At 41.7% G+C, this 72,089-nt stretch overlaps 1 long non-coding RNA gene across 1 annotated transcript; it reads left to right on the top strand.

Moving 5' to 3' along the window:
* Window positions 1-29,690: 29,690 nt before the first annotated feature.
* On the top strand, window positions 29,691-46,386 carry LOC120987093. The gene is made up of 3 exons (XR_005775910.1): window positions 29,691-29,891; window positions 36,780-36,781; window positions 46,376-46,386. It is a non-coding gene; the product is annotated as an uncharacterized LOC120987093 (long non-coding RNA).
* The last annotated feature ends 25,703 nt before the right edge of the window (window positions 46,387-72,089 follow it).

Below are 72,089 nucleotides of genomic sequence, written 5' to 3'. Positions count from 1 at the left end.
TCAGGGGACTACCTCTTGAAGCTCATCAAGAGAATGCCAAAGGTGTGCAAAGCAGTAATCAAAGCAAAAGGTGGCTACTTTGAAGAACCTAGAATATGACATATTTTCAGTTGTTTCACACTTGTTTGTTATGTATATAATTCCACATGTGTTAATTCATAGTTTTGATGCCTTCATAGTCATGAAAATAAAGAAAACTCTTTGAATGAGAAGGTGTGTCCAAACTTTTGGTCTGTACTGTACGTCAGATAAAGTAGGTTAGGCCAAGGATGATTGGGGCATTGTGTTTTGCATTTTACATTGCCTAGAAGTAATTGACACATGTTTACTGGAAAATTGGGTGGAGCAAGGGGGTCCATACTAAGTTTTGCTATGGCACCTTACAGGATGTGTGTACATCCCTGGTCAAAAATAAATGTTGCTGTATGCTTTCTGATTTTCTCCACGAGGGATGAGCTCTTCTGACAGATATATGTATTGCAGTCCAGCATCTAAAGCTATACATATTAAAGTCAGCCGAACCTGCTGATTTTGGTGAGATTGACCTAATGTCTATGGAGGTGTCCAGACTTTCCTCTGCTACCCGAGGAAAGAAGGATTGGGCTTTTGGATTTCAACATGCCCTATCCTTTGTTTTCAGGGTAGATACACTGCCCCCAGACCTATATGGGGGTGTCTTTCTCCTCTTACCCCATTCAGAACAAAGGCATGTCTGCAGGTATATACAGTATGGGGGTTGGGAGGGATATATAAACTTTAAAGACCAGCCTAAGTGCTTTCTGTGTTGACATGCACATTAGGGTTATTACACTAAAAAGTGCCATGTACTTGTTACTTCTTACTCTTTAGGCACTCATTATCACTTTATACAAGAATTGTGGAGAAGGAAATATAAGAAATATACTTTTTTTTCTACTGTTATTCCCTTATATGACTTTAAAGTATTTTATTTGTTTTGTCCTACGTCCAATGTGTTTGGTCTGAGTGTGCTTTCTCCAGTTTCTCCCTCCCCCTCTCGTAGAGGCAATAAAAGAGGCTCCAGATGTTTTACATTATTGCACTGTGTATGTATAATCCCTTGGCTTGCCAGCTTCCACAAATTCCAATGTGTTTTCTTTTCTTTTTTACTGGAAGTAGGAAACAGCACATTGTGTCGGGTCATTTAATGTTCATCAAGGAACTGTACATTTTATATTCTTCCCAGATTTAGACTAAGAACACATTGTGAGTGTAGCAGGCCAGTGATATGTGTGTATTTGGTAAATTAAATTGCTCTATACAAGTGAGCAATTCCATTCCCAGAGGAGGAAAACTAATCTCGTCATTCACAACACAAATAAATATAGGACAGAATTAACTTCTCACAAAGGCATAGCTATGGCGGGTGCAGAGGCAGCAATCACTGCCAGGCCCAGAAGCCTGAGGGGGCCCGAAAAACTGTATTATAGAAAGCATATGGTAGGTGGGGCCCTGTTAAAGGTTTTGCTCTGGGGCCCTGGATCTTCAAGTTACACCTTCGACTTCTACAAGGCATTGGTAGCGTAACAACATGGACATGTTAATAGTTCTGGTCTGTTCTTGTTTCTCTAAATGAAAGTAGTGCAATGTATAGATGACTACGAGACTATAGCTTGATTGACAGGTACATGTTATCTGCAGTTACCCCAATTACTTCAGTAATGTATAATGTTCTGCGGATTCCCTGCATCTTCATATATAGATCATATTGTAGATACAGCAAGACAAAAAAGTAGGGTCTGCCAGCATACATCTAGTGTATGGGTGAATTACCACAACCCATGGTAGCTATGTGCCCCTAAATAGCTAGGTCATATCATATTACACAATTTTAAACTTCAGGTGGTTAAGTGACAAGTTGTGAAGGCACCCATGCTGGAATATAGCATGATCTGAAAAGACAAATGTCCAAGGTTATCCAGAGTGTAGGAGATGGTCTTCTTTAAAGAGGACCTGTAAACTCTTCTGATATATCTGTCTAAGTAACTACTTCCATTGTCCATGTAATAATTCTGGAACCACTATTCTTATGACCCTGTGTTGTGCCAAGTTCTTTATTATTACTCCTAGAACTTATGAATTAATTTGCTAGCAGCTTGCAATGAAGGTCCAGCTGGCTATGTCAGTTAAGGTGAGCCCCTACACATTCTGATACTTTCCAATCATTGCTGCCAGTGGCCGACTGTGTGGTGAAAAACCCATAACTGATATCACTCAGCTGGACCTTCATTGTAAACTGCTGACCATTCATAACTTTCAGAAGAAATAATTAATGGTACAACATAGAGTCATAAGAATAGAAGCACTGGAATTATTATTACATAGAGATGCAGGTACAGTAGTAACAAAAACAGACATGTCAGGTGGGGTGACAGGTTCTCTTTAGCTTATGTTATGGTGGTACCAGCTATAGTATAATTTAGGAATCACCTGTTACAATATTATGCAAACATATACAATGGTGCTTGAAAGTTTGTGAAGCTTTCAAAAATGTCTATATTGTCGCATAAACTTGACCTTAAACTACATTTTCTTTTTTTTAATAGTATCTTTTTATTAAAGGTTAACAAAAAGCATTACATTCACAACATAGAAAGGCAAATCACACATAGGCCCAGTACAGTAATCAATATGGGATTAATCACAACAGTTTCCTTTTAGACCTTACCCAAGTCAGCAGCAGATAGTAACATTAATATTGTGAATAGCACCAAACAGAATATAGCTTGGAATAATAGAAAGTACCGCATACACACATACATACATACACTCCTTCATCAGCCAGGGACAAAAATATCACTACCTCCTAGGGCAAAAGCGTTTGGGCTCCAATCCAGGGGTCCCAAATTTTCATAAAACGGTCTGGGGTCCCTCGTCACTCATATATAAACTTATACATCTCAAGGTCAGTATTGATTAATTGTATCCATTGTTGCACCGTAGGACTCTTAGGGGGTTTCCAATTAAGGAGGATGGTTTTTCTAGCGTAGAACAACAGAATTCTGTATAATTTCCTGCCGAACTTGGTGGGAACAACCTCATTAGCTATCCCCAGCAAACTTGTCAGAGGAGTAAGGACATTAGGAAAGCCCAGTTTATCATTATTGTAGGCATGAATCTCTTCCCAGAAGCCATGGATAACTGGACACTGCCAAATCATATGAATTAGGCAGCCCTTTTCATATCCACACCTCGTACATTGCGGGTCAGGTAATTTACCCATTTTGAATAGCCTCTCAGGGGTATAGTATATCCTATGAAGCCACTTAATTTGAATCAATTGATCTCTAGCGCTCACCACTGTCGATCTCCATGCACCGCCAATTTCCTTAATATGTGTGTCTTCCAGACTTTCAACATCTCCTCTCCACCTGACAAGAGAGTTATCAAGGGGAGAGTCCTGCAACATCATTAGCGATGCATAGAGAGCCGACACTGGTTTGACCAAAGGAACTCTCCTAACCACTGCCTCCACCGAGCCACACTCCAGCTTTAGAGGCTCTCTACCAAACTGCGCATGACAAGCATGTCTAAGCTGAATGTATCTGAACAAACTATGTTGGGGTAAATTAAACTCTTGCTTCAGACTGCTAAAAGATCTGAACAATCCCCTATCATACAATTGGGTGAGATAACGCACTCCCTTTTGGGGCCAAAATTCAAATTCTACTAATGAGAACAATTCCGGTAAACCTCTATTTTTCCACAAAGGCAAATATGGTGACCAAAAAGGAGTATTCTCCCTAGGGTTGCTCATCTGACTCCATTTGATCCAGATCTTCACTGCCGCAGCCATAGATTGGGTATAGTGTTCTGCTGAGCTAGCTCCACCTCTGTATGCCAAATTCGTAAGTGCTTCATAGGACCCCATCAATTGCCCAAGTCAGCCCGTACCCACCAGGCCACATAGCTCAACTGCACAGCCACATAGTACATGTACATATTTGGCAACGCCAGGCCTCCCTGTAGGTAGGTTTCCTGAAGGGTGCGTCTCGCTATTCTGGGAGAGGATTTGTTCCATAGAAAGGAAGTAATTGCTTTATCCATTATAGTGAAATTCTTGGGGAGCAGTATCAGGGCAGCCCTATATAGGTAGAGCAACTTTGGGAGAAGAATCATTTTTATAATATTGATACGCCCAATGAGATTCAGAGGTAAGTTCTCCCAAACTTCTAATTTTTTAGTACAATACTACACAGTAGGAACAACATTCAGGTCATAAAACTTCGCTACCTCTTTATGACTAGTAATCCCCAAATATGTGAATTAAATGAAGCCTAGTATTCAATGAGATGTGAGTTGGAATAGGTCCATCAATTGGGTAGAGACTTGACTTGGCCCAGTTCACAGGAAGCCCAGAGAACCTCCAAAACGGTCCACAACCTGTAAGAGTGTATCTAAAGACTTCCCTGGATCCGCTAGGTATACCAACATGTCATTGGCGTACAGCGAGAGTTTCTCTGTAACGCCCGCTACTTCTATGTTTGAGTCAGAGGAAATGAGTATCGACAGAGGCTCCATTATTAATGCAAATAACAGGGGGGAGAGAGGGCAGCCTTGTCTTGTGCCTCTACCTAAGGGGAAAGGATCCGATGAATACCCATTCACTCTGACTCTTGCTGAGGGGGATCCATAAAGCATCTGTAGCTAGCGCAGAAATTTTTCGTTATCCAAGGAAGCTAGGACCCTCATACCACGATTATCATGTTTAACCTGAAGATTAGTGAACAAACGCCTGAGATTAATGTCGGTAGTCTTCCCAGGCATGAAACCCGACGGATCTACCCCCATCAAGCAGAGAATTACCTCCCTCAATCTCAATGCCAGTATCTTTGCAAAGATTTTGACGTCGAGATTCAGAAGTGAGATGGGCCGATAAGAGCTACATTGATCAGACGGCTTCCCCTGCTTATGAATTACCACTATTGTCGCCTCCGAAAAGGAAGGAGGCAGATAACCTCATTCCGGCGCATATCTCAACAGCTTCCCTATTCTAGTAGCAAGATCTTTTGAAAAGCGCTTATACCATTCAGCTGGGAATCCATCAGGACCCGATTTTAGAACCTTTTTGGCTGCTAAAGAGTTAATGTCAGTTTCAATCTCAGAATCAGATATGTCCACCGCCAGGGCCTCCCTATCCAGTGAGGGGCTGTTAATACCTGCAAGAAATTTGGCAATCTCGCCCGGGGGGTGTGTGGTTTTGGGGGCATACAGGTTCATATAGTAGGAGGCAAATTGACGACAAACATCTTTAGGCTCCGTCAACAACATTCCCTGGTCATTCAATACTCCCGCTACTATCGTTTGTTGGGTTTCAGATCTAGCCAGATAAGCCAAAGCTCTACCACATTTATCACCATCTGAAAAAATGGTTTGTCTCTGACTCAAGAGTTTCTTTTGAGTATACTCAGTTAAATGCAGATTAAACCTACGCTGTGCATCTAGCCACAAATTCTGGTTCGCACTGCAAGGATCTAAAATGTACATCTTCTCGCTTTCCACCAGCTCTCCCTCCAACTTCGAACGCTTAATGGTCAATTCCTTTCTGTGAGTTGCTATTGCAGAAATCAGTACCCCCCTCACCACTGACTTAAAAGCGTCCCATTCCACTAGGGGGTTTACAGATCCTTCATTCTCCATCCAATAGTTTCCCATGACATCTAGACACTCACTCACCACCGGTAAGACTTCCAACCACATGGGATTCAAGCGCCATTGTTTCTCCGCTGAAGCTAACGGTTGGGACAAAATCAGAAGGAGGGGGGCATGATCCGAAACACCTCTTGGCAGATAATCACTAGACCTGACATAAGGAGACAGATCTTTACTGATAAAGGCCAAGTCTATACGAGATAATGAGCCAGTGGAAGCCGAGCAGCGCGAGAATTGTGTATCTGTGGGATGTAAATAGCGCCATGTCTCTACCAGACTATAAGTATCAGCCCAACATGAAAGCGCATTGTTGTGAGAGGCCTGGGGATTCAACCTGTCTCGTATTGGATCCAAAGTGGTATTGTAGTCACCCATAATAATGCAGGGCATCACTGGAAATATTGCTATCTTAGCTATAATCAGGTCTAGGACTTCTCTGCGGAACGGCGGTGGGATATAAAGGCCCACAATTAAATATTGCAACCCTCTGATACTGGCATGTAGAATAATCACATATCTGCTCTGAGGATCTAATTGTATAGAGATTATTTGAAACGGGAGACTCTTAGCAATTAAAATTGAAACCCCTCTAGCATGGTTTGAGTACACTGCGTGATATGTGGGGCCTATCCAGGGGCGCCGCAAAGCAAGTACTTTTCTCCCTTGAAGGTGCGTTTCCTGTAGTAAGACAATATCTGGATTGTATTTCTTTAGATAATTAAACACTAAAGACCTCTTGATCTTATTGTTAAGGCCCCTAATATTCCAGGAAAGTAGTTTAATTAACGCCATTTTACCCACCAGAAAAAAAACATCCTACGCCTCAGACTGATGAAGGAACACACACACACATACACACCCTATCATAGATAACTTTAAAACACACACCCTCACCAACCCACCCCACCCTGCCCAAACCGCCCTAACATGGTTGAGCATATATCCCTTAACTAGCAACTTTCGGGTATGATCGCCCTACCCTAACACTTTAGAACATGTATACCCTATAGGTATTCTAGTGATGAAAAGCAGGTAAACACGTCTTTCTTCCAGTACCAGTGCGTGCCTGTGCAGGATAATTGCTACCTAGCACACATATATAGGGTTAAACAAAATTCCTAACAGATAGTTAACAACTCCCATGGTTAGGACTTAACACATGAACAACAGTAGTGTGGTAAAACTGACACTCCCGTCCCCTCCCTTATTCAGAGGAGTAAACCGCCATGCAGTCACATATAAACTATTCATATTATCACAGCCTGAGTTCAGTTTGTCAACGATGAGGCCTTGCATTTAGGTTCCTGTCGATCCAATCAGAGGCTTCTTCAGGAGTATTAAAGAAACGGACAGCTTCCCCATCCTGCACCTGTAACCGAGAAGGATAGATCATTGCATATTTCAAATTTTTATCTCTCAGCCGTGCACGGACCTCTGTAAATTGTTTCCTTTTCTTTTGTACCTCTGCGGTAAAATCTGGGTAGAAAGACAAACGAGCATTTTCATAGGTGATGTTGCCCCTCTGTCTAGCGGCCAGCAAAATGGCATCTCTATCCCTGTAATTCAGGATCCTCATAATGAATGGTCTTGCCGGGGATCCCGTCGGTAATGGCCTAGTCGGAACTCGATGCGCTCTTTCCACGACAAAAAAAACGGAGAGAGTGGTAGGCTGCAATACATATTTGATGAGTTGTTCCGCAAACGATTCTGGGGTAGACCCCTCTGCCCGTTCTGGTAGGCCCAGGATGCGGATATTATTGCGTCTGTTGCGATTTTCCGCGTCCTCCGCTCTAGCTTGTAATATCTGAACCTGCTGTAATAACTGCCTGGTGTCAGTTTCCATCCTTCTGGATGTATCTTCCACGTCGCTCACTCTTTGCTCCATTGCAGACGTTCTTTCCCTTATTTTGTCAAAGTCGTGCCGCAAGCAGCTGAGATCAGATTGGAGATGACCTATTTTTGATGTAAGAGCAGCTTGACAAGCTGCAATAGCTTTCATAATTTGAGATGCTTCAGCAGAGGGTACAGGGACTTGGGAGCCCTCATTCTCATGCTCTGTCTGGCTCATGGCATCCATATATTGTTTAACCGTTGACGGAGCCACAGAGGGGGTTCTGCGGCCCATAGAATCAGTCCCCAGACAGTAAGGTATACGGCAGGGATAAATCCTGTATAACAACAGGAGGACACTTAACTGCGTAGAACACGAATTGTGGGATCAGCCAGTCAGGCTAGTGATGCTTTCCCGTCACTTTACAGGGGGCAAGTACGCCAGTCCCACCACACTGACTTTCTTTATATGATCAGGGGAATCTCAGGTGACTGTTGTAATGATCGTCCCGACAACCCCCCACAGAGGGGATCACTATCAGTCTTGCGCAGTGAGTACTGACAGGGGAGATGCACTCACCCCCGTTATCGCACTGCTCCGCTCCGTCTGCCAGGTCAGATAGGATAGGTTCCGTCTTGCCGCTTTCACCTCCAAGATGGCGCCCACCACGCTCACCACGCGGCTCCGTCTGCACTCTCGCCACGAGTCCCGAGCCTCCTCCGAATGCAGACAACAGCCCACCGCAAGTGCTCCGCTCCATGCCCGGCACCGTCACGGCAGGATGCCTCGGAGAGTTCCACAATTCAGCGCAGCCCCACAGGTATCTCGCGCAGCACTTGGCTTCTCTCACCCCAGCGCCGATCGTGAGTCGAGGATAAGATGCGATCCGCAGCTTATAGGTCAGTCAGGTGTATTCCCACCACTCAATATTTCTTATTGGCACCTGTGGGAGCTTAAATAACCCTTAGTTGGCCAGGTAGTTTCAGAATTTTTCCAGGATTCTGGAGGAGCACTGGAGTTCTGCTTCCTCACGCCATGCAGGTCAGGCCACGATCCCCTAAAACTACATTTTCACTCAAATCCTAAATATAGATAAAGATAACTAAATCAAAGAAATTAGTCAAAAATATTATATACTCCCTACAAATGGCATATAGTTTCAAATAACACAAACAATACCAGAAAAATATATCCAACACAATTTTATTGATATACGTAAGGATTAATCTGCAAAAATGGCCATCACAATAATTAAAACCATTAAAACCAACAAAAAGTGATTGATAGCATTACAATGCCAAAAGAAATCAAGAACTATCAATCATGTGAACAGGGTTCGCTATATATCACTAACTCTCAAGGGCTGCAATATAAGGTTCTCATACACAAAATAATAACTAAAATATAAAAACCTAAACAATCAGAGATTAATTCATAATTAAATTATAAATTGCAAGTGCAATTGTAGAGCAGACCAAAAAGTCAGAATAGTAAAGTGCATGAAAAACGTCAAAGAGTTTAAGAATCAACAAAGGTCAAAACCTGAAAAGCATATACAGACCCATAATAGAGAGGCAAGGAGAAACGAGTAGCAACCACACCATAAAGTTACCCTGGGTGACTTTTTGGTCTGCTCTAAAATTGCACTTTATGATTTATGAACTAATACCTGCTTTGATTAGGTTTTTATATTCATATTTATTATGATACATATGAGAATCTTATATTGCAGCCCTTGAGAGTTGGGGATATATACAAAACCCTGTTCACATGATTGATGGTTCTTGATTTCTATTGGGACTGTAAATGCTATCAACCACTTTGTTGTTTTTTAACGGTTTTAATTATTGTGATGGTCATTTTATATATTCATCCTTATATGTATCAATAAAGTTGTCTTAGATGTATTTTTCTGGTATTGTCTATGTTATTTGGAACTATATGTCATTTGTAGGGAGTATGGATTTCTTTGGATATATGTTTTAAAATGTAGTGATATGGAAGTATATTTTTGGTTGGTTCTTAGTCAAAAATATTAGACCTGGTCATTTATTCATTGACACAATATCACATGCCTGTGAGTGTCAAAATTATTGTGAACCTTTGCTTTCAAGTATCTGGTATGATCCCTTTGTGTAGCAATAACTGCCACTAAATGTTTCCAGTAATTGTTGATTTGTCCTACACATTGGATTGGAGGGATTCTATCCAATTCTTCCATATAAAACAGCTTCACCTCTATTATATTGGTGGGTTTCCTCCCATGAACTGCTCACTTTAGGTCCTTTCACAACATTTCTATTGGATTGAAGTCAGAACTTTGACTTGGCCATTCCAAATATTTGGCTTTGTTCAAATTTGTAATCCACTGGATGAGGATGATATAAAAAACCTGTTTTGTCAAAGTAGTATGGTAGTATAACACCCAATTTCTTTCCCTTCAAAAAGAGTGGGAGAGAGGTCACCAGGGCTGTGGAGTTGGATTCAGACTCCAGATTAAAAAGAATATCATCTGTGATTGTGTTATTGATTTATAAATTAGAAAAGTTTAGAAATGTTAATCATAAATATATTCATGTTTTATGAATCTTAGGCCCTTATTTATCAAAACTAGTGATAAGCAACATGTTCTAGTGGTTATAGAAAATCAGTTCTCACCTCTCTTGTGTTCTCTCCTGTCTTTATACTATAAACAGTGACAAGCAGGGTGTTCTAGTAATGATATAAAATCAGTTCTCACCTCTCCTGTGTTCTCTCCTGTCCTTATATTATAAACAGTAATTAGCAGGGTGTTCTAGTGGTGATAGATAATCAGTTCTCACCTCTCCTGTGTTCTCTCCTGTCCTTATACTATAAACAGTGATAAGCAGGGTGTTTTAGTGGTGACAGAAAAACAGTTCTCACCTCTCCTGTGTTCCCCTGTCCTTATACTATGAACAGTGATAAGCAGGATGTTCTAATGGTGATAGAAAATCAGTTCTCACCCATCCTTTGTTCTCTCCTGTCCTTATACTATAAACAGGGAAAAGCAGGGTGTTCTAGTTATGATAATCAGTTCTCACCTCTCCGGTATCCTCTACTGTCCCTTATACTATAAACAGTAATAAGCAGGGTGTTCTAGTGGTGATAGATAATGAGTTCTAACCTCTCCTGTGTTCTCTACTGTCCCTTATACTATAAACAGTGATAAGCAGGGTGTTCTAGTAGTGATAAAAAAATCAGTTCTCATCTCTCCTTTGTTCTCTCCTGCCCTTATACTATAAACAGGGATAAGCAGGGTGTTCTAGTGATGATAATCAGTTCTCACCTCTCCAGTATACTCTACTGTCCCTTATACTATAAACAGTGATAAGCAGGGTGTTCTAGTGGTGATAGATAGTCAGTTCTAACCTCTCCTATGTTCTCTCCTGTCCCTTATACTATAAACAGTGATACGTAGGATGTTCTAGTGGTGATAGATAATCAGTTCTCATCTCTCCTTTGTTCTCTCCTGTGCTTATACTATAGACAGCAATAAGCAGGGTGTTCTAGTGGTGATAGAAAATCAGTTTCCACCTCTCCTGTGTTCTCTCCTGTTCTTATACTATAAACAGTAATAAGCAGGGCACTCTAGTGGTGATAGATAATCAGTTCTCATCTCTCCTGTGTTCTATCCAGTCCATATACTATAAACAGTAATAAGCAGGGTGTTCTAGTAATGATATAAAATAAGTTCTCACCTCTCCTGTGCTCTCTCCTGTCATTATACTATAAACAGTAATAAGCAGGGTGTTCTAGTGGTGATAGAAAATCTGTTTTCACCTCTCATATGTTCTCTCCTGTCGTTATACTATAAACATTGATAAGCAGGGTGTTCTAGTAATGATATAAAATCAGTTCTCACCTCTCCTGTGTTCTCTCCTGTCCTTATATTATAAACAGTAATTAGCAGGGTGTTCTAGTGGTGATAGATAATCAGTTCTCACCTCTCCTGTGTTCTCTCCTGTCCTTATACTATAAACAGTGATAAGCAGGGTGTTTTAGTGGTGACAGAAAAACAGTTCTCACCTCTCCTGTGTTCTCCTGTCCTTATACTATGAACAGTGATAAGCAGGATGTTCTAATGGTGATAGAAAATCAGTTCTCACCCATCCTTTGTTCTCTCCTGTCCTTATACTATAAACAGGGAAAAGCAGGGTGTTCTAGTTATGATAATCAGTTCTCACCTCTCCGGTATCCTCTACTGTCCCTTATACTATAAACAGTAATAAGCAGGGTGTTCTAGTGGTGATAGATAATGAGTTCTAACCTCTCCTGTGTGCTCTCCTGTCCCTTATACTATAAACAGTGATAAGCAGGGTGTTCTAGTGGTGATAGAAAATCAGTTCTCATCTCTCCTTTGTTCTCTCCTGTGCTTATAGTAAAAACAGGGAAAAGCAGGGTGTTCTAGTGATGATAATCAATTTTCACCTATCCGGTGTCCTCTACTGTCCCTTATTCTATAAACAGTGATAAGCAGGGTGTTTTAGTGGTGATAGAAAATCATATCTCACCTCTCCTGTGTTCTCTCCTGTCCTTATTCTATAAACAGTGATAAGCATGGTGTTCCAGTGGTTATAGAAAATCAGTTCTCACCTCTCCTGTGTTTTCTCCTGTCCCTTATACTATAAACAGTGATAAGCAGGGTGTTCTAGTGGTGATAGAAAATCAGTTCTCATCTCTCCTTTGTTCTCTCCTGTGTTTATACTAAAAACAGGGAAAAGCAGGGTGTTCTAGTGATGATAATCAGTTTTCACCTATCCGGTGTCCTCTACTGTCCCTTATACTATAAACAGTGATAAGCAGGGTGTTCTAGTGGTGATAAAAAATCAGTTCTCATCTCTCCTTTGTTCTCTCCTGTCCTTATACTATAAACAGGGATAAGCAGGGTGTTCTAGTGATGATAATCAGTTCTCACCTCTCCAGTATACTCTACTGTCCCTTATACTATAAACAGTGATAAGCAGGGTGTTCTAGTGGTGATAGATAGTCAGTTCTAACCTCTCCTATGTTCTCTCCTGTCCCTTATACTATAAACAGTGATACGTAGGATGTTCTAGTGGTGATAGATAATCAGTTCTCACTTCTCCTGTGTTCTCTCCTGTCCTTATACTATAAACAGTGATAAGTAGGATGTTCTAGTGGTGATAGATAATCAGTTCTCACTTCTCCTGTGCCTTATACTAGGTATCTTCATGCTGCTCAAGGTCCTTTCAATGCCTAAAACTGTGCTGCACATGGTCAGTAGTAAGTTCATCCTCTAAAGGTCAGAGGAGGAAGTTCACCACTGGCCATACCTGCAATCATCTCAGAACTGCTAGACAGAACAGGAAGACAGCATTAAATGTGTTGTCCAGGAATAAGTAACTTTTCACAGTTCCCACAGTCTGCCTCGGCTATGAAAAGATTTATACCTACTCCCCACTGCTCTGGTCCTGTATGTCAGCTCCTATGTGTCCTTCTTCCAGTCTGCCGCTTGTATAATTCATCCCCTGCACAGGCATGATAATCTGCTTCGCTGCAGCTAATAACTGTTTTTAGCTGGAATATGTCTCTTGTGGACACATCCTCAATGAATCCAGTTGAAGGGGTTGTCTCACTTCAGCAACTGGTATTTATCATGTAGAAAAAGTTAATACAGAGCACTTACTAATGTATTGTAATTGTCCATATTGCCTCCTTGCTGACTTGATTCATTTTTCCATCGTATTAAACACTGCTTGTTTCCAGGGGTTAGAGCCACCACTGCAATGGATGAAACAATGAATCAAGCCAACAAAGGAAGCAATATGGACAATCACAATACATTACATTACAACACATTACATTAATGACTGCAGTGGAGCAGATGATCATGCCCATGCCAGAGAGGAAGTAAACAAGCAGTGGACTGGAAAGTAAACACATAGGACCAGAGCAGTGTATAGCAGGTAAGTTTGATTCTTTCCATAGTGGAGGCAGGCTGCGGTTGCAACTACAGCCCAGGAGGAGCAAGTGGAGGATGAGAGTGGTAGTTACCCTAGCAAGGATGGTTGTACACGCAGATCACAGTAGCAGTCCTCACACTGATGCTCCCTGGAGCAGTGCAGTGATAGGAGGGTGCATCCTTTCTTCCCTCAGGGCAAACTCTGGTGTTAGGGCTCCTGCCTGGTGGTAGTTGGTGTGCCCTTGGTGTTAAGTATTTTGGCAGGGTGCAAGACAGGAGTATGGATGCAGGTGCAATGGCCAGTGAATGGTGATGAGTCAGTGACCAGGCCAGTTGGTACAAGTAAATAGGTCTCTCTTAACTAAAGTGCAGAATAGGAGTAGTAGTACATTCAGCAGTATTAAGGTAAATTTCCAACAGCAGTTCACAGTGCAATTCTTTCCCAATAGCAATGTATAGATGAATAACAGCAATAATGGGGGTTGTAGTATTTACTCTCTTCTTTCTCAATTCTCTCGGCAAAACCTTAGGCATCCAATTGAGGTTTTTGGTATAGATTCTGTAATTCCCGGCTGAGGAGTACACATTTAAAATACGGCTGCCCAAACAGCTCCAAAGTATGGAGCATGTGTTAGCAATGTTGCCTCTCACAGCAGCAAAAACTCTCTCTGCCATAAACATACCTAATACCTTACTGTCTGACTCCAATGCACAGCCTTATGGATTCTGGACATTATAGTTACCTTTCTCTCTCTCTGGAGCACTTTTTGTAGTAGAATGGCAGACTTGGTTCAGTGCAGGAATTGTTGTTCATTTATTTCATGTTCCACTCTTTGGAGATTCGGATGCTGTCAGATCTGTAGACAGTTCTCCTTACTGCAGCAGGAAATTGCATTTTTGAAATCTGAAATATTTAAATTATCTGTTAAACAAACTCCAGCTAGGACTGCTGCAATGCCACTGCCACAGAGGACCCCCAGAAATGGCAGATGGGTTAATGTAGGTTCTGGAAGACTTAGAGTGGTGGATAGAAGACATGTCCCACAGTCGGTGGTTCTCCATAATTCATTTGCAGCACTCTCAGAATGTAAGGACAACATGGATATGGACTCAAGCACAGAGGGTGAGAAACCATCGACTCCTATGTCTAATGTATGCAACAAAAAAGATAAAGTGAAGTCTCAAAGGAAGCAGCTGTTGCTGGGTGATTCAATCATAAGAAGTGTGGAGCTTAAAGAAAATGGTTTTGTGAGATGTCTCCCTGGGGCTACTGCTAGAAGAGATAGAAGACGTATTATTAATATTGTTAAGCAAGCAAAGCAGGAAGGGGACGTGGATGTTCTTGTCCATCTAGGGACAAATGACCTGGCTTGCAATGAAGTGTCAGAGGTGAAAAAATCTTTTATCACACTTGGTAATGACGTACAGGATTTTGCATCCACCATTTCATTTTCTGAAGTTCTGCCTGTGCATAATGTTCAGAATGATAGGCAGAGGCGCATAAAGGAGTTCAACATATGGCTTGGTAAATGGTGTCAAGAGCAAGGATTTGGCTTTGTTTCTCATGATAGCTCTACTTGAAATAGAAAGGAACTGTACAAAAAAGATGGTTTGCATATTTCTCTCAAAGGAACAAATGTACTTAGTGAACAACTCCAAGAATTTGCGAAAGAGTATTTAAACTAGGAAGGGGGGGCAAAAGAGTGAAAATAAAAGAGTCCAATTGCCCCCCGAAACAATGCCAGAACAGGTCAGAAGCACAGAGGTTAAGAAATTATAAGCTCAGAGTCCTGTCTACAAATGCTCGCAGTTTAGGTAAAAAAATCAATGAACTTGGGTCAATAATGGCATCTGAGAATGTAGATTTAGTGGCTGTTACGGAGACATGGTTTAATGAAAGAAATGACTGGGACATAACCATACCAGGGTACTCTTTATACAGAAGAGACAGAGAAGGCAAGAAAGGAGGAGGAGTGGCCCTGTATGTGAAAGATAGCATTAAATCTAACCTAATACAAGTTGGTGAGGCCAACATAGAGTCAGTTTGGGTTACGTTGCAGTTTGCTTACCATGCAGTAACTCGTGTAGGTGTGATATATAGACCACCTGGTCAAGTTAAAGAACTAGATGATCTACTAGTTGAAGAAATAGCTAAAATGACAATGAAAGGAGAAGTTATCATTATGGGAGATTTCAATCTTCCAGATATAAACTGGAAAACCAAAATAGCAAGTTCTACCAGGAGTACAGATATTCTAAATTCCCTACTGGGGTTATCTCTACAACAAGTGGTTGAGGAGCCAACCCGGAGGGAGGCCATTTTGGATTTGGTATTTACAAATGGGGATTCGGTATATGATGTCATTGTAGGCGAAACCTTGGGATCTAGTGATCACCAGTCAGTGTGGTTTAATATAAGAACTGTGAAAGAGTCCCACCACACAAAAACAAAAGTTTTAGATTTTAGAAAAACAGACTTTTCAAAAATGAAATTAGTCATAAATGAGTCCTTATCAGACTGGAACGGATTACATGGACTCCAGGAGAAATGGGACTACTTAAAAGGTGCATTATTGAAGGCAACAGAAAATTGCATTAGATTTGTCAGTAAAAGCAAAAAAAGGAAGAGACCACTGTGGTACTCAGCAGAAGTGGCCCAAATCATTAAAAATAAAAAGCTAGCATTTTGTAATTATAAAAAAACCCAGAGCAATGAAGATAAGGAAATCTACAAGATTAGGCAGAGAGAGACCAAGCAAGTTATAAGAACTTCTAAAGCGCAGGCAGAAGAAAAACTAGCTCAGTCTATGAAAAAAGGGGATAAGACATTCTTCAGATATATAAATGAAAAAAGGAAATTCAAACAAGGAATAACTAAATTAAAAACAAAGGACGGAAGGTATGTAGAAGAGAATAAAGGGCTAGCCGACTGCCTTAATGAATACTTCTGTTCAGTTTTTACAAAAGAAAAAGGAGAAGGACCTCCACTAGAAAGGATGACTAATAAATCATTTGATTCATGTATCTTTACAGAGGAAGATGTTCTAAGTTTGCTGTCTAAGGTGAAGACAAATAAGTCACAGGGGCCTGATGAGATACACCCAAAATTATTAAAAGAGCTTAGTGGTGAGCTGGCAAAACCGCTAACAGATTTATTTAACCAATCATTAGTAACAGGAGTCGTCCCGGAAGATTGGAAATTGGCAAATGTCGTGCCCATTCACAAGAAAGGTAGTAGGGAGGAATCGAGAAACTATAGACCAGTGAGTCTGACATCAATAGTAGGCAAATTAATGGAAACCCTATTAAAGGATAGGATTGTGGAACATCTAAAATCCCATGGATTGCAAGATGAAAAACAACATGGGTTTACTTCAGGGAGATCATGTCAAACAAATCTTATAGATTTTTTTGACTGGGTGACTAAAATAATAGACGGTGGAGGTGCAGTAGACATCGCATATCTAGATTTTAGTAAGGCTTTTGACGCTGTCCCACATAGAAGACTTATCAATAAACTGCAGTCATTGAGCATGGACTCCCATATTGTTGAGTGGATTAGGCAGTGGCTGAGTGACAGACAGCAGAGGGTTGTAGTCAATGGAGAACATTCAAAACAAGGTCATGTTACCAGTGGGGTTCCACAGGGATCTGTACTGGGACCGATTTTGTTTAATATCTTCATAAGTGATATTGCAAAAGGCCTCGATGGTAAGGTTTGTCTTTTTGCTGATGACACAAAGATATGTAACAGGGTTGATGTTCCTGGAGGGAAACGCCAAATGGAAAAGGATTTAGGAAAACTAGAAGAATGGTCAGAACTCTGGCAACTGAAATTTAATGTGGATAAGTGCAAGATAAAGCACCTGGGGCGTAAAAACCCAAGGGCAGAATATAGAATATTTGACACAGTCCTGACCTCAGGATCTGAGGAAAGGGATTTAGGAGTAATTATTTCAGAAGACTTAAAGGTGGGAAGACAATGTAATAGAGCAGCACGAAATGCCAGCAGAATGCTTGGATGTATAGGGAGAGGTATGAGCAGTAGAAAGAGTGAAGTGCTTATGCCGCTGTACAGAACACTGGTGAGACCTCACTTGGAGTATTTTGCGCAGTACTGGAGGCCATATCTCCAGAAGGATATAGATACTCTAGAGAGAGTTCAGAGAAGAGCTACTAAACTAGTACATGGATTGCAGGATAAAACTTACCAGGAAAGGTTAAAGGACCTTAACATGTATAGCTTGGAAGAAAGAAGAGACAGAGGGGATATGATAGAAACTTTTAAATACATAAAGGGAATCAACTCGGTAAAGGAGGAGAGCATATTTAAAAGAAGAAAAACTACCACAAGAGGACACAGTTTTAAATTAGAGGGGCAAAGGTTTAAAAGTAATATAAGGAAGTATTACTTTACTGAGAGAGTAGTGGATGCATGGAATAGCCTTCCTGCAGAAGTGGTAGCTGCAAATACAGTGAAGGGGTTTAAGCATGCATGGGACTATTCATAGGATTCAGATATATTGGGCAGACTAGATGGGCCAAATGGTTCTTATCTGCCGACACATTCTATGTTTCTATGTTTCTTTAGTAGTTATAGTCTCCTAGATTATGGTTCTCTGAATCACGGGCCTACCTCTGAGGAGCTCACATAACATAGTTTCTCTCTGTAGCGCAGCTGGACTGGAACTCCCTCTAACCAGGGTTGGACCCAGATCCATCTCCTGACAACCCAAAGGGGACTAAATTGAAGTGTTTCACCCTGACCTATCCATACAAGACTACTGAGTAGACAAATACAGTAAATATTTTTTTTTTACTTGACCAGATAACAATATAACAATTAGCCCTTTGCAGTTACCCTGTTCTGGGTATTGCATGGGCACCTGTGAAAAAGTTCTTTATTCCCAGACAACCCTTTCATGGCAAGCACTGATTATAGCAGATACACTTTCTATATGTTTCTTTTATTCTCATTTCGGTTTTTCTAACTTTTTCTGAGGACAAATTCATAGATTTCTTACAATTATTAAGTGTATAACAGTGTTTTCCAGTTATTTAATGCATAGTGCATTGTATGTTTACATACTTTTCAGAAATTGTATTTCAATAAATATGGTTTAAGTTCTAAGTAGTCTGATTACTTATATGATAGTAAGGCTACTTTCACACTAGCGTTTTTGCTGGATCCGTCAGGGTTCAGCAAAAAAGGTTCCGTTACTGATAATACAACCGTCTGCATCCGTTATGAACAGATCCGGTTGTATTATCTTTAACATGGCCAAGACGGATCCGTCATGAACTCCATTGAAAGTCAATAGGGGACGGATCTATTTTCTATTGTGTCAGAGAAAACTGATTCGTCCCCATTGACTTGCATTGTGGGTCATGACGGATCCGTCTTGCTCCTCATTCCAGGACGGAAAGAAAACCGCAGCATGCTGCGGTTTGCTCTCCGGTATGAGAACGGAACGCATTTTGGAGCATTCCGTTCTGTTCAGTTGTTTTGTCCCCATTGACAATGAATAGGGACAAAACGGAAGTGTTTTTTCCGGTATTGAGACCTTATGACTGATATCAATACCGGAAAACATTAACGCTAGTGTGAAAGTAGCCTTAGAAAGAGTCCGATGTTACCATTTTACTACAGTCGGAGCTGGAGTTGGAGTGTGACAAAATTCTGGAGTCGTAGTCAGAACTTTGACTTACCAACTTCACAGCCGTGGAGGTCACCCCAGAAATGTGATGTCTTGTGACCCCTGACAGACTTGGATGTGACTCTTACTATTGGTCACAAACACAATACATTTATTATTATTATTAATTATTATTTCTGTTTACTGAAATGTTGCAGGTAATCCTATGGGGAAAATAGATTCAGCATATGTTTACAAAATGTATGAAGACTACAGAGATGTTGGTACTAACCGCCATATTTAGTGTTTTAGTTATTGGGCAATAGAGCCTTTAATCTAATACACATTTCTTCACCAGGACTAAAATCAGCACATACAGGCAAGCGATGACAATAGAAAAGAACCGCAAACAGTAAAGTTCAAGGAAAGAACATGAAGATGGACATTTGTAATTTTCTTCTTTCTCAGTACCTAAACCATTGCTCAAGTGAAGCATGTTAAAGTTCTTTGTTCCCGCCCACTCATGAGGTCAGATTGCTGAACAAGCTCATTCCTCGGCACAAGAACAATATTTCATTTGTGTAACAGCTGGAGAATTTATGAAAGGAGAAGTACATTCTAGAAATCCTGGCAAAGAGAAAAATAAAATCTGTGCGCTTCATATAGCCTCATTTACATTACAAACTCAGAGTCCTTCTATACTAAAACCTAATCTAAGGGAGACAACAAAACCTCGTTATTGTGCTCTATTGCTGTGATCATGATACATGTTTGAAGTCGGCCTAATGGTGAAATAATGTGAGAACCTGCGCAATCATGTAGGACATGTGATATGCCGTAAATGTTCTGATCAGTTGGGGTCCAACCACTATGACCTCGGTCAATCCAGAGAATAGGGTTATCTACCCTGTGCCAGTTCATAGAATGCTGACACAGGTAACATAGTTACAGGGGTTGAAAAAACACCAGGTCCATCAGGTTTGAACTGTCTCAGATCAATTATACAACATGAATTGTTAGAATAATTATAACCATCAATGCCATTTGCTATTAGATAAGCATCTGACATGAAATCTGCTATTACTGCCTATTGGGTCGGGACATTCCATAGCTTAACCACTGTAACTGTAAAGAACCCTTCCTTGTACTGATGTCTAAATCAAATTTCCTCCACACGGAAAGAATGTCCCTTAGTTCTTTGTAGGTTGTTGTAAAATTGACAGATCCTGTATTTGAGATTGATGCCTTTCAGGTTATCAGAATTTTCTAAATTGTGGAGGCAGCAATTCTTATGATAATATTATATTTTACATAGAAAACAATGAATTGTTCTGCTTGAAACATCAGATCCACCACTCCATAGAGTGTAAAGGGGGAATTGTTTGCCTATGTGCCAAAAGCAAATCTTAAACCTGGAATCCTAATGGACTGCAATTAGTACCACTCAAATTTGTTGTTTGGGGGGGGGGGGGGGGGGCTGCACCTCTCCAATGTTATATAAAATATAAACCATATGAAATAATGCACTGCTTTCTTCTATGAATCTACCCATGTCCTTTCAATGATAGAATAGTGGTCCTTCTATTGTGTGGACAGCACATCAACACTAGGATGTTTATGTAAATCATACATTCAACCAGCCATATGTAATGTTGGCCGTAGTCCTACAAATGCCTGTCATTTCTCATTCTTAATTCAGCTCTTGCCCGACACAGTAAGGGGCAATAAAGGAATGGTGAGGTTACATGCATCCAGAGAAAGCAGCTTGCTAACTGACTGCTATCAGTTACAGAATTGACTATACAGATCTTATAAGGTATCTAAAATATACTAGAAGATGTTCTTTGCAAGGAGTATTGTATCTAGACCCAGGAGGAGATAGATTTGAAGATCAGTCATTTTGCCTTGTCTTTATAGTAACATTTCAGCTTTAACATACCGCCATCATACTGCATATCTACCCTTTCTCTGTGAATACTCTATCTGCTTCTATGTGAAGAGAAAGCTACATATTAAATCACTAAAATTACCATTGCTGTGAGATCCAGAATACAGAAAAGCTGTAGGATTGTGGGTAAACCAATGATGGACTATCATCCAACAATCAGGGAAATGTCTGAGTTGTAACATTATTCATAAATACAAAATAAACCAAAAAATAACAATAAATTAATGAATCCACAAAGCCCTTCACACCATCGTAGTGACCTATCATAAAGTGTCAAAGTAGAAGTTCGAAATGATTCTTATATCGATCAGTATTGCAGTGCATCTAAATATAAGACTGCCACTAAAAGTACTACACTGAGCACTCAAAAAGATCAATGGATGGTTTGGATTCAGCACAATGGCCCTGCATGTTTTTAAGCATTTTTTGCTCAAGAACAAGGAAGTTGCAGTTGGTTTTTAGGGGTCAGGAAAACCCCCCTTAAAGGTGTTATCCAGTTCTTACTCTTGCATCATCCTTGCCACGACACTCCAGGTAAGGTCCTTACTTTAGTCATGTGGCAGTGCCTGGTATAGCGGCACAGTCCTATTCAATGGAAATTGCTGAATCTGTTGTAAACTGTAATACCAGTCAGTGCCACGACAAAAGTACGGAGCTGTGCCTGGCCAACGCTGAAAGGTACATTTCATGTTTCAAGGTACCGTTCAGCATTGCATGGAAAATGTAGGATCACAGTGTTGAATCTGCATGAGTGGGAGCTGCTATACCCCAACTAAGAGAGAGGCTCCCAAACAAAGGGCCTGTCTATCACTTCCATATTACCTAATAGGGAATATAAATAGCAATCCGGCCAGCATTCGATCCTTAGTGCACGCTGCAAAGGGAAGGAGCAAACTCCACATATACAGGGAGTGCAGAATTATTAGGCAAGTTGTATTTTTGAGGATTAATTTTATTATTGAACAACAACCATGTTCTCAATGAACCCAAAAAACTCATTAATATCAAAGCTGAATATTTTTGGAAGTAGTTTTTAGTTTGAGCTATTTTAGGGGGATATCTGTGTGTGCAGGTGACTATTACTGTGCATAATTATTAGGCAACTTAACAAAAAACAAATATATACCCATTTCAATTATTTATTTTTACCAGTGAAACCAATATAACATCTCAACATTCACAAATATACATTTCTGACATTCAAAAACAAAACAAAAACAAATCAGTGACCAATATAGCCACCTTTCTTTGCAAGGACACTCAAAAGCCTGCCATCCATGGATTCTGTCAGTGTTTTGATCTGTTCACCATCAACATTGCGTGCAGCAGCAACCACAGCCTCCCAGACACTGTTCAGAGAGGTGTACTGTTTTCCCTCCTTGTAAATCTCACATTTGATGATGGACCACAGGTTCTCAATGGGGTTCAGATCAGGTGAACAAGGAGGCCATGTCATTAGATTTTCTTCTTTTATAGTCTTTCTTGCCAGGCACGCTGTGGAGTACTTGGACGCGTGTGATGGAGCATTGTCCTGCATGAAAATCATGTTTTTCTTGAAGGATGCAGACTTCTTCCTGTACCACTGCTTGAAGAAGGTGTCTTCCAGAAACTGGCAGTAGGACTGGGAGTTGAGCTTGACTCCATCCTCAACCCGAAAAGGCCCCACAAGCTCATCTTTGATGATACCAGCCCAAACCAGTACTCCACCTCCACCTTGCTGGCGTCTGAGTCGGACTGGAGCTCTCTGCCCTTTACCAATCCAGCCACGGGCCCATCCATCTGGCCCATCAAGACTCACTCTCATTTCATCAGTCCATAAAACCTTAGAAAAATCAGTCTTGAGATATTTCTTGGCCCAGTCTTGACGTTTCAGCTTGTGTGTCTTGTTCAGTGGTGGTCGTCTTTCAGCCTTTCTTACCTTGGCCATGTCTCTGAGTATTGCACACCTTGTGCTTTTGTGCACTCCAGTGATGTTGCAGCTCTGAAATATGGCCAAACTGGTGGCAAGTTGCATCTTGGCAGCTGCACGCTTGACTTTTCTCAGTTCATGGGCAGTTATTTTGCGCCTTGGTTTTTCCACACGCTTCTTGCGACCCTGTTGACTATTTTGAATGAAACGCTTGATTGTTCGATGATCACGCTTCAGAAGCTTTGCAATTTTAAGAGTGCTGCATCCCTCTTCAAGATATCTCACTATTTTTGACTTTTCTGAGCCTGTCAAGTCCTTCTTTTGACCCATTTTGCCAAAGGAAAGGAAGTTGCCTAATAATTATGCACACCTAATATAGGGTGTTGATGTCATTATACCACACCCCTTCTCATTACAGAGATGCACATCACCTAATATGCTTAATTGGTAGTAGGCTTTCGAGCCTATACAGCTTGGAGTAAGACAACATGCATAAAGAGGATGATGTGGTCAAAATACTCATTTGCCTAATAATTCTGCACGCAGTGTATAATAGAAAGATCCCAGCAGCTGTGTCTTGTATTGAAGAATATCTGCTTTATTTCACATTTGTATGTCACATCCAATAAACCAGGACGCGTTTCAGCAATCTGCCTTTCTCAACAGGTACATAATGGAGTATATTCGTTACATTTATAGGTAAGTGTTCTAATCACATGTCTGTGACATCAGACGCCCCAGCTGGGCAGTAATTATCTCAATTACCAACAGAGCAACAAATAAAATAGTAAAGTGTATTATATATACAACGTTAGGCCTCATGCACACAAACGTTGTTTGTTTCCGTGTCCGTTCCGTTTTGTTTGCAGATAGGATCCGCAAAAAATGTGGACAGCACATCCTGTGCTGTACGCATCAGTATGTCCGTTCCGTAGCCCTGCAAAAGAAATAGAACATGTCTTATTCTTGTCCGTTTTAGGCATTGTTACAATGGATCCGCAATATTCTTCATATGTCTGGCATATGCCCAGACATATGAAGAATACGGGAGATTGTTGTCACATGTACCACACAGCCAGTACTTGCCAGATATTCCTGCAGCTCCTTTAATGTTGCTGTAGGCCTCTTGGTAGCCTCCCGGACCAGTTTTCTTCTCGTCTTTTCATCAATTTTGGAGGGACGTCCAGTTCTTGGTAATGTCACTGTTGTGCCATATTTTCTCCACTTGATGACGACTGTCTTCACTGTGTTCCATGGTATATCTAATGCCTTGGAAATTATTTTGTACCCTTCTCCTGACTGATACCTTTTAACAATGAGATCCCTCTGATGCTTTGGAAGCTCTCTGTGGACCATGGCTTTTGCTGTGGGATGCGACTAAGAAAATTTCAGGAAAGATCAACTAGAGCAGCTGAACTTTATTTGGGGTTAATCAGAGGCACTTTAAATGATGGCAGGTGTATGCTGACTCCTATTTAACATGATTTTGAATGTGATTGCTTAATTCTGAACACAGCTACATGCCCAGTAATAAGAGGGTGTGCACACTTATGCAACCACATTATTTTAGTTTTTTTGTTTTCTTTTCTCCACCTAAAAGATTTCAGTTTGTTTTTCAATTGAGTGGTACAGTTTATAGGTCACATTAAAGGTGGAAAAAGTTCTGAAATGATTTATTTTTTTACATCACAGAAATCTGACATTTTAACAGGGGTGTGTAGACTTTTTATATCCACTGTATATCTTTTACATCACTGAGACTTGGGGCGCAAGCAAAGTCATATAAAAATCATATCTTTGGAAAAATGAAACACCCTAGGCCAGGGGTCAGCAACCTTCGGCACTCCAGCTGTTGTGAAACTACAATTCCCAGCATGCTCCATTTATTTCTAGTAGAGGTCTGAGAAGAGTATAGGAAGTATGCATGCTGGGAGTTGTAGTTTCACAACAGCTGGAGTGCCAGAGGTTGCCTACCCCTGCCCTAGGCCATACTGGTCCTTCTTTACATTTGTATCCAGGAAGTTCACCATATGTTTGTCATACGACATGGTGAATTTCAAACCTTTACAGGCTGTATTCAAATAATCAAAGAAGGAAAGGAGGGATTCCTGTGGCCCCGCCCACACGCAAAAAATGTTATCTATGAATCTTTTCCAAACCAGGACGATTTCCTAGGACATTGAAGTATTATATACATGTGTTTCCTCAAATGATGACATAAATGCGTTAGCATAGGGCGGGGCCACATTAGAACCCATCGCCGTATCCTGCTGCTGCACATAGTAGCTGTCCTCAAGCATGAAATAACCAGACGTAGCAATTGCAAAAGAAATTCCGTTCCAGATCAGTATAATCACTAGTTTTTAATAAGCTACAGCCTGAATCCCTTTCTTGTGATCGATCGAGGTATAAAGGCTCACCACATCTATAGTTACCAACCAGCTTTCAGAAGAAATAACTTGTAGATCAGCTATTAGTCTTAAAAACTGGGAAGTGTCCAGGAAAAAGGACAGTGTATTCTTAATCAATGGTCTCAAAGTTCTCTCCAGAACAATAGCTAATGGTGATAAACTGATAGTATGGAGCATACCGAGGCCACAATGGGCCGACCCGGGGGGTCCATCAAAGTCTTATGTACTTTTGGCAGGACATAAAACACTGGGGTAACTGGTGAGTGGTTAATCAGAAAACTGTGCATCTGTTCATCAGTGACACCTTGATAACGATACAACACTGATTTTCTTTTTGATCTGAAAAATCGTATCTTTCTGGAGAATCTCATACGTCTCAGTGTCCGATAATTGGCACATGATTTCCTGTACATATTTAACCCTGTCCATAATCACTATGGAACCCCCATTATCAGCAGGTTTCAAAATTAGACTTTTGTCCTCCATTAAGGTCTTCCTCTCTTGTGTTGTTTCATTGTGAGTCATCTGCAACTCGCCCCTCTTAATAGAGTCCATAAGTCCCTGGGCCTCCTTAGTAACCAATTGTATATATGCCTCCACCGGGTGGTATACCTTAGGTGGCATGAAGGTACTCTTTGTTCTCAGACCTAAATTCGACAAACATAATTTTCCTCTGTCTCTGTTGTTAATTGAGATAATTACTGCCCAGCTGGGGCGTCTGATGTCACAGACATGTGATTAGAACACTTACCTATAAATGTAACGAATATACCCCATTATGTACCTGTTGAGAAAGGCAGATTGCTGAAACGCGTCCTGGTTTATTGGATGTGACATACAGATGTGAAATAAAGCAAATATTCTTCAATACAAGACACAGCTGCTGGGATCTCTCTATTCTAATAGGGAATATGGACAGTGGTTATCCAGATGTTGCCTCCATGTTTATTACATATAATAGTTAAAGGGGTTTTCAAACTCTTTCTAACTGATGATCTATCCTCTGATAAGATATTCTTGACCTATCCTGAGAAGAGGCCATTAATATTAAACACCTAGGCAACCACCAACTGACCATAAACGTCTGTGCGATAATTCTTTATCTCTGCATGGACATTTTAAAACATCCACGCAGAGATCACAGCTGTACAGTGATTGTGCAGTGAGACATTTTTTACGGTCCCTGCTTTCACCTTCAATCTATACACACTGCTACGGTCACAGAGGTCATGTGAGTCTGCAAGAGCTGCTGGGTCTTGGCAGACCCAGATCAGCTCTGCAGAGAGGTTCTACAGAAAGGTGTACAACCTCACTGGGGGCTGTATTCCTCCTGTAACTGGCTACTATGTCAGCCCCAGTTACAGGAGAAATCAGAAATAATTTAAAATGGGGGGGGGGGGGATAAAAAAAAGAAATAAAGACAAAATAAAAGTAATAAATAAAAAGATTTTTAAAAAATGCAACAGAATGCCGAACCTCAGCTTTTAGCCCAGCGCCCAGCAACCTTGACTCATCGATTCATAGATCCCACATATCAAAATGACCAATCTGGAAAGGTGACAAAATAAACAAAATTTTGTTGCATGTGGTGTTATTAACCAAAAAATATAAGAAATTAAAAAAAACTGACAATTTTTTCTGATGTTTTACATTTTTCGGGTTATAAAAACTAAAAAGAAAGGGAAGGGGGAGGGGGGGGGGAATTAATGACCCGGTCTGAAGTGGTTAAAATTGAACATTACTGTTTTAAAACAGTAAGATTTTTAGCTTTGTAAGTTTAGAACTGTTCATGATATTTCATGGCTTTGGACACGAGCATGGGGGGGCTCAAGGGGAGTCCTGCTGGTGGGGAGCCCTGTGATAAGCTGTTATTACAACAAGAGTAGCAGTGTAATTGTATGAGCCTTCTGCAGCGAAGGGAATGACACAGTGCCCATTTAACGGGCACCCCAGAGAGCCGTGCTGGATACTGCTCTCAGCTCTCACTAATAGAGGGGAACCCGCCCTATACACAAGCCTGTGCAAGAGAAACAGGAAAAATATATTCTACATAGGATCTCAAAGTGAGCAGAAATCCTCTGCATATTTTCACATACGTTTTGCTTCACATTAAAATGAGTTGTTCTATTTAATATTCACATTATGTGCAGATGAAGTGAACGTTCTTATGAACCATTGGACAGAAAACATAAGGCAAATGATTTTTCAGTATTGCAAGGGATGTAGCGCCCTCTTCTTGCAAGAAGTAGTAATCACTGACAATGTGCACAGTCTAAGGCCTCATGCACACGACCGTTGTTGTGTTCTGTTCCGCAAAATGGGGTTCCGTGATCCGTTTCCATTTTTGTTTCCGTGTGTCTTCCTTTATTTTTGGAGGATCACCAGACATGAAGGAAAGTAAAAAAAAAGTCAAAGTCAAGTTTGCCATGCAAATGATAGGAAAAAAAACGACGCGGACGCAGATGACAATCTTGTGTGCCTCCGCGTTTTTTCACGGTCCCATTGACTTGAATGGGTCCGCGAACCGTTTTCCGTGAAAGAAATAGGACAGGTTATATTTTTTTGACGGACTGGAACCACGTACGCGGATGACAAACGGTGCATTAGCTGAGTTTTCAACGGACCCATTGAAAGTGCACACCGCGGATCCGCAAAAAAAACGGAAGCCGCCCGTGTTGCCTTCCGCAATTTGCGGAACAGAACGGGCGCCGGCAATATAAATGCCTATTCTTGTCCGCAAAGCGCTGGGCTTGTATGCTGCACTGTGGTATTTGGTTTTACTGGGATGGTATTTTGTGCAGCAAATGATTCAGTTAGTAAACCATGAGCACTGATGTCCGATGGTTTAATATGCTTAATTCTTGTTTATTACCATTCTCTCTTACCAAAACGATCACTAATGGAGGACTATGTGACCAGTCCTGTTCATCAGCAGCCTCCATCGGTGCAGACGGTCAGGGGAACTAGCACATGCGCAGTCCGTCCATGAAAATATGTTATGCTAGGCCCAGGCAGGAGTATGGAGGTATGGTAAGTAGCAGAAATAGCAATGGTACTTACCATATTCCCATACAGAATTTCTAAAGAGATGGCTAATATCAACATGACATTTTTTACAAATTGTATTTCTTCTTTTTTAACGTACAAAAACGGTGACAGTCTACGCATTCCTGAAGAGAACTCTGACGAGATGCAACTGGAGCCTTCAGCAATGGATTCTCCATAGGCTGGGAGCACAGGTTTCCCACAGCTGGAAATCCAAAAAGATCTCCCTCCCTGGGATACCTGGCATGGTTGAACACACACACCCTTTCAGACCCAGGTAAAAAGCGCCTGAGTCAGTGAAGGTGTGGTTGCAATTCTTACTATTGCTAAATTATTACCTTTAGGCCTTATTCACATGACTGTTTCTCACTTTGGAGTGAATATTGACTAATACAAGTTAAGGGCTACTGAGGGCTACTGCAAATGGTTATATTGCTATTTAATGGGTTAATGTCCATTGTTAATGTGAATGCACGATTTGTATGTGATGTTTGTAATCCAAGAGCTGAAATGGGAACACCCGCTCAGTGGGAGGAAGCTGGTCCTCCTCTGGGTCAGGATCTTAGGAGTTGAGTTCTAGCAGTCTAGCTGAGATAGCATCTGCATGTACCTGTGCAGAGATTATACCCACTGTAAGAAACCTTTATCCTTGCATCCCAACAACTACTACCATCCTCTGAAAAAGAAGGACAGAATATATAGATTAAGATAAAAGTTCTCTGATACATTGCCTATCAATGGCGCTGCGAGTCCCCAAGTGAAGTGTGCTCTGTTCACACAATCAGTCAATTTATTTCAATACAGGACCGCGCTGCTCTTAATTCTCCGCTGGTATCATGCTTTCCTTGAGACCACGATCCTCACATGTATCTTAGTATAGCTCCATAATCCAAATGATTTCTTGGTTCCAAGTCACTTTCTGTGAAAGACAAATCAGCGCAAATTAGTGAAGGACCACCAACCAAAATTAGATAAGAAGGATTTATTATACTCACAAACACAGCAAGTAATTGCACATATCACAAAACCATATCAGTCCTCCTCAGTTCAGATACTTTGTTAAAGGGGTGCTGAAGTTTGTTTAAACTGATGATCTATCCTCTGGATAGATCATCAGCATCTGATCGGCGGGGGTCCGACACCCAGGATCCCCGCCGATCAGCTGTTTGAGAAGGCAGCGGCGCTGGCAGCAGCGCCGCGGCCTTCTCACTGTTTACCACAGGGCCAGTGACGTCATGACTAGTATCAACTGGCCTGGGCGGGGCTAAGCTCTGTTCACTTGAATGAAGCTTAGCCGCGCTCAGGCCAGTTGATACTAGTCGTGACGTCACTGGGCCTGCGGTAAACAGTGAGAAGGCAGCGGCGCTCCTGGAGCGCCGCTGCCTTCTCAAACAGCTGATAGGCGGGGGTCCCGGGGTCGGACCCCGCTGATCGGATGCTGATGATCTTTCCAGAGGATAGATCATCAGTTTAAACAAACTGCAGAACCCCTTTAAGGTCTATTTATGAAGTAAAAGGTGAACAATAGATGATTTGATTGTAATGGGGAGATATTTAGTTAATGAAAAAGAGTGTTTATGTTCGAATAAGTTTTACTTTGGAGGTTTTTATATTTTTTATATGTTATGGGAGAAGCGAAAGTTCACTCTTGACCAAATAAATTGATTGATCGCCCCTGATGTAGCGAAAGCAAAGTCTAGGTCGGGTGAACTGAGGAGGACTGATATGGTTTTGTGATATGTGCAATTACTTGCTGTGTTTGTGAGTATAATAAATCCTTCTTATCTAATTTTGGTTGGTGGTCCTTCACTATTTTGCGCTGATTTGGCTTTCACAGAAAGTGACTTGGAACCAAGAAATCCTTTGGGTTATGGAGCTATACTAAGATACATGTGAGGATCGTGGACTCAAGGAAAGCGTGATACCAGCGGAGAATATATAGATTGTTAAGGGCCAACTTAAAGGACTAATGCAAAGGACAGACAGTAAGTGCAATTGCTTTTATACAGCAACAGGCCTTACTGCTAGTGGTAAGGGTACACTGCCTGAGGAGCCCACCACACTTTTACCAGATTAGCTACCCGTGCAGGATCTACACCTTTCTGTGGGAACTGTGAATGTGCATTTCTTTAGTTGATCTGGAAATTCGTTTTGGATGTGATAGAGGGAAACTCAGAGTCAGTCATCTTACTGCCGGTTGTCCCATGATCAGCATTGGAAGGGTTTTGTATGTACTTTGGACAGTCTGAACCAAATGCAACTCATGTCTCTGTTTAGGAACTAAATTACCTCAGTAAAGAACACTGAATTTGTTACTGTTCTACACTGGCCTGATTATTGCCTTGCACTGCTGCTATTATCCAGCCCTGCACCCATATACCCAGTGGCAGACTGGGGACGTAAAGTGGCCCTGGAAAAAAATCTAAAAGTGGCCCCATGTCATAGGCGGGTCCAAACTGACAGAAGATGGGGCAACACAAATAGGCAGGGACAACAGAAGTAGAAAGGGCCTGCAATACCATTGTGCACCACAAAATACCGCCCAGGCACAACCGAATATCACAGTGCAGTACAAAATACTGAGGATGATGATACAGTTGAGTTCAGGAAGGCACCTGCGCTGTTTGCTAGGTGCATAAGTACCTGATGCCACCAGCATTAATTAATCCTGAGAGCACCAGATGATTATGTACCCATTCATGGGGCCATAAGGAGGGCTCAGGCAGCCGCCTGGGCATTGGCCCACCTGGAAATTTCCCTGTAGGATCTATAGCCTGTCCACGACTGCATATACCTAACATCAAGGACAGGATGGAGCAGGAGCCCCAACACCAGAGTGTGTGACGAGGGAAGAAAGGGTGTACCCTATATTCTTTACGTGGCCCCAGGCAGGTGGGAGTGAGAGCAGCCCCCGTAAACCATTACAATTCTTATCAGTGTCACAACTACCACTCCTATACTCCTCACAGCAATCTACCTGCAGGTCACGCACATACCCTATTGTGCTTCCTCTGGAAAAAAAAAACTAAAAACTATGCACACCAAAGCCGTCGGTGTGCTATTTTTTACGGATTCATTTTTTGCATATGGAAAATCGGACATGGTCGTGTGAGTAAAGCCTTATGATACCTTTCTTTCTTACCATGGAATATCATTGTGCCTATACATTCTTATGCATTTTAATTCTGCTTCTTATTTATAAGCCGCTGGTTACATTTTTATGCCAAGCACACACAGATTTGAAGTCAGCGAAAATGATGTGCATGCTTGAAATATTAATATATTTGTTATATTTAACTCCATCTTTATGTTGTATAGCCAATAAGTTTTCATGCTTTGTATAATCAATTTATTCTGGGGAGAAACTGCTGTCTTGTGCTAAAATAAATGCTCCAGTCTGCGAAGATCTGCTATTTGTCTGCTTGGCTGCCTTTTCTATTCTCTATTTATAGCTTTCGTTGCGGAGCTCGGACATTATTCATATATCTTGTGTTTAACGCCATAAGGAAGTGCCAGGACCATTATTAATAAATGGTGTTTAAATCTGATTTTGGTGTGTATTATATCTATCAATTCAGAATAAAGATACGGCTATTCTTTAGCATCACATAGAACCACATTTTCATCAAATATATAGAGTGGCTTAAAATGCCTCATTGTTTGCGCCCCCCCTAAAACCACTAACATTAGATTCTTTATTTGCCTGTTACCATGCAACTCCACTGGTAGTGTAGTGGAGACATTACAATGAAATCATTAGAGAGCCTTCACATTTCTGCGACCTAAAAATCTATTCAATTCATCTGAATGGAACTTGCAGAAAGGTAAACCCATGTGCTTCCCACCAAAACAACCCCATTCAGATGAATGGAACAGATTTTCAGTCACATCAATTTTCTGCAACTAATCTGCTGCGTGTGAAGGCACCCTAGATTTTCAGTAAATGCTAAAAAAAAACTGTGTTAAAAAATTACAATTCCTTCAAATAACTCTATGTATTAATATGCAGATTTTACAGTGGGTTTGACTCCTCACAATACAATGGGCGAAATCCAGAAAAAGTTGATGACAGCTCATGCTGCAGATTTGAAGATGCTCAACATGCCTTCAAATCTACTTGGAGGTTTTCATCAGGGTAGAAATCTGGTTTTGCAATATTTTGCTACCATGACTGGCTTTCATTTACACAACAGTTAAAGGGTTTCTCCAGGACCAGGAGCCAATGGTCAGGCAAGATGTAAAAGTTTAAAAAAATGACTCACCTGTTGAAAGGTTCCAGGTTCAGGGCTGAGCTTCCATCTCCTCTACTTCTAGTCCATGCTCAACCAAAAGTGTGACATGCCTTCCGTAAACATGTCACCACTGCTGGCCAATCAGTGGTCTTGGAGGTGACCTTGGTCACATGACAATCCTGCACAGGTTATTGGACAGCAGTGACATGTGTGCCGAGGGCACGTCACGCTGCCAGTCCAGTGGGCACCAGAAGCTGCAGAAACAGGATCTCAGCCCTGGGCCCAGAACGGTATGAAAGAGCTGAAAGCATGGAAGCTGACAGCCTTGTACACCAGAGGTTGCACTATGTTTTTTCCAGAAAAGTAAAAATACTCCTCTGAGCATTTTTGAGGAGTATTTTTACCCGAGGAGTACGAAAGTTGCGGTAATTCAAATACGTAATATATAGGCCTACACTTGCTGACATCTGCGTTGGAGGCTACGTTTGGAGCCTCTGTTGCAGATTCTGTCAAAAGACCAGACAAAAAAGCCTTGTATGCAGCACTTTTTAGTCTGGTAAAAAGACAGGATCCCAAACGGAGACGGAGTCTGTTCAGCTTCTTCCCTGTGGGGTAACAGAAGGAGGGGGGAGCAGGGTCACCAGTGGAGTGACAGGAGGAGGGGGAGAGCAGGGTCACTAGTGGGGTGACAGGAGGAGGGGGAGCAGGGTCACCAGTGGGGTGACAGGAGGAGGGGGAGAGCAGGGTCACTAGTGGGGTGAAGAGGAGGAGGGGGGAGCAGGGTCGCTAGTGGGGTGACCGGAGAAGGGGGGAGCAGGGTCAATAGTGAGGTGACAGGAGGATTAGATTTTGTGTCTCCCCTTGTATTTCTGTAGGTCACGTCCTCATGATAACTATTCTGCACACACTTAGAGACTATGCTCCTCATTTTCTTGCAGCCGGAGGGGGGTGCTGGTTATAGGGTGATAACAAGGTGGACAGGACAACGAGAAAGCAGATGGGGGTGCAGAGAACTGGGAGACTGGACAGAGCCATGATTGGGGGAGGAGGGAATCACTTACTTGAAGACTGACAGGGCTTTTCTCTGCCACAACACGACCGGGGGGGGGGGAGGAGTCACAGGCCCGCTGCTCCTTAGCTCTCCAGTGGCCCTGCCATGTTTCCCGGGGGCCTTGGGCAGTGCGCCCTGCTCTCCTTACTACAGCCACCCATGGGAGCTGGCCCCTCCTCCTTCCAGCTCCCCCTGCTGCAAGACCTGTAAATTGTAATCAATCCGTTGCACGCTCATACCAACCAATAACAAAGCCAATTGCTGTACGGAGCTTTGCTATTGGTTATTTCAGGCACAGGCAGCATCACTGCGCTACCCATGCCGTTTACAGCGCTCACTGTGCAAAGGTACAAAGCCTGCAAACTAGGAAAAGGGGAAATGTCACCACCTAATAAATCCCAACCCGAGCCCTGACCGATGGTAGGACTGTTCATCCACAGGAACCTAAGCCTGGCTCACCCTAGAAGGCCCTGAAGATAGTGATAGGGCCACACGACCTGGTCCTTCCCAGCTGAAGGAACAAGTCTGCCTCAGGTCTGGTACCAAGAGACAGGGAAATAAACACAATACAAAAAGGAAAGACACTTAACTCCGGGTAAATGGAAAGCGGGAACTCAGCCGAGATCCAGACACCAAACGATCTACAACCAGAATGAGCTATCAACTGCAAGTAGTGATGGGTAAAGCCAGACTAAGAAGGGAGTAGTGATGGTCACATGATCTAAACCTGAAAAGGAGGTGTGGACATCCCAGCAACACATAGACAAAGTGAAACCAAAAGAAGCTGTCAGATCAATGACGTGCAGACAGTCTTTCAGATCTTCTACCACCTGTCACGCGTGTGACACTGTGTTCAACTGAATGGGGCAAAGCTGCAATACCCTGCTTGGCTACTACTAAGAGTCTTGCATTCTGCAGTAGTGTGCAGACTGATGTAAACAATAGACGGAATTGCTCACCCAAGTGCCACCGACCCATTTAAATAGCTGATTGGTGGGGTGTCTTGTGTCAGGCCCCCACCAAATTCCCCTTTCCACAAAAATATGCTCCCTTCCCCACTAAGCCACAACCCCTCACCAAGCAAGGGACAGGGGATTATTGTTTTAGCCTCATAAATAGGTCTAAAACTTGATGTGACATGAACCAAAACCTTTGGTACATTTTACACCAAATTCTAGGTGCCATCTCATTAGTAAATGTAGGCCAGTATGTTACAGCGCCGGCCCAGAACATAACCTTGTTATGTCATTTCAAACCACACGGGCCAATATCAGCGTGTACAAAGAATTGTCTCTGACCCAGATTTAAAATTTACCAGGATTAACGAGATGACCAATAGATTTAAGGAGAGGGGTTACCCTCCTTTTATTCTGAGTAAAACTAGGAGGCAACTTGATAATCCTGATAATGTTGGGGCAACAAAATTGTCTAGAGTGGCATTGGTACATAAATTTCATCCGTGTAATCACAGGCTGGATAATATCATACGTAGACACTGGCATATACTGGGGAAGGCATACCCTATGATTGAAGAATTCAAGAATCCACCCTTGATATGCAATAAAAGGAACTCTAGCTACAGGGATAAACTTGTGCACTCTGACATTGGTAGTACAAAAATGGCATTGAAACAAATGGTGTTGGCAACCCAACGGAAGGGCACTTTCCCATGTCTGCACTGTTCACAGTGCTCCCATATAATCAGAGGTTCTACATTTTGTCATCCGCATAGTGGGCGGTCTTTCCTAATTGAAGGTTTTTTACCCTGTGAATCTACTAATGTGATTTATTTGATAAAATGTCCGTGTGGTTTACTATATATTGGGGAGACAACACAAACAATTAGGGATCGTATTGGGAAGCATAAATCTACAATTAGAACTAAAAATCTGATGCTACCCATTCCGTTTCACTTTGATCGGTGTAAACATAGTATAGCCCAGCTTAGGTTCCAGGTATTGGAACAGGTTAAAAGACCTAGGAGGGGTGGAGACATAAAAAAACAGTTATTAGGTAGAGAGGCCTACTGGATTCATATGTTGGATACTCTGCATCCAAGGGGCCTCAACAGGGATTATGAGATTATGCATATCTGATTTATTTATATATTCTATTATTTTTTTCAGACTTCTATTATCCATTGAGGGATCATACACCGGAAAATATGGCCTGTTATGTTAAATTAAGATATTTGGTAATATGTATACTGTTTGTTCGCTTCTGATATATTGTTGTTTGACATTGCTTAATTTTTTGACACTTTTGGCCCCACCCTCCAGGGTGGGTGTGTGAAGTCATTATGGGCGGTATTATCTCTCTATATATACCTGTTCATTTAAGTATAACTTCACCTGTTGATAAAGGCATGATTGCCGAAACGCGTCCTGGCTGTAGGACAATTTTGATTTAATGGAATGAAACATCTCGATTATACAAGACACGACTGCTGGGATTTCTTTTGTTTTGAATATTTCTGATTCTGTGCTACCTGACTGGACTTGTTCACCGTACTGATCCTATGCTGCTTGCCTTGACCTTTGGACTGTTTTACGGATTTGCATGAATTCCACCTGCACTGACCTCAACCTGTTACTGACACACTGGTGTCTCTAACCTCTGTGGGTCAGAAGGCAACCACACGGAGACTACTCTAGACCAGATCTCTGTATAGGGATTAAAGGGTGAAAACCAGGTAGCCGCCAGGATAATGCCCTCATATTTAGCCCAAATCCTTCGGTTTGTTTAACAACCACTGTCTGTAACAATATTTTTTTCCAGGAACATGCTGACTGTTCATCCTGCAGTTGACATAAATAGGTATGTCCTACTTTTACACATGAATCTTCACTGTGATGTTTGTCATATGAACTGCATTCCATATAAAGACATGGTACACAGACCTCTGTCTAGATAAATAACCCTTGGTTCCAGATGTTCTACTATGTTTGCATGAAGACATTGAACAGGCACAATCTAAATTAGTAACACAGGTTACTGCTGGATGAGAATGCTATTAGCAGCTGAAATGAAAATATTGCCCCCGCTGCTACCACTTTTAGGAACTCTTGTGAGCGGTCTGCTTTTACTCATCAACTTGTCTAGTTGTTACTGGATGCACTCAAGTCACAGTGTTGGACGTATACACTTACACAAAGTACAAATATTTAACCAATGTTTGTTCTTGTTTCAAGCTCAGTACCTTGGGTCCTTCTTAGGTTTCATACTTTTCCACCTTATCAGTTCATAGGTAACTACTTACTCTTTTCTCAAAGATGGATTGCTATTTCTCCATTTTTAACTGGCTACAGAGCAATCTATCTGTCTTCTCTCAACCTCACACTCGCTAGTAAATAACTACTTGTTCAGATACTTCTCCTATACACCACGCAGGGAGCGTGTCAATATCCCATTCACCCTAATAGAAACTCTATTAGGGTGAATGGGACAAGGGTTCAAAATATCCCATGTTCTAGCCTCCTAAGGTGGCTAATAGTTATTACATAAAAAGTGAAGAAAATTATTTAAAAAAAAACCAAAATATTAATAGTTTAAATACCCTACCCTTTCCCAATTTTGCATATAAAAATATACGAACATTAAACAAAAAATATATTAGATATCACCATGTCCTAAAAAGTCAGAATTCTAAAATAGAAAAAAAATAAATCCTGTGCCGTAACCACTTTAACGGAAAAAAATGAATAACACACAATTCACCATTTTTTAGTCACCTTGTCCCCCCTAAAAAAATTTATAACAGTGATCGAAAAATCATACATACCACAAAAATGGTACCATTACAGTTTGTTCCGCAAAAAACAAACCCTCATACAGCTCTCTAGACCGAAATATAAAAAAGTTATGGCTGTTTGGATTTGTTGGATTTTTTTAAAGGTTTTTATTTTTTAAACATTATTAAACAAAATAAAAACTATACAAGTTTGGTATCGCTGTAATCATATTGAGCTGCAGAATAAGGACGTCATGTCATTTTTAGCACACATTGAACACAAAACCTTGTGGCATTGTGTTTTTTCCCCCAATTTTACTCTGTTTTCCAATACAAGACATGGTAAATTAAATGATGTCATTAAAAAATGCATATTGTCCCGCAAAAAAAAACCCTCATATGACTATGTGAATGGAAAAATAAAAAGGTTATGGCTTTTGGAACGTGGGGAGAAAAAAAAAATTAATGCAAAAATGAAAATAGGACAGGTCTTGGGTAAACAGAGGAGACCAGTTGCTGGAGTTTTGGGAGAGGAATACTGCCCCCATTCCTGTCTTATGTAGAATTCTAGTTGTTCAACAGTCCTGGGTCTTCTTTGCCAGTTTCTACATTTTATGATATTTTCTATTGTTGAAAAGTCTGGACTGCAAGCAGGCCAGTTCAGCACCTGGACTCTTCTTCTGTGATGTCATGCTGTTGTGATGGATGCATTATGTGGTTTAGCATTGTTGAAATATGCAAGGCTTTCTCCGAATTAGACATTGTCTGGATAGGAGCATACACTCACCTAAAGAATTATTAGGAACACCTGTTCTATTTCTCATTAATGCAATTATCTAGTCAACCAATCACATGGCAGTTGCTTCAATGCATTTAGGGGTGTGGTCCTGGTCAAGACAATCTCCTGAACTCCAAACTGAATGTCAGAATGGGAAAGAAAGGTGATTTAAGCAATTTTGAGCGTGGCATGGTTGTTGGTGCCAGACGGGCCGGTCTGAGTATTTCACAATCTGCTCAGTTACTGGGATTTTCACGCACAACCATTTCTAGGGTTTACAAAGAATGGTGTGAAAAGGGAAAAACATCCAGTATGCGGCAGTCCTGTGGGCAAAAATGCCTTGTGGATGCTAGAGGTCAGAGGAGAATGGGCCGACTGATTCAAGCTGATAGAAGAGCAACGTTGACTGAAATAACCACTCGTTACAACCGAGGTCTGCAGCAAAGCATTTGTGAAGCCACAACACGCACAACCTTGAGGCGGATGTTCTACAACAGCAGAAGACCCCACCGGGTACCACTCATCTCCACTACAAATAGGAAAAAGAGGCTACAATTTGCACGAGCTCACCAAAATTGGACTGTTGAAGACTGGAAAAATGTTGCCTGGTCTGATGAGTCTCGATTTCTGTTGAGACATTCAAATGGTAGAGTCCAAATTTGGCGTAAACAGAATGAGAACATGTCTCCATCCTCTGATGGCTACTTCCAGCAGGATAATGCACCATGTCACAAAGCTTGAATCATTTCAAATTGGTTTCTTGAACATGACAATGAGTTCACTGTACTAAAATGGCCCCCACAGTCACCAGATCTCAACCCAATAGAGCATCTTTGGGATGTGGTGGAATGGGAGCTTCGTGCCCTGGATGTGCATTCCTCAAATCTCAATCAACTGCAAGATGCTATCCTATCAATATGGGCCAACATTTCTAAAGAATGCTATCAGCACTTTGTTGAATCAATGCCACATAGAATTAAGGCAGTTCTGAAGGCAAAAGGGGGTCTAACACCGTATTAGTATGGTGTTCCTAATAATTCTTTAGGTGAGTGTATGTTGTTATAAAACCTCTATATACTGTTCAGCATTGAGAGTTCCTTTCCAGATGTGTAAGCTGCCCACATCATAAGAACTAATGTAACCCCGTACCATCAGAGATGTAGACTTTTGTACTGTATACTTATAATAAGCTGGATGGTTCCTCTCCTCTTGAGTCTGTGGCATCCATGGTTTCCAATAAAAAAAAAAAGTTTTATTCATATGACCACAGAACAGTTTTCCATTTTATCTCAGTCCATTTTGGCTGAGCTTTGGATCAGAGAAGATGGCAAAGTTTTTGGATTGTGTTGACATAAGGCTTCTTCGTTGCATGATACAGCTTTAACCCGTAAAGGACCAGCGCCATACATGAACAGCGCAGATGTCCGTGACTTAAGGACCAGCGCCGTGCATGTACGCCGCTATAATCGGGGAGGGGGGGGGTTACAGGAGATGCGCCCGCCCGATCCGCGGCAGGGGTCCGGCAGTCACTGATAGCCGAACCCCTGCTGCATGCGCCGTCATCAGTGAAATCACCGATGCCGGCGCATTAACCCTTGATGTGGGTCATGCGATGTCCTCACGGGTATCGGAGCTGCCATCGGGTCCCCGTGCTGCTGTGACGGGGACCCGATGGCATGGAAGGCCTGTGAGAACCAGCCCCCTGGATCTCACAGGCAGGAAGGAAGCTGTATGTGTATTAGGCCTCATGTACACGACCGTTGTGTGCATCCGTGGCCGTTGTGCCGTTTTCCATTTTTTTCGCGGACCCATTGACTTTCAATAGGTCCGTGGAAAAATCGGAAAATGCACCGTTTTGCAGCCGCATCCGTGATCCGTGTTTCCTGTCCGTCAAAAAAAATATGACCTGTCCTATTTTTTTAATGGACAACGGTTCACGGACCCATTCAAGTCAATGGGTCCGTGAAAGAACACGGATGCACACAAGATTGGCATCCGCATCCTTGATCCGTGGCCGTAGGCTACTTTCACACAGACAGATCCGAAGATCCGTCTGTATGAAAGCTTTTTCAGAGCTGAGTTTTCACTTTGTGAAAACTCAGATCCGACAGTATACAGGTTCTTCACAAAAAATTAGCATATTGTGATAAAGTTCATTATTTTCTGTAATGTACTGATAAACATTAGACTTTCATATATTTTAGATTCATTACACACAACTGAAGTAGTTCAAGCCTTTTCTTGTTTTAATATTGATGATTTTGGCATACAGCTCATGAAAACACAAAATTCCTATCTCAAAAAATTAGCATATTTCATCCGACCAATAAAAGAAAAGTGTTTTTAATACAAAAAAAGTCAACCTTCAAATAATTAAGTTCAGTTATGCACTCAATACTTGGTCGGGAATCCTTTTGCAGAAATGACTGCTTCAATGCGGCGTGGCATGGAGGCAATCAGCCTGTGGCACTGCTGAGGTGTTATGGAGGCCCAGGATGCTTCGATAGCGGCCTTAAGCTCATTCAGAGTGTTGGGTCTTGCGTCTCTAAACTTTCTCTTCCCAATATCCGACAGATTCTCTATGGGGTTCAGGTCAGGAGAGTTGGCAGGCCAATTGAGCACAGTAATACCATGGTCAGTAAACCATTTACCAGTGGTTTTGGCACTGTGAGCAGGTGCCAGGTCGTGCTGAAAAATGAAATCTTCATCTCTATAAAGCTTTTCAGCAGATGGAAGCATGAAGTTCTCCAAAATCTCCTGATAGCTAGCTGCATTGACCCTGCCCTTGATAAAACACAGTGGACCAACACCAGCAGCTGACATGGCACCCCAGACAATCACTGACTGTGGGTACTTGACACTGGACTTTAGGCATTTTGGCATTTCCCTCTCCCCAGTCTTCCTCCAGACTTTGGCACCTTGATTTCCGAATGACATGCAAAATTTGCTTTCATCCAAAAAAAGTACTTTGGACCACTGAGCAACAGTCCAGTGCTGCTTCTCTGTAGCCCAGGTCAGGCGCTTCTGCCGCTGTTTCTGGTTCAAAAGTGGCTTGACCTGGGGAATGCGGCACCTGTAGCCCATTTCCTGCACACGCCTGTACACGGTGGCTCTGGATGTTTCTACTCCAGACTCAGTCCACTGCTTCCGCAGGTCCCCCAAGGTCTGGAATCGGTCCTTCTCCACAATCTTCCTCAGGGTCCGGTCACCTCTTCTCGCTGTGCAGCGTTTTCTGCCACACTTTTTCCTTCCCACAGACTTCCCACTGAGGTGCCTTGATACAGCACTCTGGGAACAGCCTATTCGTTCAGAAATTTCTTTCTGTGTCTTACCCTCTTGCTTGAGGGTGTCAATGATGGCCTTCTGGACAGCAGTCAGGTCGGCAGTCTTACCCATGATTGCGGTTTTGAGTAATGAACCAGGCTGGGAGATTTTAAAAGCCTCAGGAATCTTTTGCAAGTGTTTAGAGTTAATTAGTTGATTCAGATGATTAGGTTAATAGCTCGTTTAGAGAACCTTTTCATGATATGCTAATTTTTTGAGATAGGAATTTTGGGTTTTCATGAGCTGTATGCCAAAATCATCAATATTGAAACAAGAAAAGGCTTGAACTACTTCAGTTGTGTGTAATGAATCTAAAATATATGAAAGTCTAATGTTTATCAGTACATTACAGAAAATAATGAACTTTATCACAATATGCTAATTTTTTGAGAAGAACCTGTATTCTAACACAGAGGCGTTCCCATAGTGATGGGGACGCTTCTAGTTAGAATATACTGAGAACTGTGTACATGACTGCCCCCTGCTTCCTGGCAGCACCCGATCTCTTACAGGGGGCTATGATATGCACAATTAACCCCTCAGGTGCTGCACCTGAAGGGGTTAATTGTGCATATCATAGCCCCCTATAAGAGATCAGGGGCTGCCAGGCAGCAGGGGGCAGACCCCCCTCCCTCCCCAGTTTTAATTTCATTGGTGGCCAGTGCGGCCCCCCGCCCCCCCCCTCTATTGTATTATTTTCATTGGTGGCACAGTGTGCGGCCCCACCCTCTATTGTATTAATATCATTGGTGGCCAGTGTGCGGCCCCCCCTCTCCCCCGCCCCCCCCCCCGATCATTGGTGGCAGTGGAGAGTTAGAAGCATCATACTTACCTGTGAGCTGCGATGTCTGTGACCGGCCAGGAGCTCCTCCTGGTAAGTGACAGGTCATTAAGCAATGCGCCGCACAGACCTGTCACTTACCAGTAGGAGGAGCTCCCAGCCGGTCACAGACATCGCAGCTCGCAGGTAAGTATGATGCTTCTAACTCTCCGCTGCCACCAATGATCGTGGGCGGGGCGGGGGAGAGGGGAGGCCACACACTGGCCACCAATGATATTAATACAATAGAGGGGGGGCCGGGGGGGCGCACACTGGCCACCAATGATAATACAATAGAGGGAGGGAGGGGGGGCGGGGGTGGCCGCACACTGTGCCACCAATGAAAATAATACAATAGAGGGAGGGGGGGCGGGGGGGCGCACACTGTGCCACCAATGAAAATAATACAATAGAGGGAGGGAGGGGGGGGCCGCACTGGCCACCAATGAAATTAAAACTAGTGAGGGAGGGGGGTCTTCCCTCTGCTGCCTGGCAGCCCCTGATCTCTTATAGGGGGCTATGATATGCACAATTAACCCCTTCAGGTGCAGCACCTGAGGGGTTAATTGTGCGGATCACAGCCCCCTGTAAGAGATCGGGTGCTGCCAGGCAGCAGGGGGCAGTCATGTACACAGTTCTCAGTATATTCTAACTTGAAGCGTCCCCATCACCATGGGAACGCCTCTGTGTTAGAATATACTGTCGGATCTGAGTTTCACGATGTAACTCAAATCCGATGGTATATTCTAACATAGAGGTGTTCCCATGGTGATGGGGACGCTTCAAGTTAAAATATACCATCGGATTGGAGAAAACTCCGATCCTATGGTATATTAACTCCTGACTTTACATTGAAAGTCAATGGGGGACGGATCCGTTTGAAATTGCACCATATTGTGTCAACGTCAAACGGAGCTGTCCCCATTGACTTGCATTGTAATTCAGGACGGATCCGTTTGGCTCCGCACGGCCAGGCGGACACCAAAACGACTGTTTTTTCATGTCCGTGGATCCTCCAAAAATCAAGGAAGACCCACGGATGAAAAAACGGTCACGGATCACGGACCAACGGAACCCCGTTTTGCGGACCGTGAAAAAATACGGTCGTGTGCATGAGGCCTTACACTGTGAAATACACTTACAGCCAATGCATGACAATACAGAAGTATTGTCATGCATTGTAAAGGGGATTAGACCCCCAAAAGTTGAAGTCCCAGAGTGGGCCAAAAAATAAAGTGAAAAAAATAAGTTAAAAAAAGAAAGTTTTCCAAAAAAAATAATTAAAAGTTTCAAGTAAAAAAAAATATCCTTTTGCCAAAATAAAGGGGGAAAGAATAGGGGAAAAAAGAAAATAACACATATTAGGTATCGCCACGTCTGTATCGACCGGCTCTATAAAACTAACACATGTCCTAACCCCTCAGCTGAACACTGTCAAATTTTTTTTATAAAAACTGTGCTAAATAAACCATTTTTTGGTCACCTTATATCACTAAAAGTGAAACACCAAGCGATCAAAAAGGCGTATACCCCCCAAAATAGTACCAATCTAACCGTCACCTCATCCCGCAAAAAATTAGCCCCTACCTAAGACAATCGCCCAAAAAATAAAAAAACTATGGCTCACAATATGGAGACACTAAAACATTGTTTTTTTTGTTTCAAAAATGCTGTTATTGTGTAAAACATAAATAAAAAAGTAGACATATTAGGTATAGACGCATCTGTAATAACCTGCTCTATTAAAATATCACATGACCTAACCCCTCAGGTGAATACCGTAAAAAAAAAAAAGTGCAAAAAAAGCCATTTTTTTGTCAACTTACATAACAAAAAGTGTAATAGCAAGCGATCAAAAAGTCATATGCACCCTATAATAGTACCAATCAAACCGTCATCTCATCCCGAAAAAAATGAGGCCAAAAAATAAATAAAACTACGGCTTTCAGAATGTGGAGACACTAAAAAATATGTTATGTAAAACTGAAACAAACCACCAAAAGAAGTTGTCATATTTGGTATTGTCGCATCCGTAACAACCTACCTATAAAAATACCACATGATCTAACCTGTCAGATGAATTTTGTAAATAACAAAAAATAAAAACGGTGGCAAAACAGCTATTTCTTGTTACCTTGCCTCATAAAAAGTGTAATATAGAGCAACAAAAAATCATATGTACCCTAAAATAGTAACAATAAAACTGCCACCTTATCCCGTAGTTTCCAAAGGGGGGTCACTTTTTTGGAGTTTCTACTCTAGGGGTGCATCAGGGGGGCTTCAAGTGGGATATGGTGTCAAAAAAACAGTCCAGCAAAATCTGCCTTCCAAAAACCGTATGGTGTTCCTTTCCTTCTGCGCCCTGCCGTGTGCCCGTACAGCAGTTTACGACCACATATGGGGTGTTTCTGTAAACTACAGAATCAGGGCCATAAATATTCAGTTTTGTTTGGCTGGTAACCTTTGTTTTGTAACTGGAAACAATGGATTAAAATGGAAAATCTGCCAAAAAAGTACAATTCTGAAATTTCATCTCTATTTTCCATCAATTCTTGTGGAACATCTAAAGGGCTAACAAAGTTTGTAAAATCAGTTTTGTATACCTTGAGGGGTGTAGTTTCTAAAATGGGGTCACTTTTTAGGAGTTTCTACTCTAGGGGTGCATCAGGGGGTTTTCAAATGTGACATGGCAGCTTAAAATGATCCCAGTGAAATCTGCTTTCTAAAAACCATATGGCGTTCCTTTACTTCTGCGCAATACCGTGTGCCCGTACAGCAGTTTACGACCACATATGGGGAGTTTCTGTAAACTACAGAATTAGGGCCATCAATATTGAGTTTTGTTTGGCTGTTAACCCTTGCTTTGTAACTGGAAACAATAGATTCAAATGGAAAATCTGGCAAAAAAGTGAAATTTTGAAATTTTATCTCTATTTTCCATTAATTCTTGTGGAACACCTAAAGGGTTAACATAGTTTGTAAAATCAGTTTGGAATACCTTGAGGGGTGTAGTTTCTAAAATGGGGTCATTTTTGGGTGGTTTCTGTTATGTAAGCCTCACAAAGTGACTTCACACCTGAACTGGTCCTTAAAAAGTGTGTTTTGGAAATTTTCTGAAAAATTTCAAGATTTGCTTCTAAACTTCTAAGCTTTCTAATGTCCCCAAAAAATAAAATGGCATTCACAAAATGATGCAAACATGAAGTAGACATATGGGGAATGTAAAGTAATAACTATTTTTGGAGGTATTACTATCTATTGTAAAAGTAGAGAAATAGAAATTTGGAAATTTGCTAATTTTTCCAAAGTTTTTAGGTAAAAATAGATTTTTTGACTCAATTTTACTACTGTCATGAAGTACAATATGTGACGAGAAAACAATCTCAGAATGGAATGGCCTGGATAAGTAAAAGCGTTTTAAAGTTTATCACCACATAAAGTGGCAGATGTCAGATTTGCAAAAAATGGCCTGGTCCTTAAGGTGAAAAATGTCAGGGTCCTGTTTTTTTTTCAGATAGGATGCAGACCCAGGATGCAGAGTGCGTTCCGTAGCCCCGCAAAAAAAAATAGAACCGTTTTGCGGACAAGGGTAGGCATTGTTACAATGGATCTGCAAAAAAAAAGGATGCCATAAGGACGTCATCCGTTTTTTTATGCGATTCACAATTTGCGAACCGCAAAACACATACGGTCGTGTGAATGTAGCCTAAAACTGAACTTTTGGCCATCATGGGAATGCTGTGTGCAGCAGCAACAAAACACTTCCCATAATCCCAAGAACACCATCCCCACAGGTGGTGTCAGAATCTTGATATGAGTGTTTTTTGGGGACTTGAAAACCAGACAGAACAGAAAGATGAATGGCAGTAAATACAGGCAGTTCTTGAGGAAAACCCTAAAGAGGTTTGAGGCTAGTAAAGAAAATTACACCAAACATACTGCTAAAGCTATACTGGAGAAACATTTACAGGTCTCAAAATGGCCTAGTAAAAGCTCAGACCTCAATCCAATTGAGAATCTAAAGACTGCTGCACACCAACACAAAGTGGTAGAAATGTTGTGTTAATCAAATTGTACAACCCCCCTACCCCCCCCCCCCAAAAAAAAAAAAAAATAAATAATAATAAGCTAATATAATAAGAAAAGCAGATATAGCAGAGCTGGAGAGGGTCCAGAGGAGGGCAACTAAAGTAATAACTGGAATGGGGCAACTACAGTACCCTGAAAGATTATCAAAATTAGGGTTATTCACGTTAGAAAAATAACGACTGAGGGGAGATCTAATTACTGTGTATAAATATATCAGGGGTCAGTACAGAGATCTATCCCATCATCTATTTATCCCCAGGACTGTGACTGTGACGAGGGGACATCCTCTGCGTTTGGAGGAAAGAAGGTTTGTACACAAACATAGAAAAGGGTTCTTTACGGTAAGAGCAGTGAGACTATGGAACTCTCTGCCTGAGGAGGAGGTGATGGTGAGTACAATAAAGGAATTTAAGAGGGGCCTGGATGTATTTCTGGAGCGTAATAATATTACAGGCTATAGCTACTAGAGAGGGGGCGTTGATCCAGGGAGTTATTCTGATTGCCTGATTGGAGTCTGAATTTTTTATTCCCCTAAAGTGAGGAAAATTGGCTTCTACCTCACAGGTTTTTTTTTGCCTTCCTCTGGATCAACTTGCAGGATAACAGGCCGAACTGGATGGACAAATGTCTTTTTTCGGCATTATGTACTATGTTACTATGTTATGTACTATGTAATAATAATAATAATCTATTTTATTTATGATATTTTCAGGTTGCAATGTAGCCAAACAGGAAAAACATTAAACATTTTAACAAAGCACTGTATGTAGCTGGCCAGCTAAGACCTGTCCTAGGTTGATAGCTTATATGTTTATACAGCTAAACCTGACAATAACCTTAATACAGTTACTATGTTTGTGTGTTAATGACACAACAGAGTTATTTACAGTGACTTCATGTTAGGATGTCATATAACTGTTATATATATTGTGTTCACAGAAGCAGAAAAGATAATATGCCTTTAAGTTCATTATATAATGTAAGGTAAGCTCAATGACAGAACAGAAACAACAGAAAGCATAGAGTTAAACTGTTTTTTCTGTGTGTGACATTCCCTAGCAGGAGCTGCTGTAATCATTATTCACCAGAGAGATAAGCTGGACAGACATTCACTTCACTAAGAGCTGTGTTTTATGGAAGCAGAGAGGCCAAAATAGGTATTTAAAAACAGTTATATAATGTTCCTACTGTTAATATAGTGATTAGAACTGTATACTGAACCAGTTATATGTGTGTTTACTTACAGTTCCACCAATTGCAAATACCATACAAATTGCAAATTGCATACAAACGAACTACTGAGCCATACAATCATACAATCCAATCAAATTGCATATAAATGCAAACTGCCCATACCAGATCATAAGCAATTGTATAGAGCAAACTGCAAACCAAGTACAGCAAGTGAACTATTGGTTAACCTCAGATATACCCCTCAGAGAGATCATAAAGTGCTTAAATAACTTAAAGCGAGAGTACAGATACTCAAGAGATAAATATATCCACCATTTTATGTTGAATGACAAGATTGAACAGTTAAACCACCATCTTATGCATACCGCCATTTTATGATACTTTATTCAACACGTGTTTGGTACATGGACTATCTGCTGCGGAGGTGGCAGTGTTATATATGAAGAAAACTATAAGTTAACAAAGAAGCTATTTCAAGCATTTGGTGTGCTCTTTAAACCTACTTCTTCCAAAGAACGGCGCTAGAGAAATTACAGAGTAATAGACAGTCTGGTTAGACTAAAGGTCAGAGATATCAAAATTCTTCTAATGCCACAGCGCAAAAGGCCCTTCATAGTGCTGCGCCTGCCACACTGTAATAAAAAAATTTAAGGGACGTAAGTCTGCCTGATCAGCGGCAGGGGCCCAGCAGTCACTGACAGCTAAGCCCCTGATGTATACGCTGACGGTAGTGAAAACACTGATGCCGACGTATTAACCCCTTCTATGCCACGGTCAGCCGTGACCGCGGAATAGAAGGTAATTGTGGAGGGTACGGGTCGCGGGGACGGGCATCGGGGCTAGCCTCCTATGGAAGCATTTGAGACCCAGCCTGTAATGCATTGCAGAGCGGATCAGTTGAAGTCCCACAGTGGGACAAAACAAAAAAAAAAAAAAAAGGGGTTTTACATTAAAAAAAAATCACCCTTTTCCCATAATTAACTCATTGCAAAAAAAAAGAGCACTTAAGACAATCACCCTAAAATTTAAAAAATTGCCTCTCTCTCAGAAAATTAACTTAACTTAACTTAAAAAAAAGATTTTTTTCTTTTAAAAAATTATTTTACTGTGTAAAACTTAACAAAAATAATAAAGTCGACATATTAGGTATTGCCCCATCTGTACCACCTGGCTCTAAAAAAAATCACATGATCTACCCTGTCAGGTGAATGCTGTAAAAATAAATAAATTAAAACAGTGCCAGGACAGTCATTTTTTGTCACCTCACCTTACAAAATACGTAATATTGAGTGATCTAAAAGTCATATATACCCCAAAATGGTACTAATGAAAACGTCACCTTATCCCACAGAAAATGAGCCCCCACATAAGACAATCGCTCAAAAAATAAAAACCAATGGCACCCATAAATCAATCCATCAAAATCTGCGCTGCTAAAGCCATATGGCCCTCCTTACCTTCCTGCCATGTCCCCCTAGAGCAGTTTACCACCACATATGGGGTGTTGCCGTATTCAGGAGAAAATGGGTATCATATTATGGGGTGCTTTTTCTCCTGTTACCCCTTGCGAAAATGAAAACTTTTGGGCCAACATTTTATTGGAAGAAATTAAACTTTTCATTTTCTAAAATGGGGTCACTTTTTGGGGTTTACACTGTAGGAGTACCTCATGGAACCTCAAATACAAAATGGCTCCCAAGAACCATTCTAGCAAAATCTGCCCTCCAAAAACCATATGGCACCCCTTTCTTTCTGACAACTGCCATGTGTCCCTACAGCAGTTTACCACTACAAATGGGGTATTTTTTGTAAATTGCAGAATCAGAGTGATACATATTGAGGTTTCTTTTTCAGTTAAACCTTGCTGTGTTGCATAATTTTTTTTTTATTAACATAAAAATTCTGCGAAAAAAAAGAATTTGGAAATTTCACCTCCATTTTCCTTTAATTCTTGTGGAACACCTCAAAGGTCAACAAAGTTTGTAACATCATTTTTCAATAATTTGAGGATTGTAGTTTTTAAAATTGGTTAATTTATGGTTGGTTTCTATTACATAAACCCCTCAAAATCACTTTATATCTGAATTGGTGCTTAAAAAGAGGTTTGGGAAATTTTCTTTAAAAATTGCTTCTAAAATTCTAAGCCTTTTACGTCCCCCCAAAAAATTACATTTAAAAATGCCAACATAAAGTAGACATATGAGGAATGTTAACTGAAAGCTATTTTATAAGGTATTACTACTATCTGTTTTAAAAAATAGAGAAATTCAGATTTAGAAAATTGTTAATTTTTCCAAATTTTGGGTAAATTTTTGTTTTTTTTATAAATAAAGGTAAAATATATTGACTCACATTTACCACTCATGAAGTACAATGTGTCACGAGAAAATGGCTTGGATAAGTAAAAGCGTTCTAAAGTTATTACAGTACACATGACCTCAGCCCTAACTCAAATATTGCTGGCCATTCACCCCTTCCTGCTCACTGACATACAGGTCCTTCTCAACAAATTAGCATATTATGATAAAGTTCATTATTTTCTGTAATGTACTGATAAACATTAGACTTTCATATATTTTAGATTCATTACACACAACTGAAGTAGTTCAAGCCTTTTCTTGTTTTAATATTGATGATTTTGGCATACAGCTCATGAAAACCCAAAATTCCTATCTCAAAAATTAGCATATTTCATCCGACCAATAAAAGAAAAGTGTTTTCAATACAAAAAAAGTCAACCTTCAAATAATTAAGTTCAGTTATGCACTCAATACTTGGTCGGGAATCCTTTTGCAGAAATGACTGCTTCAATGCGGCGTGGCATGGAGGCAATCAGCCTGTGGCACTGCTGAGGTGTTATGGAGGCCCAGGATGCTTCAATAGCGGCCTTAAGCTCATCCAGAGTGTTGGGTCTTGCGTCTCTCAACTTTCTCTTCCCAATATCCCACAGATTCTCTATGGGGTTCAGGTCAGGAGAGTTGGCAGGCCAATTGAGCACAGTAATACCATGGTCAGTAAACCATTTACCAGTGGTTTTGGCACTGTGAGCAGGTGCCAGGTCGTGCTGAAAAATGAAATCTTCATCTCCATAAAGCTTTTCAGCAGATGGAAGCATGAAGTGCTCCAAAATCTCCTGATAGCTAGCTGCATTGACCCTGCCCTTGATAAAACACAGTGGACCAACACCAGCAGCTGACATGGCACCCCAGACCATCACTGACTGTGGGTACTTGAAACTGGACTTCAGGCATTTTGGCATTTCCCTCTCCCCAGTCTTCCTCCAGACTCTGGCACCTTGATTTCCGAATGACATGCAAAATTTGCTTTCATCCGAAAAAAGTACTTTGGACCACTGAGCAACAGTCCAGTGCTGCTTCTCTGTAGCCCAGGTCAGGCGCTTCTGCCGCTGTTTCTGGTTCAAAAGTGGCTTGACCTGGGGAATGCGGCACCTGTAGCCCATTTCCTGCACACGCCTGTACACGGTGGCTCTGGATGTTTCTACTCCAGACTCAGTCCACTGCTTCCGCAGGTCCCCCAAGGTCTGGAATCGGTCCTTCTCCACAATCTTCCTCAGGGTCTGGTCACCTCTTCTCGTTGTGCAGCGTTTTCTGACACACTTTTTCCTTCCCACAGACTTCCCACTGAGGTGCCTTGATACAGCACTCTGGGAACAGCCTATTCGTTCAGAAATTTCTTTCTGTGTCTTACCCTCTTGCTTGAGGGTGTCAATGATGGCCTTCTGGACAGCAGTCAGGTCGGCAGTCGTACCCATGATTGCGGTTTTGAGTAATGAACCAGGCTGGGAGTTTTTAAAAGCCTCAGGAATCTTTTGCAGGTGTTTAGAGTTAATTAGTTGATTCAGATGATTAGGTTAATAGCTCGTTTAGAGAACCTTTTCATGATATGCTAATTTTTTGAGATAGGAATTTTGGGTTTTCATGAGCTGTATGCCAAAATCATCAATATTAAAACAAGAAAAGGCTTGAACTACTTCAGTTGTGTGTAATGAATCTAAAATATATGAAAGTCTAATGTTTATCAGTACATTACAGAAAATAATGAACTTTATCACAATATGCTAATTTTTTTAGAAGGACCTGTATTACATAACTGAGTGCAGCAACTTAACACTGTGCTAAGTCTAACTCACTGCATAATAGCACGCCATAGTAGCAGGTCATAGTAATAGCGCAGCACTCAGGAGCTGGGCCAGGGTCTTTGCTGACAGGTGTCAGCTTTATTATACAGCACTTTGGTCATCGACAGACTGTCTAGATATAGCACCAGGGGCCAGTGTGTGCCATGACTTGTGTGGCCCTTGTTGCCAGGTCGCTCAGCTCACTCTCAGTCCATACCCATCTGATCTGCTGCCAAGTAGCGACTGGTGTTAAAAATGTACAGTTTCATGATTCATTTTTAAATAGATGGTGACAATAAGAAAGAAAAACATTTTTTAATAAATTTTTTCCTCAAAGTACCTTCTGATCAATGTATACCAATAAGAGTTTGTTTTCCATGAGATTTTCTGAATGTTCTTTTTAAATTGACCGTTAGTCCTCAGCATTTTACAACAAACCACTGCTTTATGATGAGCTACAAATGCAGAGAGAGAAAGTGACAGTTTGCTGAGGAGCAATGGTTAAAAATGTAATAAATCTCACTGAAATTTACCTAATATTTAAAGGGGTTTTCTGGATCCATGCTTAGTTAGTTGCTTAACTCATGTATATCTTCCCCATGCCTTTTTAAAATTTGAACTCTGCTGACCCGTTTTCACCATGTAAATGAATCACTCTGTATGCAGCACTTCCTGTTGAGTATCCAACCAAACTCATGATGTACTTCTCCTTTCTCTGTCACAGCTCCAGCACCGCCCCTAACCCAGTTCAGCTGGTTTATAGCTCCTCCCACCCAGCTAGTAGCATAGATACTCCCCTATCACTGCCCCTAACACCCAGCTAGTTTATAGCTCCTCCCTCCCAGCTAGTGATATAGACACTCCCCTATCACTGCCTCTAACAACCATCAGTTTATAGCTCCTCCCACCCAGGTAGTGACATAGACACTCCCCTATCACTGCCCCTAACACCCAGCTGGTTTATAGCTCCTCCCACCCAGATAGTTACATAGACACTCCCCTATCACTGCCCCTAACACCCAGCTAGTGTATAGCTCCTCCCACCCAGCTAGTGACATAGACACTCCCCGCTCAGAATGCATCAGTCTGGCAGCGTTTAGCCTCCGCTCCGCTCAGCAAGCAGACACCCGAACGCTGCTTGCAGCGTTCGGGTGTCTGCCTGGCCGTGCGGAGGCAAGCTGATCCGTCCAGACTTACAATGTAAGTCAATGGGGACGGATCCGTTTGAAGTTGACACAGTATGGCTCAATTTTCAAACAGATCCGTCCCCCATTGACTTTCAATGTAAAGTCTGGACGGATCCGTCTGAAGCTACTTTCACACTTAGAATTTTTTCTACAATATAATGCAGACGGATCCGTTCTGAACGGATCCCAAGTCTGCATTATATGAGCGGATCCATCTGGGCAGACATCAGACGGACCCGCTCTGAACGGTAGTGTGAAAGTAGCTTTTTCTGGGAAAGTGGCGTCCTCCTTGGTCTGCATCCGTGTAACCCAGCAGTGTGCAGTGTCCATTGGATTGTCTGCCTTGAGACATTGCCACCAGCAGAGCCCAGATTCACCAGGATGGCCTTGGTGGTGATCCTTGGATTCTTTTTCACCTCTCTAACTATCCTCCAGGCCAGCACAGGTGTCACTTTTGGCTTCCGACCACGTCCTCTGAGATTTTCCACAGTGCGGAACATCTTGTATTTTTTAATAATACTTTGCACTGTAGCCACTGGAACTTGAAAACCTTTAGAAATGGCCTTGTAGCCCTTTCCTGACTTGTGAGCAGCCACAATGTGCAGCCGCAGGTCCTCACTGAGCTCCTTTGTCTTAGCCATGACTGTCCACAAACCAACTGCAGAAAGCTGCTGTTTTTCACCTGTTGAGTTGATTAAAACAGCTGTTCCCAATTAATCAGGGTAATTAGGATGCTTTAGAACAGCTTGGACTATTTGGAATGGTATAGAACTTTTGATTTTCCCACAGACTGCGACAGTTTTTAAAGGTTATGAATAATTATTTTTCCCACAATAATGCCTCTTGTACATCGTCTTATTATCTTTTGGGAGACACCTATGTCATTTGCCGTCAAAAAATTACTTGCTGGTTGAATAAAAGTAACTTTAAGTCAAAATTTGCCTGGGGTATGAATAATTATGGGCAGCACTGTAGGTCTATTAGTGTCAGCATATGAGATGCATAATAATTGCATACATGGTCTGACTTTTTGACATCAGCATATTCCGGCTGAATATGTATATATTGTATATCTCTGTATATATTCAATATACACTGCCTGTCCAAAATAAAAGAGTCGTCACCAAAAAAAAAAGGTCACGCACTCTAATATTTCTTTGGACCACCTTTAGCTTTGATTATGGCATGCATTAACTGTGGCATTGTTTAGATAAGCTTCTGCAATGTCACAAGATTTATTTCCATCCAGTGTTACATTAATTTTTCAAGATCTTGCATTGATGATGGTAGAGTCTGACTGCTGTGCAAAGCCTTCTCCAGCACATCCCAAAGATTCTCAATGGGGTTAAGGTCTGAACTCTGTGGTTGCCAATCTATGTGTTAAAATGATGTCTCATGCTCCCTGAACCACTCTTTCACAATTTGAGCCCGATGAATCCTGTCATTGTCATCTTGGAATATGCCCGTGCCATCAGGGAAGAACAAATCCATTGATAGAATAACCTGGTCATTCAGTATGTTCAGGTAGTCAGCTGACCTCATTCTTGGAGCACATACTGTTTCTGAACCTAGACCTGACCAACTGCAGCAACCCCAGATCATAGCACTGCTCCCACAGGCTTGTACAGTAGGAACTAGACATGATGGGTGCATCACTTCATCTGCCTCTCTTCTTACCCTGATGCGCCCATCTGGAACAGGGTAAATCTGGACTCATCAGACCACATGACCTTCTTCCATTGCTCCAGAGTTCAATCTTTATGCTCCCTAGCAAATTGAAGCCTTTTTTTCTGTTTTGCCTCACTGATTAGTGGTTTTCTTACGGCTACACAGCTGTTCAGTCCCAATCCCTTGAGTTCCCTTTGCATTGTGCGTGTGGAAATGCTCTTACTTTCACTATTAAACATAGCCCTGAGTTCTACTGTTGTTTTTCTTCGATTTCATTTCAACAAACGCTTAAGTGATTGCCGATCACGTTCATTCAGGATTTTTTTCCCGCCACATTTCTTCCTCAAATACGATGGGTCCCCAATATCCTTCCAGTTTTTAATAATGCTTTGGACAATTCTTAACCCAATTTTAGTAGTTTCTGCAATCTCTTTAGATATTTTCTCTGCTTGATGCATGCCAATGATTTGACCCTTCTCAAACAGACTAACATCTTTTCCACGACCACGAGATATGTCTTTCGACATGGTTGTTTAAGAAATGAGAAGCAACTCATTGCACCAGTTGGGGTTAAATAACTTATTGGCAGCTGAAAGATAATCGCCCATGCAGTAGTTATCCAATAGGAGGCTCATAACTATTTGCTTAGTGAAATCCAGGTGGCGACTTTTTTTTTGGATAGGCAGTGTATCAATAGAGCCGGTCGGGCAGGATAACCTAGTCAAATGGGAAAAACTAATGACCACGTAAGACGACTGCATTGTGTGCTACTAGGCAACAGATGTATAGCTGACTTTGTAAATGGCTGTAAATGATTTTTTGCTTCTGTGTTTTTCTTCTTTATCATTCATACAGATCATAAAACATTCCACAATAATTCTCTATTGCTGAATAGAAAATCTGCATAATAAAACATCATCATTACTGAAACATTGCTGAAATACAACTCCTCTTTCAAAATGTTAATAAAGCAAATAAGATTGTCCAAGAGCAATTACGTGAAGAATATTGCCTAATTGGACATGTTCTTCATTACCATTCAGTGTCAGAGCCATAATAACAATTAACGGGCTTGTAATTTATGCCATTGATAAGTAAAAAAGACAGCTGGATAACTGTGAATGTATGTTTCCAAAAGCTGATCATTTCAAGAAAGAAAAAAAAAGGTAAATTTGGAGCATGATTGCTACATTTCTAAACTGGTGATACTGAAGTACTGATACGTGCTTCAAGCACAGTTAGAGTACAACCTCACAGTGAGGCCAGTGAGGCAATATGCGGGCACCGGCTGTGTGCTCCCCGCATCACTCGAATGGGTCCGCAATTCGGAGCTGCGGTGCGGAACAGAGGCACGGTACCCCACAGAAGCACCACAGAGTGCTTCCGTGGTGTTTCTGTCTGTGCCTCCGCACCGGAAAAAAAATAGAACTTGTTTTATTTTTGTACGGTGCGTGTGGATCACAGACCCATTCAAGCTGAATGGGTCTGGATCGGTCGCGGCTGCTGCACACATGGGGCCCGTGCATTGGGGACCGCAAATTACGGCCTCCAATGCACGGAACGACCGCACAACGGTTGTGATGTGGTTGCAGTGCATACATGCTGTGGTTAAGTACTGCGTGGCCGTACAAGCTGCAGCGGGCTCCAGTTAACTAATTAGGGCTGCACGGTTTAGGCCCCTTTCACACGAGCGTGACGGATTAGGTGCGTTCAGGGTGCGTTCAGTGAAACTCGCACCATTTTGCAAGCAAGTTCAGTCAGTTTTGTCTGCGATGGCGTTCAGATGTTCAGTTTTTTCAGCGTGAATGCAATGCGTTTTGGTGCGTTTTTCACACGCGTGATAAAAAACTGAAGGTTTACAAACAACATCTCCTAGCAACCATCAGTGAAATACGCATTGCATCCGCACTTGCTTCCGGATGCGATGCGTTCTTCACTGAAGCCCCATTCTCTTCTATGGGTCCAGGGCTGCGTGAAAAACGCAGAATATAGAACATGCTGTGTTTTTCACACAACGCAGAACTGATGTTTGAAAAAAATCGCTTATGTACACAGACCCATTGAAATGAATGGGTCAGGATTCAGTGCGGGTGCTATGTGTTCACGTCACGCATTTCATCCGCGCGGAAAACTTGTTCGTGTAAAAGGGGCCTTAGTCCTTCTGCATTGTTCATAGCTGGGCAGTGTTAAGGGTGCTACTCAGCCATCAACCCCTTCCATGTACGTCGGATGTTGGGTTTTTAAAAATGGCGCCGGCTCCGTAGCGGAGCGAGCGCCATAGCTGCCGGGTGCCTACTGTTTCATACAGCAGGCACCCGCAGCTAATGTCTGCATTCAGCGGTAATGATGACCACGAACACTTAACCCATCAGATGCCGTGGTCAAAAGTGAACATCCGAGAAAGCTAGAACCTGGAAGCACGCTTCCAGATCAGACCCAGCGGAGATTGGGGAAAGCGCCCTGTTGTATTAATGATCCGGAGCCTGTACTAGGCTTACAAGCTCATTATTAGTATATCCAAGTTCAAGTCAGTAGGATGCAGCACTGAACTGGGATATAGTGATTTCTGTACAGAATAATGGAATTTGTTCTGATAATTGCAAGTTGTGGTTCACTTAGGGAACTAACAAAAATTTAAAAATAGTTTTGAAAAATATATAAAAAAAAAAGTTTAAATCATCCCTTTTTCCCCAAAATAAAAATAAAAAAACAGCAAAAAAAATTACATCATGGCATTACCACGTGCAAAAACACCCAGACTATTAAAATATAAAAAAAATTATCCCACACTGAGAACGACGTAAAAAAATAAAATGGCTGATTAGCAGTTTTTTTTATCACTTTATCTCCTAAAAAAATTAATAAAAAGTATTGAAAAAGTCACACACCCCAAAATAGTACTATCAAAAACTACAGATCGTCTTGCAAACAATGAGCCGTAGACATAACTGTAAAAAAAAGTAATGGGGGTCAGAATATGGCGATGAAAAGAAAAAAAATACATTTTTTTCAAAAGTTTTATTTTTTTTCAGTATTAAAGCGCAAGAAAAGCTATGCATATGAGGGATTGCCAGATTCATACTAACCTGGAGATTCAAGATCACAAGTCAGTTTTACCAAGTGAACACCATAAAAAAAAACAACTGTAAAACTGTGGAATTTGCTTCCCACTACATCCTATGCAATATTACATTGTGGCACTAGAAAGTACAACTTGTCCCGCAAAAAACAAGCCCTCATACGAAAAAAATAAATAAAATTATGGCTCTGGGAAGGCAGGGAGCGATAAAAGCAAAAATGGAAAATCGCTGCGTCAGGTAAGGGTTAACAATGCCGACTGATTAAACGTTTTGGTCCTTATTAGTTAATTGACTCCCACATAGTACTCAACTGCAGTGCAAGCATGTCATGACTGATTGGATTTATAGAAACATAGAATGTGTCGGCAGATAAGAACCATTTGGCCCATCTAGTCTGCCCAATATACTGAATACTATGGATAGCCCCTGGCCCTATCTTATATGAAGGATGGCCTTATGCCTATCCCATGCATGCTTAAACTCCTTCACTGTATTTGCAGCTACCACTTCTGCAGGAAGGCTATTCCATGCATCCACTACTCTCCCAGTAAAGTAATACTTCCTTATATTACTTTTAAACCTTTGCCCCTCTAATTTAAAACTGTGTCCTCTTGTGGTAGTTTTTCTTCTTTTAAATATTCTCTCCTCTTTTACCTTGTTGATTCCCTTTATGTATTTAAAAGTTTCTATCATATCCCCTCTGTCTCGTCTTTCTTCCAAGCTATACATGTTAAGGTCCTTTAATCTTTCCTGGTAAGTTTTATCCTGCAATCCATGTACTAGTTTAGTAGCTCTTCTCTGAACTCTCTCCAAAGTATCAATATCCTTCTGGAGATATGGTCTTCAGTACTGAGCACAATACTCCAAATGAGGTCTCACTAGTGCTCTGTAGAGCGGCATGAGCACCTCTCTCTTTCTACTGGTAATGCCTCTCCCTATACACCCAAGCATTCTGCTAGCATTACCTGCTGCTCTATGACATTGTCTGCCTACCTTTAAGTCTTCTGAAATAATGACCTCTAAATCCCTTTCCTCAGATACTGAGGTTAGGACTGTATCACTGATTTTATATTCTGCTCTTGGGTTTTTATGCCCCAGGTGCATTATCTTGCACTTATCAACATAAAATTTTAGTTGCCAGATTTTTGACCATTCCTCTAGTTTTCCTAAATCCTTTTCCATTTGGTGTTTCCCTCCAGGAACATCAACCCTGTTACAAATCTTTGTGTCATCAGCAAAAAGACACACCTTACCATCGAGGCCTTCTTCAATTTCGCTGATAAAGATATTAAACAATATGGGTCCCAGAACAGATTCCTGACGTACCCCAACGGTAACAAGACCATGGTCTGAATATACTTCATTGACTACAACCCTTTGTTGTCCGTCCCTCAGCCACTGCCTAATCCATTCAACAATATGGGAGTCCAAGCGCAAAGACTTCAATTTATTGATAAGCCTTCTATGGGGGACAGTATTAAAAGCCTAACGAAAGTCTAGATAAGTGATGTCTACTGCACCTCTGCCATCTATTATTTTAGTCACCCAATCAAATATAATCAATAAGATTAGTTTGACATGATCTCCCTGAAGGAAACCCATGCTGTTTTTCATCTTTCAATACATGGGATTTTAGATGTTCCACAATCCTCTCCTTAAGAATGGTTTCCATTAATTTCCCCAATATTAATGTTAGCCTTACTGGACTATAGTTGCCCGATTCCTCCCTACTTCCTTTCTTGTGAATGGGCACAACATTTGCTAATTTCCAATCTTCTGGGACGACTCCTGTTACCAGTGATTGGTTAAATAAATCTGTTAATGGTTTTTCTAGTACACAGCTAAGCTCTTTTAACCCCTTACGGCAGTGCTTCTCAATTATTTTCTGTCATGCCCCCCCTAGGAAGAAGAAAACATTTCGCGCCCCCCGCGCGACTGTAAATAGTATCATTTGTCTATAAAATTGTTAGAAGTACACCTCTGCCTAACACTGTATCCTTATTAACGTATAAGAGAATAAAAAAAGAAAGAAATGTGGATCGGACACACACTTATGGGGGGATCTGTGGATGACGGACACTTATGGGGGGATCTGTGGATGACGGACACTTATGGGGGGGATCTGTGGATGACGGACACTTATGGGGCATCTGTGGATGACGGACACTTATGGGGGTATCTGTGGATGACGGACACTTATGGGGGGGATCTGTGGATGACGGACACTTATGGGGGGGATCTGTGGATGACGGACACTTATGGGGGGATCTGTGGATGACGGACACTTATGGGGGGGGATCTGTGGCTGGCACTGTTACAGGGGGATCTGTGGCTGGCACTGTTATATATGTGCCATCCACAGACCCCCCACCCCATAACAGTGCCATCCACAGTGCCCCCCCCAGCCCATAACAGTGCCATCCACAGACCCCCACCCCTTAACTGTGCCATCCACAGATTCCGTGTGCCCGCCGCCGCCGTTTAAAGTTATTAAACATGCCCCCCTCACTCATAATAGTACCGTATATCCGAATTTCTTCTGTATAATGCCGGCAGGCGGGCCGGGCGGCCAGCACTTCCCTCAGTGACGTCACTTGTCTGCGCCGCCTGCTTCATTCATAAAGCAGGCGGCGCAGGCACGTCACATCACTGAGGGACGCGTCGGCCGCCCGGCCTGCCTGCCGGCATTATACAGAAGAAATTCGCACACCCCGAAGGCCGGCCCTGAACGAGCCCCCCTTTACGGAGCCTGGCGCCCCCCCTGGGGGGCGCGCCCCACTATTTGAGAAGCACTGCCTTACGGACACATGACGTACCGATGCGGCATGTTTCCCGAGTCCTTAAGGACACATGACGTACCGGTACGTCATGTGTTGTTCCGATCACCGCCGCCCGGTGGGCGGTGATCGGAACAAGGTGCCTGCTCAAATCATTGAGCAGGCACCTCGGCTAAATGCGCAAGGGGGTCCCGTGACTCCCCCGTGTCGGCGATCGCCACAAACCGCAGGTCAATTCAGACCTGCGGTTTGTGGCTTTTTATGGTGCGGCGGCGGCAGCAGTGCCATCGGTTCCCCATGGGGCTGTGGGGGGGACACGATGACATGGAAGGGGGTATCTGTGGATGACGGACACTTATGGGGGGATCTGTGGATGACGGACACTTATGGGGGGGATCTGTGGATGACGGACACTTATGGGGGGGATCTGTGGATGACGGACACTTATGGGGGGGGATCTGTGGCTGGCACTGTTACAGGGGGATCTGTGGCTGGCACTGTTATATATGTGCCATCCACAGACCCCCCACCCCATAACAGTGCCATCCACAGTGCCCCCCCAGCCCATAACAGTGCCATCCACAGACCCCCACCCCTTAACTGTGCCATCCACAGATTCCGTGTGCCCGCCGCCGCCGTTTAAAGTTATTAAACATGCCCCCCTCACTCATAATAGTACCGTATATCCGAATTTCTTCTGTATAATGCCGGCAGGCGGGCCGGGCGGCCAGCACTTCCCTCAGTGACGTCACTTGTCTGCGCCGCCTGCTTCATTCATAAAGCAGGCGGCGCAGGCACGTCACATCACTGAGGGACGCGCCGGCCGCCCGGCCTGCCTGCCGGCATTATACAGAAGAAATTCGCACACCCCGAAGGCCGGCCCTGAACGAGCCCCCCTTTACGGAGCCTGGCGCCCCCCCTGGGGGGCGCGCCCCACTATTTGAGAAGCACTGCCTTACGGACACATGACGTACCGATACGGCATGTTTCCCGAGTCCTTAAGGACACATGACGTACAGGTACGTCATGTGTTGTTCCGATCACCGCCGCCCGGCGGGCGGTGATCGGAACAAGGTGCCTGCTCAAATCATTGAGCAGGCACCTCGGCTAAATGCGCAAGGGGGTCCCGTGACTCCCCCGTGTCGGCGATCGCCACAAACCGCAGGTCAATTCAGACCTGCGGTTTGTGGCTTTTTATGGTGCGGTGGCGGCAGCAGTGCCATCGGTTCCCCATGGGGCTGTGGGGGGGACCCGATGGCATGGAAGGCAGCGTGATGCCTTTCTGAGGCATCTGCGCTGCCTTCCGGTGAAGAGCCTGTGAGATCCAGCCCCATGGATCTCACAGGCCCCGGAAGCTGTATTACTCATACAGCCAATGCATTCCAATACAGTAGTATTGGAATGCATTGTAAAGGAATATACCCCCAAAAGTTCAAGTCCCAAAGTGGGACAAAAAAAAAGTGGAAAAAAAAGTTGAAAAAATAAAGTTTTCCCCCTAAAAAATTAAAAGTTTCAAGTAAAAATAAACAAAAACGTCATTTTCCCCAAATAAAGTTAAAAAAAATTGGTACAAAAATAGGGGGAAAAAAAGTATACATATTAGGTATCGCCGCGTCCGTATCGACTGGCTCTTTAAACATATCACATGACCTAACCCCTCAGATGAACACCGTAAAAAATAAAAACTGCTAAATAAACAATTTTTTTGTCACCTTACATCACAAAAAGTACAACAGCAAGCGATCAAAAACAGCTATTTCTTGTTATCTTGCCTCACAAAAAGTGTAATATAGAGCAACCAAAAATTATATGTACCCTAAACTAGTACCAACAATACTGCCACCCTATCGCATAGTTTCTAAAATGGGGCCACTTTTTTGGAGTTTCTACTCTAGGGGTGCATCAGGGGGGCTTCAAATGGGACATGGTGTCAAAAAAACCAGTCCAGCAAAACCTGCCTTCCAAAAACCGTATGGCATTCCTTTCCTTCTGCGCCCTGCCGTGTGTCCGTACAGTGGTTTACGACCACATATGGGGTGTTTCTGTAAACTACAGAATCAGGGACATAAATTTTGAGTTTGGTTTGGCTGTTAACCCTTGCTTTGTAACCGGAAAAAAATTATTAAAATGGAAAATCTGCCCAAAAAGTGAAATTTTGAAATTGTATCTCTATTTTCCATTAATTCTGGTGGAACACCTAAAGGGTTAACGACGTTTGTAAAATCTGTTTTGAATACCTAGAGGGGTGTAGTTTCTTAGATGGGGTCACTTTTATAGAGTTTCTACTTTAGGGGTGCATCAGGGGGGCTTTAAATGGGACATGGTGTCAAAAAAACCAGTCCAGCAAAACATGCCTTCCAAAAAACGTATGGCATTCCTTTCCTTCTGAGCCCTGCCGTGTGCCCGTACAGCGGTTTACGACCACATATGGGGTGTTTCTGTAAACTACAGAATCAGGGCCATAAATATTGTGTTTGCTTTGGCTGTTAACCCTTGCTTTGTAACCGGAAAAAAATTATTAAAATGGAAAATCTGCCAAAAAAGTGAAATTTTGAAATTGTATCTCTATTTTCCATCAATTCTTGTGGAACACCTAAAGGGTTAACAAAGTTTGTAAAATCAGTTTTGAATACCTTGAGAGGTGTAGTTTATAGAATGGGGTCATTTTTGGGTGGTTTCTATTATGTAAGCCTCGCAAAAAATGGCCTGGTCCTTAAGGTGAAATAGGGCTGAGTCCTTAAGGGGTTAATAGCTTTGGGTGTATCCCATCAGGCCCCTGAGACTTATTTGTATTCATTTTAGACAGCTGACTTAGAACCTCTTCCTCTGTAAAGACACATGTATCAAAAGATTCATTAGTTTTCCTCCCTAACTGAGGTCCTTTTCCTTCATTTTCCTTTGTACAAACTGAACAGAAGTATTCATTGAGGTAGTCAGCTAGTTCTTTATCTTCTTCCATATACCTTCCTTCTTTTGTTTTTAATTTGGTAATTCCTTGTTTTAATTTCCTTTTTTCATTTATGTATCTGAAGAATGTCTTATCACCTTTTTTCACTGACTGAGCTAATTTCTCTTATGCCTGTGCTTTAGAAGCTCTTATAACTTGTTTGGCCTCTCTCTGCCTAATCTTATAAATTTCCCTGTCATCCTCTTTTTTTTTTTTATAATGACTAAATGCTATCTTTTTGTTTTTAATGATTTTGGCCATTTCTGCTGAGTACCACAGTTGTCTCTTCCTTTTTTTGCTTTTACTGACAAGCCTAATGCAATTATCTGTTGCCTTCAATAGTGCCACTTTTAAGTGGACTCCATTGAAACTGTTCGAGTCTGATAGGGACTCGTATACCACTACCCTAATTTTAGAAAAGTCAGTTTTTCTAAAATCTAAAACTTTTGTTTTTGTGTGGTGTGACTCAGTCACTGTACTTATAGTAAACCACACTGACTGGTGATCACTAGATTTCAAGCTTTCCCCTACAGTAATATCAGATATCAAATTCCCATTTGTGAATACTAAATCTAAAATGGCCTCCTTCCGGGTTGGCTCCTCAACTACTTGCTGTAGAGATAATCCCAGTAGGGAATTTAGAATATCTGTACTCCTGGCAGAACTAGCTATTTTGGTTTTCCAGTTTACATCAGGAAGATTAAAGTCTCCCATAATGATAACTTCCCCTTTCAATGTCATTTTAGCTATTTCCTCAACTAGTAGATCATCTAACTCTTTGACTTGTCAAGGTGGTCTATATATCACACCTACACGAGTTACCTTATGATTATGAAGCTGCAACGTAACCCAAACTGACTCTAAATTGGTCTCGCTAACTTGTATTATATTAGATTTTATGCTATCTTTCACATACAAGGTCACCCCTCCTCCTTTTTTGCCTTCTCTGTCTTTCCTATATAGAGAGAACCCTGGTATTGGTATATCCCAGTCATTACTCTCATTAAACCATGTCTCAGTAACAGACACTAAATTTATATTCTCAGATGCCATTATAGACTCAAGTTCATTGATCTTATTCCCTAAATTGCGAGCATTTGTAGACAAGACTCTGAGCTTGTCATTTCTTAACCTATGTGCTACTGGCATCTTCTGGCATTGTTCCGAGGGGCAGTCGGACCGATGGATTATCACCCTTTTGCCCCCCTTTCCTAGTTTAAATGCTCCTTAGCAAATACTTTGAGCTGTTCACTGAGGACATTCATTCCCTTGAGAGAAAGATGCAAACCATCTTTCTTGTACAGTTCTTTTCCTTTCCACCTAGAGCTAACATGAGACACAAAGCCAAACCCTTGGTTCAGACACCATTCACCAAGCCATACATTGAATTCCTTAATGCGCATCTGCCTGTCATGCTGAAGGTTATGCACAGGCAAAACTGCAGAGAATGAAACAGTCGATGCAACCTCCCTTATATCATTACCAAGTGTGTGAAAAGCTTCCTTCACCTTTGAAACCTCATTGCATGCCAGATCATTTATCCTAAGATGGACAATAACATCCACCTCCCTTTCCTGGTTTGCTTGCTTAACAATATTAAGGATATGTCGTCTGTCCCTGCTAGCGGTAGCACCAGGGAGACATCTCATAAAACCATTTTCCTCAAGCTTCACACCTCTTATGATAGAATCGCCCACCAACAGCTGCTTACTATCAGTCCTCACTGATTTTTTGTCTTTGGCTATAGTCTTGCATACCTTAGGCATAGGAGATGATTGTTCCTCACCCACTGTGCCTGAGCCATCCTTCATGTTGCTCTTGCACTCTGAAAGTGCTGCAAATGAATTATGGAGAGCCACAGACTGTGGGACATGTCTTCTATCAACAACTCTAAGTCTACCAGAACCTACAGTAACCCATCTTCCATTTCTAGGGGGGCTCTGTGGCAGTGGCATTGCAACATTCCCAGCCTAAGTTTGTTTAACAGTTAATTTACAAATCTCCGATTTAAAAAATGCAATTCCCTGCTGCATTACGGAGAGCTGTCTACAGATCAGACAGCATCCAAACCTCCGAAGAGTGGAACATGAAATAAAAGCACAACAATTCCTGCACAGAACCAGGTCTGCCATTTTAAAGCGAAGAAAGATTTTAAACAAACAATCTTACTTTTTTAGATGGTATGCGCCTCCAGATTACCTTCTGAATAGCTCTAGTGCACTTAGAAATGCTGCACTTTGAGAATGATGCAAGCTATAATTAGGCAAGCTAATACTATGTTGCTATATACAGGTCCATAAATATTGAGACATTAACACAATTGTAACATTTTTGGCTCTATACACCACCACAATGGATTTGAAATGAAACTAACAATATGTGCTTTAACTGCAGAATGTCAGCTTTAATTTGAGGGTATTTACATCCAAATCAGGTGAACGGTGTAGGAATTACAACAGTTTGCATATGCGCCTCCCACTTGTTAAGGAACAAAAAGTAATGGGACAATTGGCTTCTCAGCTGTTCCAAGGCCAGGTGTGTGTTATTCCCTCTTTATCCCAATTACAATGAGCAGATAAAAGGTCTGGAGTTAATTTCAAGTGTGCTATTTGCATTTGGAATCAGTTGCTGTCAACTCTCAAGATGAGATCCAAAGAGCTGTCACTATCAGTGAAGCAAGCCATCATTAGGCTGAAAAAAAAAAAAAAAAACATCAGACAGATAGCAAAAACATTAGGCGTGACCAAAACAACTGTTTGGAACATTCTTAAAAAGAAGGAATGCACCAGTGAGCTCAGCAACACCAAAAGACCCGGAAGACCACGGAAAAGAACTGTGGTGGATGACTGAAGAATTCTTTCCCTGGTGAAGAAAGCACCCTTCACAACAGTTGCCCAGATCAAGAACACTCTCCAGGAGGTAGGTGTATGTGTGTCAAAGTCAACAATCAAGAGAAGACTTCACCAGAGTGAATACAGAGGGTTCACCACAAGATGTAAACCATTGGTGAGCCTCAAAAACAGGAAGGCCAGATCAGAGTTTGCCAAACGACGTCTAAAAAAGCCTTCACAGTTCTGAAGCAACATACTATGGACAGATAAGACCAAGATTAACTTGTACCAGATTGATGGGAAGAGAAGAGTATGGAGAAGGAAAGGAACTGCTCATGACCCTAAGCATACCAACTCATCAGTGAAGCATGGTGGTGGTAGTGTCATGGCGTGGGCATGTATGGCTGCCAATGGAACTGGTTCTCTTGTATTTATTGACGATGTGACTGCTGACAAAAGCAGCAGGATGAATTCTGAAGTGTTTCGGGCAATATTATCTGATCATATTCAGCCAAATGCTTCAGAAATCATTGGACGTCGCTTCACAGTGGAGATAGACAATGACCAAAAACACAGTAGCCACCAAAAGACAGCTGAAGTTCTGAGTAGATATGCTGAGAAAATTTTCTGCAGCAACGGAAATCCGCAGTTTTGATTTTTTTGACCACACTTGTGATATCACATAGACTGACAGCAGCTCTGCAAACTAAAACCTATTTGTGATGTCATAACAGCTTACTTCCCAGAAACACAGCTTTGATGTTTCAGCAGCTTACCTGACTGAAATAGTTGTGATGTCACTTTACTTACCTGTTGGAAACACAGTTTTGGTGTCATAGCAGGTTACCTGAAACGCAGTCACTAGAGAGGTCACAGCAAGATTCAATGTGACGAATATCCTGTGCTAAGCCATGCCCTCAAACCACATCCATTTTTACCTTGCCCGGTATATTTTGTGAAAGGTGGCAACACTATTCCTGACTAAAACTCACTTTTTGTGTTAGAGCAACTCTTGTCATGCAAATACATTGGTATCCAATTGTTTTTTCAAAGTAGCTTACCTGACTGGAAAAAGTCTTGTGATGTCAAAGAAGATTACCTGACAGAAACATTTTGTGATATCATAGCAGCTTACCTAAATGAAACAGTCCTGTGATGTCACATCAGCTTATCTGACTGAAACACACTTGTGATGTTACATAAGCTTTTCTGACTGAGACATTTTTGTGATGTCACATAAGTCTTCCTGACTGAAACACTCTATTAATGTCACAGAAGCTAACATGACTGAAACATTCTTGTGAAGTCATAGCAGCTTACCTGATTAAAACACTGTTGTGATGTCACAGAAGCATACATGACTGAAACACTCTTGTCATGTCACAGAAGCTTACCTGAGTGAAACACTCTTATGATGTCCCAAAAGCTTTCTGGACTGAAACACTCTTGTAATGGCACAGAAGCTTACCTGACTGAAACACTCTTGTGATGTCACAGAAGCTTGCCTGACTGAAACACTCATGTGATGTCACAGAAGGTTACCTGACTGAAACACTCTTGTGATGTCACAGAATCTTACCTGACTGAAACACTCTTGTAATGGCACAGAAGCTTACCTGACTGAAACACTCTTGTACCTTGTTTCCTAGTGGTCTGAGTGAGACTATTGAACTAATCAAGAAGTAATTTGAATACTGATAAAGTTTTATATATATTATTTTTTGGGGGGTGGGTTATACACGTGTTATGAATTCACTTAGTGATCTATTAGATTCACCTTTTAGGTTACACTTTAGGTGAACTTCCATTATATGGGTTGTGACACAGTGAAGGGAATGGTCTGGGAAAACAGGTATTTTCCTCCCAGCGTGTGCTGCTGGGTTGATTTGCAGCCAGGTGGGGTCAAATACCAGACTGGATTTTAATTGCCGGTCCGGGTTTTTGGCAGCACCTGGCTGTCCTTAAATAGGCAGCTGGGCTCAGCAGCAAGATCTGTTGGGATCTGATGCTTGGTGCCAGGTTGGAGGGCTGAGACCCATGGCCGAGGAAATCTGGGTACTGTCTTCAGACCACTGGGTGGCGGCCGTTGCTACCTCCTCTTCCTCGTCCGATGCCAAGAATAGCTGCGCATCGGTAAGGTCTGGGAATGGATGGGAAAAAAATTCCTCTGACTCGAGTGGAGGGGCTATGGTGGTGGTGTCTTTGGGGTTGCACACAGCAGAGAGTGAGGAGGGTGCAGATACAGAGGATGAGGAGGGAGCAGAAGCGGAAGGCTGAGTGAGTCACTCAACCAACTCTGGTGCGTCCTTTGACATAATCGCACGCACCTTCTCCAACTTCCCACTTAGGCTCCAGCCTAGTGCACCTGCCCGACCCCTACCACCCCTGTGGAATGGCCTGCCTCTTCCTCTGCCTGTTATTTTAAAAATGACCCTGTGCCAAAGTCCCTAGAGAAAAGCAGTATTTGTGGAAGCTGATATATGAAAGGCCTCAATCAGTTGTTAGTTGAATCTAGTATATCACCCTCAAGCAGTAATTTTGTGGATGCAGGTATATGGAAAACCTCAATCACTATTTTGTGGAAGCAGATAGATCGCAGCCCTCAATCAGTATTTTCTGGAAGCATACAAATGCACTATAATATACTTTCTATGTAAGTACATCACACCCCTCTGTGTATCATACCTATCGATAGCACAACGTTACCAGTCCTTAAAAGGACTTTTGTGGCCCTATTTGCTAGCGTTTGTTTTCCTTAAGTTCCTAACAACCTGTCCCTGCTCCAAAATGCAACCTCTCCCTACACTGGCAAAACATATAATGTAAAATGGCTGCCAGATCGGGTTCTGTTATAGGGTGGGGGTGTGTCCATGTGCTGAAACGTCACAACTGGCTGTCCTGTCCCATCTGATGGATGTGTCATGGGTCAAAGTTCGGCGCAATGCAAAAGAATATGGCGCACGCGGACATCCCCATTCCCCATATCTTTGCACGTTTGGCGGATCGCGAGCGCGCAAAGTTTGCCGCGAACCGACCGCCGGGCAAACCGCAAGGCCATCACTAATTAGTAGTGTTCCACTATGTCTAGATCTATTATTGAAGAGAATGTACATGTGCGCACATATACAGGTGCATTTCATGCACGTGTATATTTGTGGATATCTGGATCCACACGAATTATATACCTGCATTCACATGAACCAGCGTTTGAATATCTGCATCCACATGAATTATATTAAATTATGGTCCGATTATGTTTTGATTATTTTGGATCATTCTCTTTCTCTATAATTTTTTCCAATTCATTTGAGTCCACTCCATGTATTCTGGATGTCTTTATATTTTGATTGGCCTAATTACCATCTGTTGTAGTTAGCCCTATTTAAATGTATGTATTTTCTTCTGACCTTACAGCCTGATGAAGGTGGCTGCCCGCCACTGAAACATGTAGCTAGCCTTTTATTTATAGTGTTTTATGTATGTTTTTAATAAATAATTTTTTAGATAGCAGAGCAGCGCGCTGTTGTTTTTCTTTTTCTGCTCCTTGTTGTGCGAATGTGTTCCTATGTATAGTCCGAACTCCATCTGGAGGATCCCAGCGAACAAGAGCAGCAGCCTGACCTATCCTCTCTACAGTAGAGACTACACCATTTCCTAGTGTTGTGCCTGGATTTGCACAACATTATTTGGTAAGGTATACACCTTGAGTCCTGATCTGGGAACCGTAAGGTATTTCACAAGGGAGCGCCACGTATTGTTTTTGATTTTGCAGACTCTCTTGTGATGTCACAGCAGTTTACCTGAGCAAAACATTGTTGTGATGTCACAGCAGCTTACCTGACTGAAACACTCTTGTGATGTCACAGCAACTTTCCTGACATTCCTTCGATGTCACAGAATCTTACCTGACTGAAACTCTCTTGTAATGTCACATAAGCTTACCTTACTGAAACACTTGTGTGATGTTACAGAATCTTACCTGACTGAAACAGTCTTGTGATATGAAGCTAACCTGACTGAAACACTCTTGTGACGTCATAGAAGCTCACCTGACTGAAACACTCATGTCGTGTCACAGCTGACCTCACTGAAACACTTGTGTGACTTTTTAAGCCCCTTACCCGACTGGACACTCTTCTGATGTCCCAACAGCTTATCTGACTGAAACACTCTTGAGATGTCACAGCAGCTTACCCAGGGTCAGATACTAACAGAGGACCCCTGTGCCAGAAATTCATATAGATCCCTTGTTTTCCAAATACTAATTTTATCACAGGGAGTTGCTAGTGATATACTACCTAATTTATGGCCTCAGGATAGGCCATCAATATTGATAAGTGGGAGTCTGCCACCCCCACCCTGTCTAGAATATAAAGCAAATACTTTATATAAAAGAAAGGATCAAAGGAAAAATTTCAAAGGGAATTGATCCTAGAGGTGGACATATAAAACAAAAATTATGCTGTGCAATCAGTAAAATATGATACAAGCGTAAAAATATAAATTATTTATTTATGCAATAACTTAGAATACAATCAAAGCTTAATCAATAGAAAAACTCAATAATATGCAATAACACACAGTGATATACAATACCCAAAATTCGCCACTAGGTGGCTCTAACAGAATACGAGCGTTCCATATTATCTCTCAAACATAAAATGTATACAGTTGTCTCGACGACAATTATGAGAAATTTATCAGATGATAATATGCAGTAAACTCAACAATGATTAGGGTAGATACAAACCCTTGCTCTGCTCAAATCTCGGATATCGGGTAGTTTTGCTACACAAATTATAAATTATCAAACCTGATATGACTATGGAATGAATATTGCAGAGATTCTCTCTGATATCGATATCGGATCTTTTATTCAGTAATATGCATCTTTACTGAATAGTGATAATATTAATGTAGTACATCTAACATTACACATCCGCAATAAAGCGGGGATTTTCCTAAATATCAAGCTAATTAATTCAATCAATACAACGCATAATAAAGTTAGATGTTACCCGAGAGTGCAATTGATATGCAGAGTCTATGGGAAGTCAGCTCTAAGGTTCGTTCTGATCATTGGGATTTTCCTCCTGGGGTCGCTCCTGTCTTTGTCCCTCTTTTCTGTGTTTCTGTTGCTCCCTGTTGTTCTCTTCCCTTCATGTGTGTGTGGTTTATGATCACAAACTTATCAGTTAGACACACCTTCCTAACTTGGAGTTTTCAAATCATTGTCAGTTAGGTGTGTACATATGATAATGACTGTATCACCCAGAATGCATTTCCGCTGTTGGTGCAATGTTACCCATTCATACCTAGGTGATACTTTTGCATAAGCTACTAGCATCATCATTATTAAGGGTTAACTTTCCAGGTCTGATTTCTCTTACATTCTATACACATAATATATGGAATCCTACCTCAGAGCTAAGAGATTATTTTTGACACATAAACCAATTAAAACACAGACATTTGGGTATCATTTGAGACGTTTCTCAAGCTACTAAATTTACGGTACCGATATAATGGGCCTTGTACTCTCACAGACATATGTCTCCTCTGTTACTCCAACAGTTGATTGATTTTTAGTTAAAATAACACTATCTCACTAACAAAGTTTACACTTAAAATTCTTCTTATCGTGCTTTAGGAGTGTATGCGTTCCTAGTGAGAAATATATAAGATAATAGATGCATTGACGTCCTTCATAATGTCCAATAATATAAAACAATACATACAGTATGTGTTAAAGGAAATATTGATATTTATGCAAATCTCAATAATTAATATTCATAAATGGGCGTGAGTCATCTAGTGATGACTCCGCCTATTTATGCCTTAAAAATATA

The sequence above is a fragment of the Bufo bufo genome, chromosome 1 (genome assembly GCF_905171765.1).
Source record: "Bufo bufo chromosome 1, aBufBuf1.1, whole genome shotgun sequence".
NCBI classification, from domain to species: domain Eukaryota; kingdom Metazoa; phylum Chordata; class Amphibia; order Anura; family Bufonidae; genus Bufo; species Bufo bufo.
Note: the sequence above shows the minus strand (reverse complement) of the source record. Positions and strands in the feature narration are given on the sequence as shown.